Below are 72,089 nucleotides of genomic sequence, written 5' to 3'. Positions count from 1 at the left end.
GAGAAACAAATCAAACCAAACCAAAGTAAACTAATATATCATATTAAACTAAACCAAACCAAACTACCGTTTTATATATTAAATTAAACTAACATATTTCTAAAAAAACTAAACTAAATTAAGATACTTTATATTAAAATAAATTAAACTACAACACATTATATTAACATAATATTAACTAAACTACATTATGTTAAACTAAACTAAACCAAACTAACATTGTTTATTTTAAAGATCAAGGGAGCAATTAATTTTAATTATAAGATTTATTTAAAAATATATATACTTAACTAACATACATAATATTAAACAAATATATCAAGATTAAACTAAACAAGAGAAACATATCATAACACCATACTATTAATATAAACCAAATCAAACCAAACCAAAGTAAACTAATATATTATATTAAACTAAACCAAACCAAACTACCGTTTTATATATTAAATTAAACTAACATATTTCTAAAAAAAAAAACTAAACTACAATAAGGTACTTTATATTAAAATAAATTAAACTAAAACACATTATATTAACATAAACTTAACTAAACTAACATTATGTTAAACTAAACTAAACCAAACTAACATTATATTGTTTTTTTAAAGAGAAGGGAGCAATTAATTACTTGTAAGAGATCACCAATGTCACTAAATTAACCAAACTAAAAGTTATTGAATATCTAACAACCAAAGTAAGATAAGTTTGTAATGTAACTAACCTTTAGATCTGCACTTCTTTTTAACAATTAAACCAACAAAATTGTACAAATCCTACAACAAAATTAAAAAAAAAATAATAATTAAGGGTTTATAAGTAAACAAAATTAAATTGAAAAAAAAAGGGGGGAAAGCAAAAGCAACTTACTGTCAGGCGGAGGTGGGGCGTCACCGGAAACAACCAAGGGCCGGTGGGTTCAGTCACGGCTAGGGGACGGAGGTGCGGCTGCGTTGTGGGTTCAGCAAATTTTACCATGTTATTCCGGTAGTTTTTTTGCAAAAAAAAAAATAAATAAAATTAATTGACAATTGCACACACTTACCTAGACGCGGCGGCTCGCCGGAAACCACCAGGGCTCGAAAGCTCTCCCATCCTCCCTTCCTCCTTATCTTTCTCTTTCCCGTTCTCTTTCTCCTCTCTCTTTCTTTCCCGTTCTTTTTCTCCTCTCTGTTTCCCGTTCTCTTTCTTGGCGGCTGATGTGCAGGCGTCGCCGGCGTAAAGAAATCACCACCGCCGCCGCGACTTTCTCCTCTCTCCTTCTCTCTCTCCTTCTCTTTCTCTCTCTCCTCGCGCTGCTTCACTTCTCTCTCTGATTTTCAATTATTTCCCCCTTTTTTTAAGGCAAGGTCGCAATTTCAATTTTGAAAAAATGACAGTAGAATTTACGACGGAATTTATTTCCCTCGTAATTTAAAACTTACGACGGAATATTCCGTCGCAAATCACTTTACGACGGAATATTTCGTCGCAAGTTTTAAATTACGACGGAATATTCCGTCGCAAGTTTTAAATTACGACGGAAATAAATTCCGTCCTAAATTTTACGAGGGAAAAAGCGTCGTAATCGAAATTTTCCGTCGCTAAATTGCGACGAAATATTTTCCGTCGAAAATATCCACCTTTACGACAGAAAATCATATCCGTCGTAAGAATTCCGTCGCAATTTAGCCTATTTCTAGTAGTGATTACAAGTACAAATTCCCTTTAAACATGCATAAAAGGTGTGACCAAGCAATAACAATAAATAAAATATATATCACGCAACATAATGATCACAATCATCATTATAATAATAATATTCTCAATCTCAAAGCATAATAATATTAGCATGATCCTAGGCACGATACTAACAAGATTAATAACAAACCGTAGCATGTCACTAAACATTAAAGATCAATTATTAGGCCTAACATGACACTAACATGATATTAGGAAAGAAATAGGAAGCTACATAATAATATCAGAAATATTAGTTAATCCTAAACATGATACTAGGAAGTAATATAACATCCTAACATGATACTAGGAATCAACAAAATAATCTAAGCATGAATTCTATATCAAAAGATCAATAAAACAATTAAAGTACTTACTTCGATGCCTCGTACCTCTTTCTAATAACAAAATACACACGTTAGTAACTTCAAGGAAAATAACAAATCAAAACAATTAAATTAAATAATTGAAATAGAGATTTGGGACCAAACCCTCAGAAATATTCAACCTTTCACGTCTAGGGCGAAGATAACTTCGAACTTGGCTAGGTGTGTCTAGAACTAATGAATGTGGAATTTTGAGAGAGGGAAGGTTTAGAAAAAGAATAGAGAGAGAGAAAGCTTCTAGCTTTTAGAGAGAGTGAGAGATAATGATTGTGAATGATTAAAAACGGGGAGATACGACCCCCATTTATAGAAAAATAGCTCGGGATACAATAGAAAAGAGTTCGAGTCCCATTCGGAATAAAAGACCACCTGCCGTCAACGACAGGAGGTAGCTCCAGACGAAAGAAGCAGCGCAAGGCGACAGGTATTAGCATCAGGCGACAGACTTCTCGTTTGGCGCTGGGACAATTTTTTTGAGGACTTTGTTTTTATCATATTTTTGATCCAGAAGTCCAAATAAGTCATAAAATATGTCGTTGGAAAGCTATTGAAGTCTACTTTTCAATCCAATCAAAATCAGAATAAAATATGTTTTAGATAAAAATATATGGCCGAAATAGTGGAAGGGTGTCAGTTTTGGATAGAGTTTCGTATTTCTTTCATATCTTTTTCGTTATAGCTCGGAATTAATATTATAATATATCATTCGAAAGATAATTTAAAGATCTATCCAACCATATATATAAGATTTGGATGAATATTATGAGGCAAAAAAATAATATCTGACTGTCTTTGAACATCTTTAAATTCGAATAGAATTAGGACTTAAAAAAAGGAAAGTTTTATTCAATTTCAAACTCTATGATTTTATCTTTTCAAAAAGGATAATTAAGATCATTTAGAAACTTATAGAAGCTTCTAATATATCCTAATTATTTTAGGAATAGGATTAAACCTTTAGACCCTCCACATGATCATTGGGCCGTAGGTAAAATCTAGTTTGAGCCCAGTTTAGTATTTTGGCCATAACTTCCTCATTATTCATCGGAATTGGTCTTATAATATATCGTTGGAAAGATATTTTTGAAGCCGATCCAACTATATCATTATTGGACCCTTATCATGGACCAAACTAAATTACACTGGCTATTTTTCATAAATAGAGTAATAAAAGACATATTTTAAAAAACAGAATGAAAGTAATTTATTAAAATCATCCACATCACTAGACTTTCCACATTTTCATTTCGTTCGATAATCAAATGACGTAAAAGGTATTCATCATTGGGTTTGGTTTTTGAGGAGACACATTTGGGTGTCTACAACGACCAGGTTATACAATTTTTCCAACAGGACAGACCTGATATACGACGTTAAACGTCTATGCATATGAAAAATGCCAAATTAATCACAAGAATACTTTTCAAGAATCTTTGAAGTCTCATCCACTCATCTTAATTAAATACTGATCACTCAAATCGATAAATAACCAAGAATCCTCCCCAGTGGAGTTGCCAAATTGTAGGCGTCGTTCGAAGTGCGGCTACGTTAGCATGTTGTGAATATGCTTGGCACTCATAGGAAGTGGGAATTGACATAATACGATTAGGGACAAGGAAAGTAGGGAGCCGCCAACAAGTTTTTAAGGAACTTGTAAACCGTTCACGGATCATAAAAGGCAACCAAGAATAAAGGGACAACAATTGTCCTGTGAAGGTTACACACAATTCATAATCCATGAGATTACTAACTCCATATGGTTAGGCACCACAAAAGGAGGATCAGGGATGTTATTTCGGATTATATACTACAAGAGGGGGGGTGAATTATAGTATGTTCCTAGTGCCTACTTTTCGCGGAATATAAACTAATTACTGTTAGGAACTTAGACAATGCAAAGCGGATTTTACGAGGAAACCATCCATGGCCCTACTGGAAGTAAAACCTCGACCCTCCAAAGGATTTCAACACAACCAAATCACTATAATAGAGCAAAACACCTAGTTATATCCTATTATACATGGACCTTTATCTCAAGTTCCACCAAGGACACTTGCTACTCGATAGGACCCTATCCTACCCAACCTAGGCCCCACACTTAGATTCACTCAGCACTCCCGAAGTGCCTAAACTCGGCTTCACACTAAAAGCTCAATCATTGTGCTCTCACAGCTATAACTTGAATTTTAGAGACTTTCAAACTCCTAAACACATACGAATTTTAGAGAATTCAAACTCCTCACACCTCAATACATAAAACACTCAAAACCCTTTTTACCAATTGCAAGATCTCAAATAATAACTCTAAATACATATCAATGAATAAAGAGATAAAACTAATACGCTGGACACTCAAGATCTGTCTGGAATTTACTAGACGAACTGAAACGAAACCAGACTGGAACTTTGACCTGGAGGTTTGACTTAGCTTCGTGGTGAAGGATGAAACCATTAAGCACGGCCACTAAGCTTCGTCAGCCCCAACTTTGAATGAATACATATGAGCATATTTATAGTACACCAAAATTATTCTTTTTGTAAAAGATAAGTTTTAGCAAAAGATATGAATAAAAGATATTTTCCATAAATAAGTTTTCTGAAATATATCTTTTGTTAAGAATATATTCTGTCATTAATAAGATATATTTACCATAAAATCAGATTTTATTTAAATCTTATATTTTCCAAATATACTAGCTTATCTTTTTCCAAAAGATATACTTACCATAAAATCATATTTTATTTAAAACTTATTTTGCGGAAAATACTTTCCGAAAATAACTTATCTTTTTCCAAAAGGGATTTATTAGAAAATAAATATATTTATTCTGTAAAACCAAATCCATAAAAGATATGCACGTATTAGGTAAATATCTATATCATTAAATCGACCTTTAACGACGTGCAGACTTAAGTTCCGATTAGGTTCTAGAACTCTGACAGTCTATGAGTATGAGTCTCTGATAAGTCAGTAACTATAATTTCATTGACTATCATGAGTTCACCTTGGTTCTTCAGACTTGTTCCAGACTGACTTTTATGTCCAACATACTTACATGAATCCTAGAGCGATATACTTCGATTTCTCCGTCTTCATGTTGTTTCTCTGAAACTCTTGTTCTGGAATCTTGTAGTATTGATGTATTCTATATCTTGGGTTTTGCCCCAGCATTACACCGGAACCAGGTCGTTACAACCCGTTGCGAAGTTCCTGTTAGGGAACTCCTTGTGTGTACATGTTAGGGAACACCTCATGTATCTGTTAGGGAACATGCTCCATCTTTTGTGAGAAAGCCTGCCGGAAGTTCCTTTTGGATCTTGTTAATTAAAGAATACCTTCAGGTTCCTTTGTGGTTTGGTTCTCATGGGAGAACCTGCTTTAGGTTTATTCATTCTCTCTTGTTCCTCTTGATGTCTTCTATGTTCCAACCCATTGACTTCACGTAAGTCAGTTCCTGTCTTCACATAAACACTTAAGAGAAATATTATATTGAAGTTTGTTTGTCATAAACAATCTTCAAGTGAGAGAACTAATTAAACTTAAAGCTTATGTAAATACTTCTACACATATACAACTCATGTATGTATAGTGTACTTATTACCTCATGAAGCTAACATATGGAAACACCTATTAACATAGTTACCTTCATGGTTCTTTAGCCATCATCATGCTTATCAACCATGACACTCATCATTGTTCTTGTTTCTCTATTGCTTATCATCTATTGCTCAGGTTCCTTATGTATATACTTGACATAGCTCAGGTTCTTTCTATCCTGTTCCAAGCATAACTTGTTCATCTATGCACAACTTAACAAACACGTTAGATAGATAATAATCATTAGTTTACAATTATCAAAACCTAATTACTAAACAGGGAATGATGGTACGAAGTGAGTCATGGAGTCACATTCGCCCGTATTGGCCTCTACTCGATTCTTATAGTGAAAAGTGATTCATGCGATCTCAAAGGCATGCAAACAAAATATTCAATTTGCTCCAAACTATCATTAGACTAAATTGGTTGAATATTAATGCAACTTATTGTTCTAAAATATTGTGACCACTTGATTAAACAACAAGATTAAAAAGGATCCTAAGCAGGTTGTCCAAATCATCTTATTAGGCGTGAATTAAATTATATATTCCCTTTAAACATGCAATTTGGTGATCAATAAATAATAATAGAATAAACATTAATATTGGAAGCAATTTAACGATAATAGCGTTAGTCAAATCAAATATAAATAAACCTAACCATGATACTAGCAACAAGAATAAAAATAAATAATTAATTAATTAATTACTCCCATTCCGTGCGTTCCTTTAAATTGCTACATCATGAATAAATTGCTATTAACTTCACTAAAAAAATATAAATCAAATGGAAATTAAATTAGATAAATGTAGAGTTGATTTGGGCCAAAACCTTAGTTATTTGTACCTTTCACACCTTGGTTTAAGGACGGAACCTCGGGTCGAGTATGGACTCCTTGGAGTGCTTAAAGGAAGAATGGTGTAATTAGGAATATAGATTTAAGGCTTACAGTATAACTTTTTATTTAATACTTTTCCAAAGTTACAATTTTTTGTAATTTCTTTTTCCACCAAATGCTTGTTGTATCAATAATAACATCAAAATGCAAAAAAAAAAAAAAAAAAAAAAAAAAAAAAAAAAAAAAAAAAAAAAAACCTTAATTCAAACACTGCTATTGAGTTCTCATTTTATTGCAAGGTAAGGAAAAACATTTGAAGATGTTTAATAGGGATACAAGTCCAATATCCCAACTTATAGTATATATATTGACACCATTGAAGCTAAAACAATACTATTCTTCGCTTTTCCTAAAAAAAAAATAAAAAAAAATAAAAAAAAATAAAAAAAAAAATACTATTCTTCGCTCTCATTTTTTTTCTTACATAGTTGAAAAAGCCAAATTATTGCATACTTCCAAAAACGAATTATTGAATATTGCTGAAGCTTGATGAATACTTTTTTTTTGTAAAAAGCCAAAATTGGACCAATATATCCTAGATACTTGACAAAGCGAACTTTTAGCATGATTGCTAACAAGGACGAGCATAATACCACAGTGTAGATTGCAATCCAGGGTTTAACATTAATTGTGGTAGCGTAAACTCCAGCCATGAAAGTCAAAAGAGTCGTGTAGAATGATATTAGGAGTAAAAGGATGCTAGTATCCAACAACATCATCGAGTGTCGCTTACTCCTTGCAGCCAGGATCCAAAGAAGAAAGAATAAGACCATTGTTGATAGACTCATTGTCAATATGTCAAATACCATAAAAACTTTAAATGCTGCGTCATTCACAAGAATTGGAGACCCTTTATTTTTTCCCTCTGTGTCTTGTATTGCTCCACCCGGAACAGTAAATGCTGCTGTGAATGTGACTGTCATCAACAATGCTGCTATTACACCAATTGTATTTACATACTCATTCATATCTTTTGTTGCGATACCATACACACTTCGATAACCTACAAATCTACAGTCTGCGCTCAAAATTTTCTCCAACTGCATCAATAGGAATTGAATTGAGTTACTATAGTTTTAGATGAAAATAAACAATATTGTGATTTATTGTATAAATAATTAATATTTTCTCTGTTTTTCTTTTTCAATAGAAAAATTTGTTCAAAAGGACCAAGAAAGAGGGCGCTTTTGTTTAAAAGGACCAATTAACCAAAAGTTGTTCAAAAGGACCAAATAACTCAATTTGGATTGTTGAGTGGAACCACGTTCTATTTTCAGGCAAGTCAACGCCGGACTCCGACGTTGACCGTCACGTGTTTTGCACGTGACTCGTTAAATTGGGTGTAAAAAAATTCTTTTTTTCCCCTCATTTCCACGAATTCCACCCAAAATTCCTAATTACCCCCATTTTATCCTATTTCTTCTTCTTTCTCTCTCCTCAAATCTCACTGTTCAAGGCATTAACTTTGCTCTGCCATGGTTGGTGAGATCAGAGCAGCACTTTAATAGGCTAACAAAGGTAAGGTATTTTTGTTCTTCTCTCTCTTGTCACACTCTTAACCATATGCGTTGTTTTCTCACAAATAAAAAGTCAGTTAACCACCACAAACCAACCAAAACACATTGACCTTATCTTCAAAACCAATCCATTAAACCGTTTCACCTCCAACCCAGAATAAAACCAAAAAAAGGTTGATACTAAAGCTATCACCTATCCCAGAAAAACAAGATCTAGGACAACCATCACAACACATACCTTGTTCTGCACTTCTGCTTTTCCTCATTTGCACTCCGGATGAATTGTTAGCAAAAAAGAGGGCGCAATTGCAGATTGCTCTTAATCTAGGGTTTATCATCCATTAAGGAGAGAGAAAGAAGAATAATTAGAAAATTTGGGGGAAATGGTGATTCTTGGGGGGAATTCGTGAAGAGTAATGAAATAAAAGAAAAAAAAATTTTGACCCAACTTAATGAGTCACGTGACTAGCATGTGATGGTAAGCGCCGGAGTGGCGTTGACTTGCCTGAAAATGTGTCATGGTCCCACTCAACAACCCAAACTGTGTTATTTGGTACTTTTGAACAACCTTTGGCTTAATTGGTCTTTTTGAACAAAAGTGTCATCTTTCTTGACCCTTTTGAACAAATTTTCCTTTTTAATATTGCACCACTTGTTATTTAAGAAAGTATCACAATTATAGCATCATTTTTATTTTAGGAAAATAAATATTTGTATTCACATTACGAATACCAAATATATTTGTATTTTCACATTTCTCTCTCATTCTTTTTTTTCAATACCAAAAATCTTATACCCAACTCCTATGGTGAAGTTTAAAAAAGTCAGAAGAAGTATTACACATGGGTTCAAACAATGATATGAATGCCAAATGTTGTCACGCTGCTAATTATAACTTTATACTTGGGTTCAAACAAACCATTATAACTTTATACTTCCACTATTTCTTATAAGTTTTTAATAATAAAATAATACTTTTTGTTACAAATAATAAGAAATGGAAATATTATAAAGGGTGGATCAATTGCTATATTCCTATGTTTTTAATTGTTAATAATTAAATTATAGATCTTAGGTTATCTTATAGTAGATGAGTTTAGAGCATTGGAAAATAAAAACATCATCTTGTTAGCTTTTATGCTAAATCTAGTAGAGAAATAGTATTGGGTTTGAATGAGAATATGGGATGAGAGAGATATATTATTAAAATAAACGTGTATCAGTACTAAAAAAATTTTAAAGAAAAAAAAGAGAAAAATCCGCATTTGTTAATTGTAACAATTAAAAAGTAAATCATAGAGATTAAATGAAAAATGATTGTAGAAGTAGATAATGAAATGATAAGAACATACCCGATCCGGAATATCTTGTGTGGATCTTATCAAATCGCTAGGAGTCATACCTGCATCATTCTTTTGTTCAAGAAGTTTCGTCATCATTTCAAAATCCAAATCTTGCAGAAAATAAATTGCATGTTCAAAGCGTCGACTTTCAATCGCTAGATGCAACGGTGTGTTTCCCTCATAATTTTTGAAAATTAGGTGCTGTTTGTAATCTGATTCTGTATATACTTTTATAAGGTACCAAGTAGAGTAACCAGAATGTTTTACTATTAGGTGCCACATTGTCTGCCCATATTTTAAGTCTGGCATCTTCACTGATTCTGGAAAATGCTTTAGCAATTTTGAAATTGTAGTCAGATTACCACTCTGAGCTGCCCTTAGAAGAGGTGTTAGACCATTTCTGTCATATATGTCGCCCGCTCCACTATACGCTTTCGCCAGATCATCTATGACTGTGCTATCCGACCGTAGATCCTCCACTACGCAAACAAGTTAATTATTATCAAAAGAATCAAAATAAAATTACTTCAATTCACCATAATGATTGACTAATTGAAGTGATTAACATTGTTTGCTGGAAGGAAATGAATATAAAGGAAAGGTAAGAAAATGGAGGGGAAAAATCACTTTGTTTGGATAATGGATTAAGGGAAGAGGAGGGAAGGAAGAGAAAGTGAGAGATCTATTCCCTTCCCTTTTAATATACACTATCTTTTGAAAATTAGAGAGATTTGAAGGGAAAATGGAGCTCTACTCAACTGCACCCCTCCTTTTCTTTTCCTTCCCTTCTTCCTATTTCCTTTCCCGTCTAAATTATTATCCAAACACAAGGTAAGATAAACTGAAAAGTTTCTCCCAATCACGTACGTCAATACAAAACTTTTGAGGAGAAAACTTTGATCAATATTTAATTATCAACAATAAAATTACAGCAATTAAATATCAATAAACTATATTATTACATTAAAATAATTCCAACAAGTATCTAAAAACTACATTTTTTCTTATTTACAAATCATTTGCATTAGTGCAAGTGAATTTTTCCATAGGAAAAAGTGCATAGAATAAAAAAATTTCATTTAAAGCAGAGGCTAGAGGGAGGGAGAAGGGCCAACTAAAAAAAATAGAGTTTATTTTATTTATTTATTTATTTAAAAATTTCAATTTTGGTGTTAATTTGAGTAGACATAATACTTCTCCGTTTTTTAGTTGATACCGTTTGACTTTTTTACACTATTTACATACTATATTTTGACTCAACTTTTGTGATTCATAGATAAAATAAAATATAATAAAGTGGGAACTTGTTTGAATCGTGTATATGTATATTTTATTAATATCTATTTTTTATAATTTTACAATGTTGATAATTGAAGTTATTAAGCTTTAAAAACATGCGTTGACAAGTGTGATAATAAAAAAAGGTGTCAATTAAAAAAAAAACAGAGGAAGTAGATATTAGAGACTTACTATTGAACATTCCAGCAATGAGATGAAGAGGTGCCTCCTTAAGATTGTTTGTTAATCTAGCAACAATATTGATATCAAACTCTAGCAATTTTTGCACCACTTTCTCAGCAAGATTGTTAATGAGTGCTTCGTGAAGGGGTGTATTGCCTTCTGAGTTCTGCACCAACCATGGCCGATCATAATGAGCTCCTTTCGAGCTAGCCTCTTCTATATCTCTAAACAAACGCGTGCAACACAACACTAATAACTTCAACACAAGGTCCAATTCCGACAATGATGACAGGGTATGATCATCATCTGAATTTGAACGAATCAAGGTGTCCGGAGAATTTCGCATAAGGATATGTAGTGGAGTGTCTCCGTTGAGGTCTACTTGACTTATTAATGTTGGAAAACTTTCCACAACTTCTTGGATGAAATCAACAAAATCATCACATATAACAGGAGTTCCGTTGTTTATGTGCATTAATTTATGAAGGACATTCCTCCTCTTGGAATCTCTTGAGAATAGAAAGTTATTTCCAAAATTATGCAATTTTTCCCTTAAAAAGTTTATATTTGCTTTGTCTATTGCTTCACAAACCTCCAATGTCATTTGATATTTCTCCACGGTTTGCTGCATAGCATTTTATAAACGTTATCAATAATACTTCCTCGATTTAATATTAGATGACACGTTTCATGCATTTAGGTACATTTGCCAATCCATACTTTAATTTATTTATAATGCAAATATCCTTGATTATATATTAGTATAAAATATATAAATTTGATATTTAAAAAATAGATGTTGAAACGAATATAACAAAATCCTATATGACTATATATGTTTTTTTTTCTCATCATGAAATCACAAAACGAAGTCAAAGCAAGTTACGTGTATAGTGCACAAAGTCAAAATGTGTCATCTAATCTAGTACCGAGGAAGTAGCATATAGCAGGTAGTAGGTTGTGTATGTTGTTACAAGTCATCCTAAAAATGAACCTTAGCATTTTGATATGTCCATATCTAAAGCTCATCAAATAATAGAATAAAAAGTAAGTATATGAGTTTTACATACATTCAATCCGAAGTAGTATTTGTTTAGTCAATAATTGTATGATTGATAAATTTCGAGACAATATGAAATGGGTTTGGGCAACCCGAAAGGATCATGAGAGTTTGGTCCACAAAAACAAAGTTTAGGAGTTTACATACTAAAACCCATCGGCAATAGTACGAGTAAATCCTCTACCTTATAAAGTGGAACTAACTCGGGCTACAATGGGATCAACACTCCCCCTCACTTGCGAGTGTCCTTAGAAATTCAAAGCTAACTGGAAAGGCCCGATCAATAACCCTCTTAGGGGTTGAACATCATGGCGAGATAGGTCTTTATCCATTAGCAATTAAATATCTAGTTTTGAAGAGACCCGTAACCCGGGCTCTGATACCATGTATGAAATGGGCCAGGACAACCCCAAATTAAACGATGAGGAGGATAGGTTGGTCTACAACAAGTCTTAGGAGCTTTCATGATAAAACCAATTGATAATATTAGGACTAACTCCTGTACCTATGAAATGGAAACATCTCTCATCTTTCTCCAAAGTGGGACACTCACAAGTTGGGTACAATAAGTTTCAACAATGATAATTTAGGAATATCCACCACGTGAAAACAAATTATGGAATGAAAAAACTTTTTTTTATTTAATAAATACTTGTAACTCTAGGCTAGATTATTAGCTATAGTTTAATCCACAAATTTTTTTAAATAGATAATATAAACTGCACTAACTATCGGAGTAGAACCTTCATAGTGTAACCCGACAAGGTATGCAGGCTAGATACTTGGACAATTACGAGAAGGGTAAGGGAAATTATCGTCAAAGTTCCCCTATTGAGGATTAAACCACTAACATTAAAGGTTGAAAGGCATGATTATCCTTACGTACTACTGAGCCAAACTTTTTTTGTCAATATATTAGTCTCATGAACAAATAAATTTTTAAAAAATTTGTTTATTTTTTCATACCACAATTAAAAAAAAAAAATCCTGAAATAAATAATGCATCAAATATTAAAAATAAAATTAAGAGTTCATATAATAATTGAATAATAAAAGGGGTACGCGAGGAAGAAAATTTAAATTATTATTATTAGATGGATACTATTTTTGAAAATTGATACTAATAATAAAATAGCTGATTAAAATTGTAATTAAATCAAATAAAAAATCATGATGACATTATTTATAGTTTTGGAGGGAAGTTTTTTGTGTCTAGTTTTCGAAAAGGATGATGTAAACGGTTACTACTTTAATATTAATTATAGATAGTTTGATCCAATTGGTCATTCTTAGTGATGTGAATCAAGAGGGAAATTCTTTTGAAGAGATAGTTACATTGATTTTGAGTCCAATAGGGTTCGAATTTGGAGAGAAAAGTCAAGGATGGGTCATTTGTTTGATTATCAAGGAAGAAGGAAATTTTATACATTAGTTTTTCTAGAGTTTTGCTTCTAAGGTTTTACCTTTCACTTGATAGGGTTTTTCTTAGTTTAAGCATCTTAAGTTTTCTCTATTTTCCTTGTATTTTAGTTGAGTTAGAATTCCTAAAAGTTGTTAGGAAGTATCTTAATTAGTTTCTTACTTGGAGACCAAGCTAAGGGAAAGTTTCCTGTTTCTAATAGGTTTATGTTTGGAGCCTAAGGTCTATGCTTGGAGCTCATGGTTTATCCTTTATTGTAGCCTATAAATAGAGGTTGGTCGTGGCCTTTCTTCCACACACAACCAGAAAATTCAATACAAGTTTATAACTTTGTTTTGCTTAATTGCTTACAAATCTTTTGCTAGTTTTCAATTTAAGGAGTTGTTTTAATTGATAATTAGAACGTTCAATACTTAGTTCTAGGAGTAGTATAAGTCTTGTTCATCAAAATACTTAGTTCTGGGAGTAGTCTAAGTTATTTGAGTAGTCTTGAATTCGTTCCATGAATGGTCGAATTACAATTCATATGCGGTCCGTTGTTCTTTAAATTGTTCGCATTTCCTATCAAGTTCGGATAATTGGTTCTAATTGTGATATTTGGATTCTTTATTAGTTTGAAGGATTTAAATCCACATCACTTAGGGAAGGTATGTGATGAAGATACTGGTCTACAAGGACTTATCTAAAACAACACATCAAAATTCATGTAAATTATAAAATAACAAAATAATTGGCTATAATGGTTCCTACCTCAAATTGTTCGTGAATCAAGGATGCAGCAGAGATTCCATCTTTGTTTCTAATGCTTTGATTGGCAGATGAATCTACCAGAGCTCGCACCATGTTAAGGCTCATATTTATTGCAGCCTTATGTAATGGCGTGTTTCCTTCAAGGTCTTGATGATTAATGAGGCCAAAGATTTCTGGAAAATTAAGCAAGTCTTTGCCTTCTTTATAGCTTGGTATCGTTTTCAAAAGGTGTAAGACTGTCCTGCTTGAAGCATCACGCAATTCCGCAGATTGCGGACAATGATCAAGTATGAGTTTAATAATTTGCAGATTGTAGGCTGATGTGATTGATGCTGCCCTATGTAAAGGAGTTGCTCCTGTTTCATCGTGACAACATGCAATACAACTCTGTTTTTCTAACAGAAGTTTTATTGTGTCAAGATAAGCCGAGCTTGTAGCTTTTCTCTTTTCAATTGGTACATCTGTTGAGTCGTTACAAAGTAACATCAACAAATTTTGAAAATCCTGGGCTAAAACAAAAGATTGACATGCATTTTTATTTTCTAGAGCATTATATATGAATTTCATGAAAATTAAACATCAAATAGCTAATTGATTAACCATGTATTATTTACTAATCTAAAGTGGTTATCCTTATATACCTTCTAAAAAGTTTGAGATAATTCTTATGAATAGTGTTTGGACTATTTATACCCTCTAAAATATTTTTTACAAAGCTTGAGATAAATTTATCTTATTAATAACTTTTTTTTAGACAATTATACCCTCTAAAATGTTTATTTACTTATTTGGGCTTTTAACTATGGGTTGTCTCTCATTTTGAACTATTAAGTATAATGTGCAATCAATTATACTCCTAAAAACATTTGTTTACATATTTTATCCCCGTGAAACTACTCACATTTATAATTGAAATTTAAGGTCAAACCGAAATACTTTCCGGACATAGCCACTCTAATATTATCAAAAATATCATTATGTCAAAAAAGAAAATATTTTATGTTATAACAAAAATAATTATGTTTTAATAAATGTCAAATGGGATTAATGTATTCTATAATATAAGATTTTAGTAAATTATATTGGTCAAAATAAATAATAAATGTGATAATAAAATTGGGGTCAATACGTTCAATATCATATAGGCCGGCTCATGTGAACTAACCTAGATTCACAATGATATTATTGTAAATTGGTTCTACCCAATATTTTTCCTTCCAACTATCTCAATAGTATTGTATAAATAATAAAATTTCAAAGTAAACGATTAACATAATTACTATCAAGTTCTCATTTCATGGCATGAAAAAACATTTTAAAAAAGTTTAGCATGGCCGAACTCCAACATTCGAGTCTAAATTTGGATATTTAGAAGACAACGTAGTTTTTGGCTTGGACAATGTTCCAAGTCGTTATAATATATTGTTACAATTCAACAAATAGTTAATTTTAAGGAAATTTTTTAAATTAACACCAAAAAATGTATTCATTTTTAAAATAACCGTCCGTTTAATTTTTTATTTTATTTTACCACCCTTAAATTAAAAAGCTATTCAGATTACCACCCATTTTAAAATTCTGGTGGATTTGTCTTATGTCGGCCCCACCCAACGACTCTTAGTGGTGACAGGAAGAAGATGATCGGTTGTAGTGGCAATTCACACAACAAGCTCTTGGTTTTTTTTAGTTGTTTTCTTTTGATCTTGTACTCAATAAACTGGTTCAAGGGAGAGGTGGAGTGAAAACAAGGCTGATTATAATGCTTAGACATAGTCGTTACTAGCCGTTGGGTGGGTCCTCATAACAGAAATCCACCGTAATTTTAACGGATGGTAATTTGAGTAGTTTTTTAATTTAAGGGGTGGTTATTTTGAAAATGGATACATTTTTGGGTGGTATTTTAAAAATATTCCTAATAGGTTGAAAATATAGTAGTTTGATACTATAACAATAGAAAATTCAAGCAATCTTATGAATTAAACTCTAAATATGTACTTTTTGTATAATTACTTAAAAATAAAATCATACCAAATAACATTTAGTACATTTATTCATTTAATTGAAAAATATGACAAATTCAGTGCATATAAAGCTAACTATTACTAAATAGCAATGTAATTCTTATTAGAGTGATTAAATAGACACAATAATAAGGGTTTCAAAAAAAAAAATAGACACAATAATAATAAAGCGCTTAAATGGTAAATTATTTATGTAAAATATGAAATAGGTTAAACTTATGACAACTTTTTGAAAAATATTCATGCCATGGTTGCCACCTCATATTAAGGGGTGACACATAGCATTATTATGTTATCCCTTTGAGTTTTCAAAATATTATAGATGCAAAATTAGTTCAAATAAATGGAAGTACATACGGAGTACTTGCCAATGTTAAAAATAGGTTGGTGTGTTGTTGCAAAATGAAGAGGAGTCTCTTCGAATTTGTTGGTAACACCGACCATGTTAGGATGGTTCTCTATCAACAATTTAGCAACCTCATATTTGCCATGAATAAGAGCTGCATGTAACGGTGTGTTGCCCTTTGCGTTCTGCTTCGTGACAACGACGCTTCTCTCCTCTTGGACCATCTCTCCGTGCACAATATCATAGAGTAGTCTAAAAATGTCCATGTTGCCGACCTCAGCGGCAACATGGATAGGGTTGTTTCCATCTTCGTTCGTTTGCTTGATCAGCTCATCGATTGCTTGTTTAGATATCAAGCCCTTTGAAACTACTACTTGTATGAACTCAAATTGCTCTCGTGGAATTGCTAAGTGAAGGATGTTATTTTTGTGGGAAGTTTGCCTAAGAAAATACTCATCAATACCACCACTCTCTAGTTCATTGTTTCGTGCATCATTTAAGAAGCTTATATTACCTAGTAGTAAAGCACATTTTCCATTGTTAACACTAATAATTTAACTTACTTTTGCCTCTCTTCTATGTTTTGAGTTTTTGACTAGTTTATAAAAATGGTTTCACGTCCACAATTTATAATAAGCAACTCAACGTAACTATTACTAGTTATTTAGCTTTGTTCATCACCTTTAATTTCTTTTTTGATGCATAAGCTTCTATTGCTTTAAGCCTTTAACTTCTTTAAACTAAAGTGGTTAAAATAATGTTTTATGCCTTTTATGACATACAAGATGCAATAAACAGAAGAATAAAAGCAAGTTCAAAATCAAGAAATGTGAGAATTGTGTCGCTATATTCTATAATTGATTTTGCGGCAACGAATATTAAAAGAGGTTAAAGAATGGTAGGCCATGCTACTAGAGACTTTCAAACATAAAGACAAAACTTAAATGAGGCTTAACTTAGTGAACTCTCTGTAAAAATATAATAAATTTTTGTTTAAAAAAAAAATCTATTAACTATTATTAAAACAGAAGATAATGACATCATCACTGCCCACGTGTCATTCTCTTAATAAAAATTTTTCCGCCTAAATGCAATGATGATGTCATGTTTTATTTATTTATTTATTTTTTATTTTTTATTTTTTATTTTTGTAGAGTTATCCTATTTAACATTTTTGAAATTTAAATATTAAAAGCTTCTATATTACAACTAAAACCTATCAATTTATTGTAGGAAATTGAAACAATTTTTAATAACACATACACTAATAAACGATCTCCTATATTGAATTATAAATTAGACGAATTCAAACATATACTATATCATAGTTTTGATGAAAATAGAAGATTTTAAGTTACAAAATGTACGTAATTCTTATTTATATTCATGTATAGTAGCGATTTATTATTAAAATGTACAAATTAAAAATAGGTTTTATATAAACCGTGCATCGCACGGGTTCTAACCTAGTCTATAACTATAACTAAAATAAAAACAGCTTAATTACATCACCATGGTACACATGTCAATTTCTCATGAAAATATTTCCCTCTAAAATTGTTTGTTTCATCATTTTTATCATATTTTTCACCTTCAAAATTCAATATTGGGAAAATAATTTTTAATAAAATAATTAAAGTGTGAACATCAATTAATCAAAGTTAAGGGTTTGTTTTTTTTTTTTTTTTTTTTTTTTTTTTTTTTTTTTTTTTTTTTGTAATGGTGTAATTGTGGGTGGCACAAAATTATATGGGTGAGTTTTTTGCAATTGAATTGATTGAATTATATATGAAGTAGGTTTACAAATTTATTTGTCAAGAAATTTTATTGAATTACATATTATGCAGGTAGAAAATTAATTATTGAAGAAATAATTGTTGAAAAAAAGCCATTTAGATATTTTATTGATTTTTTTTTAAAAAAAAATTTAAAGGTATGCTAACAGACCTGTTAGGTGAAGAACGGATCTTTCACGTTGATGAATTAAAAAATAAAATCAAAGAGATCCCCATATCTTTAATATAGGGTCTGAATTTAATTTTTAAAAGGACCATATTTCTCTTTTAATGTGTCTGTTTTATCCCGCAAACATACCCTATTTCTTTTACAACGGGTCTTTTATCCTTAATAATTTTTTCTAAAAGAAGTAATCTAACAAACCTGGCGTTTTGCATAACGAGTCTTTTTTCTTTTAAAAATAGACCCCATCCATACAGGCGGTCTGTTTATCTGACAGACCCCTTAGATAGAGACTCGTTGTTAGGAGGTTTGTAAAGAATGTTTCAACAGGTCTCTTTGCTTATTTTTGTAGTAGTGAAACCCTTATTTTGTGAGTTAATTATTTTATATCCTATTAAATTTTTTATTCTAACACAAAGTTTCATATGTGTCTGGCCACACCGTACGACTAGCCACAATTTTTATTATGTTTTTTATTTACAAATCTTCTCTCTCCACTCTTTCTCTTCTCTCTGTCCTATTTATCCACACATCATGCATCACCATTAATTCTCCACCCATTTTCTCTCTCCTCCTTTCCAAATTCAACTACACCCATTTTCTCTCTCCTCATTCCCAAATTTAGCTAGAGGTTTCTCATTAATTCTCCACCCATGCTGCCACTTTCTCATTATCCTACAAGCTAGAGGTTTTTAAGGTTAAATTCAGCCATGAAAACTCTAGATCTAGAGTTTTCATGGCCGAATTTGGCCTTTTTAACCATATTAAGAGTGAAATTTGAAGCCATTATTAAATTTTAAGGTATTTGTTCATTTAATTTTTTTAAACGATTTTTTTTTTCTAGGTGTTTTTAGTTTATGGCTGTTGTGGTGTGGGTGTGTTTGGGTGGGTCTGGTTGGGGAGGGATTTAGTGGTGGGTAAGGTCCCAGTCTCGAACCCGTCGGCTGTTGGCGGACTGCTCGAGCTGCTTCCGTGGCGAGAGCGGGTCGCCGCGTGCTAGTCAGGGGACGGACTAGGAATGTCTAGGTCGGGGGTTACTAGGTCGGTAAGGGGTTACTAGGTCAGTCAGAGGTTAATTGGTCAGGGGTTACTTTTATCTAGGGGTGGAGGTTACTTTGTCATTTACTGATTTGGCACCTTGTCGCATGGTGCGGCCAGCCGCACCAGAAACGCACTGTTATTCTAAACGTGCATCGCATGAGTGCTAATCTAGTAAATATAAAAAAAATTTAACTCCAAGAGTGTAGGATTGGCATCAATGTGTAGCTAAAAGTGAATGATTTATGTCTTTGTCGTGTGCAATTACTAGATATATAAATGGATCAAATTACGGAGATAATTAAGTTCGGACATTTGGGTTGTCGTTTTATCATAACTAGACGTACTAAGAACCTTTGGACTAGTAAAATAGGCCAAAGCTCAATTGGACGGATCCTATAAGGTCACGCAAAGGACCTGGATCGAGCATTAGAGGACGAGGCCCATCATGAGCCTCATCACTCTAGGTGGCCGGCCATGGGGAGGAATAAGGAGGGTTTTTGGGCTTTGTGCCCTAGTATGATTATTATAAGATTATAAATAGACTAGGTGCCTAGAGTTTTAAGTAAGCAATTATTTCAATTCGGTGATCAGTTTTGATCAAGCCCTTATTAGCAAACACGAGACCAAACCCTCTCAAACTCCTCTCTATCTCTCACGGCTCCCTCTTTCTATCTTGCACCGGTTGTGGTGGTTCGTGGTGGTGGTGGTTCGTGCGGTGGTCGGTTGTCCATAAAGGTGGTGATCGTGGTTTTCCTCTTTCACTTAACCAATCTAGTATTAGTGGACGGCTTGTTCGAATCTCGTGGACTAAGTAGAGGAGCAACGCTTGGGCCTCTATTCTCTCCTTGATTTGCATGTCAAATTGCTATGTGGAATTCACGCTTCAAAGGTATGATTATGTGTCTTGTGTGTTATGCATGCGATCTTGGGATTAGGTGCTTTTATGATTATTATTCATGTTTTTCCGCATTATAGTACCTATTAACTCCTACAGTGGTATCAATTAGCCTCTTGCATGAACGCGCTAGATTATAATAATACATTATCTTGAATTCCATGTTAATTTTATAATCAATTTAAGAGGGATAAATTAATTTAATTATGGTTCAATTATTATTTTAATGTGATTAAACTTTTGGAATTGATTGAATATGATTCAACTTTGGTCAAAACAACCATGAAGAGGACTGATTTATGCCCTAGTTCATTTGAAATTTTCGAACCCTAACCCTAATTTATTCTAAAAATTCGAACCATATAAGCCTTAAAAATCTGATTTTTGATGCTTGTTTTGGTTGATTTCATTTTAAATATATTTCATAATTTTAATCAGATTGATTTATGCATAAAAATGTTTTCTGTATGATTATCAATTTAATTTTTAGAGTTAGAATTAAATTGGGATTAATTTTATGATGAACCCTAATTTTAATATTGAATGATGATTTAGTTTTAAAACTTTGACTGATTTAATTTAATTTTGATAAAAGTTATTTTGATTAAATTAAAAACCAAAATAATAATAATAATAATAATAATAATAATAATAATAATAATAATAATAATAATAATAATAATAATAATAATAATAATAATAATAATAATAAGACCGGTAGCCGCGGCTGGGTGGCGCAGCCACGGTTGCTGCCGACCTGGTCGTCGGTCCAAGAGGGAGGGGAGGGCGGCAGTCCAGGTGGCTGGCAGCAGCTGTGCAAGCGTTGCACGCTGGTGCTGTGGCTGCCACTACTACTGCGTGTTGCTGCCTTGCGGCAGTGGCTGTTGCGAAGCAACCAACCATTATGGCTAGCTTCGGCTAGCCAACAACGATGGCCAGCAACTGTGCAGTACACGGTTTTTCAAAAAATAAAAATTATTTTTAAAAATATTTGAAGACAATTACAAAATTATTTTGGGATAAAATCAGTTTTATTTTAGATAAAATCTTTTATTTGGGATAAAATAAAATCTTTCAAAAGTTGCTATATTTGATATTACCCATATTTAAAGTTGTTAAATTGATAATTATCTATAATTAAAGTGATTAATTTTTGATAAGATTGATTGTAATATTCTGAGCATATTCCAAAAGGATAATAATTTTTTTTTTTTTTTGGTAAATTAGGAATTTTATTACCAAAAGGAGCAAATAATATAAGATACAACTTACAAAAAGCTAAGTTGTACACCACACTACACAAGCCTTACAAAAGGCCAACACACCCCAAACAGTTTCTAAACTCTATAGTGCCACTCTAGGAAGGGTTCACCATAGAGAGAAAGAACAGCCCTGTTCCCTGACTCAAGCCACCTTCTAAGAAGGGTGCCAAAGACAGGAAACAGGAAACAAAGACTCAGACAGTCCCCCTAGATTCAACTGCAAGAAAACAAGCAGAAGGGCTAGACAGCAAGACTATACACCAAGACAACCAGAAACAGCAAACCTGCCAAAACAAAAAGACCTGTCACAGCACAGGCAGAACTGCATAACACAAAAACAGACCAGCAGAAAGCTACATAATCAGATGCTTGTTTCCAGTAGGGCATCTACAAGCACTATGGAAGATAATATCCATGACTAAAACCTCACCAGATTTACAATAACCAGTAAACAAAACTGCATTCCTCTGTATCCAAATGCCATAAACTCTTTCAGTGAAAGCAACTTGGATTACTTTGTTTTTCACTCTAGAGCTTCTACATATTTTCTTCAACCATTCAATCTCATCATTAAATTGCTGAACAGGTTTAGTTACATGTAAGATATTTAAAACCTTGCTCCAAATCTTCCTAGAGTACTCACATTCAAAGAATAAGTGTTGCACACTCTCATTGTCTTTCAAACAAAGAAAACACTTCGGATCACAGGATATGTGCCATTGCAGCAACCTATCCTTAGTGACAAGTATGTTCCACGAAGCTAGCCACAAGATGAAAACACTCTTAGGGGTTGCCAGATTGTGACAAACAACCCTTTTCCATGGAACCTTAGGAACCTGAGGTCTAATAGCAGCATAAAACTTCTTAATTTTCATTTTATTGCCCTACATTAAGCCATCCCATCCCCCTTGATCATTCACAATATCTTTACAACTCAAAATTTTCTTCAAGAACCAAGAGCATTTAGCAGAGATAGGAGCAGTCCAACAATCTTTATGCTTGAAATAGTAGATATGGACCCATTTAACCCAAAGATTGTCAACCTTGTGAGCAATATCCCAAAGCAACTTAGTGACAGCTGCTTTGTTCCACTCAGGGAAAGAGAGAAAATTCCAGCCACCACAAACTTTAGGAAGACAGACATAGTTCCAAGCAACCAAAGATTTCCTAGCAGGATCAGAGGATCCAGTCTAAAGGAAACATCTGAATTTAGCTTCAATCTCTTTCAAAATTTTCTTTGGTAAAATGAAGATTTGAGCTTAATATGTCTGAATACCAAACACACACTTTTAACCAATTGGAGCCTCCCAGCATAAGAAAGGTGTTTAGCCATCCATCCTTGATTTCTAGCAATCACTTTCTCCACCAGAGGCCTACAATGAGCAATTGTAAGCTTCTTAGAAGAGAGGAGGACCCCAAGATATCTAAAAGGGATAGAACCTTGAGAAACACCAAGAAGCTCTCTAAGCTCTGTCTGAACTTTAATAGGAACTCCACCAAAGTAGACTTCACTTTTATCAAGGTTAGCAGAAAGACCTGAAGCATCAGAAAACTTGGAAAAAGCTTGGAAAAGAAGCTTGACAGAGACACTATCAGCTCTAGAGAACATCAACAGATCATCAACAAACATCATATGAGTTAGGCTTAACTTTTCACATCTAGGATGGAAATTGAAATAAGGAGTTAACCTAAGCTCGTAAAGGCATCTGGAAAGGTATTTCATGCCAATAGCAAAGAGGAAACAAGACATAGGATCACCTTGTCTTAAACCTTTTTTAGCTTCAAAGGGAGGGGCAGGAAAACCATTAATAAGGATAGAATAAGAGACATAAGTAAGACAGATCTAGATCGAACTGATAAACCCTTGAGGGAAACCAAGCTCCTGCATAACAGCAATCAAGAACCCCCACCACAAACTAGGGGAGATAAATTTGCGATCATAGCCTTTAATCAACTCAGTTGCAAGAAGGATGTTATCTCCAATGTGCTTGCCTGGAATGAAACCTGCCTGAGCATAATCAATGACCTCACCAATGACTAGGGGTGAAAGTTCGGTTTGCGGTTTGGATTATAGCCAAAGCCGAATCCAATCCGAATTAATTCGATTTCAGAAATCTCAATCCGAATCCAAATCGAATTAAAATTCGACCCAATCCAAATCAAACCGAATTAATTCGGTTTTTCAAATTAGAATCCAATCCAAACCGAAATTTGTTCCCTTCTTTTGCAACATTCAAACCCGAAAGCCAAACTTCACCCAAAAAAATCCTACAATCACTCAACCTTTTCTTGTTAACTACATTCTTTGTGAGAGAGTGAGATATTGTGAAAGGAGAATTGAGAATTAGAGTTTTTCTTTATTAGTTTATATATATATATATATATTTTGAATAGAATAGTTTTATTAGTTTATATATGAAAGGGGAAATTGGTTGGATACTTTGAAAAAGAAAATTGGGCTTAAAGTATTGGGTTGAAATTCGGTTTGTAATTTGGTTTTCGGTTTTTTTAAACCCTAAACCAAATCCAATCCGTAATCCATATTTTAAAATTTTAGGAAATTCTGTTTGGTAAACCTCTAATTTTTACTTTTCACAGTGGTAAATTGCAAAAATTCTTATTATCCTTGGTAAACTTTAATTTGTTATATTTTTTCAATGGTGAACTTAATGAAGCAATTTAGTTAATATTTAACCATGGTTAACATTTTTTTAAAATAAAAAAAAATTCCTAAAATATCCTCACTTAACTCATCATCATCATCAAGATCACCAATTCCTTCAACTCTCCGCCACCCCTACCCACGGCCGGCGCCCAACCCACCATCGCCGGTGTGTCGTCCTCCCCCACCCACCTGGCGACGCCCAACCTCCCCCAACCCCAAATGGCGATAGCCTCCCCCGTTCCACCTTCTCTCTTTCCACGCATCTCAAAATGTACCATTTCCCCGACCGCACTAACCACCCAGAAAATCGTCCCTCTTCCCCGACGACCCCTCTCCCTTGTTCGCCGGCCCAGAAATCCTAAACCCCACCCAAAAACACAAAAAGCCCAAACCCATTTAGGGTATTGAATCAAAATTAAACCTAGAAAATGGGATTGATTTTCAGGTGGTTTTGGGTGGGGTTAAAGGTTCCTGGGTCATGCGAAAAGGGGAGGGGAGTCGTCGGAGAAGGAGGTTAGATTTTGGGTTGGTTAGTGTTGCGGTCGGCGGTGGCCGTTAGGTGGTAAAATGGGACGTTTCAAGATGCGGGGAAAGAGAGAAGGTGGGGCGGAGGATGTTGGGCGTCTCCGAATGAGGGTGGGGGAGGTCGGGCGTCGCCGGCCGATTGTGGGGGAGCTCGGGCGTCTTTGGCCGAGGCCTGGCCGCCGGCAGGGGGAGGGGATGCCGGTGGCTAGGTTAGGTGGGGGAAGGGCCGGTTTGATTTTATTATTTTAAAATAAAATATTTTCATAATAATTTAATTATTAAAAAAATAAAAACTAACTATAGTTAAGAATTTTTATTAAAATAACACTTATCAATGGTAACCAATAATTTAGGTTTACCAAAGATAATAAGAATTTTTGCAATTTACCACTGAGAAAAGTAAAAATTAGAGGTTTACCAAAGAGAATTTCCCTAAAAATTTTCCAAACCGATCCAATCCGAGTTAAAAAAATTCCAAACCAAATTACTAATTCGGTTTGGTTTTCGGTTCGGTTCAGTTTTAATCCGAATTACTTTCACCCCTACCAATGACAGCAGCAAGTCTAACTGTAATAATCTTCGAGATAAGCTTATAAACCACAGTACAACAAGATATGGGCCTAAAATCCTTAACATGAGAAGCATTAAGGATTTTGGGAACAAGAGTGATAGTTGTGCAATTCAATTGCTTAGGCAAAGTCCCCTTAGTAAAGAAATCGACAACAGTAGCATAAATATCATCTTTTACAATATGCCAAGCTCTCTTGAAGAAGAAATAGTTAAAACCATCAATACCAGGAGCCTTTGTGTTATCAATTCCCTTAAGAGCATCATCAATTTCAGTATGAGAGACAGGCTGAATAAGGCAGCTCTGAGCAGCAGAGCTAAGCTTTTTATCTCTCCACATAGTACCAAGATCAATAGCAGGCAGCCAAGGAGCCTTAGTCCCTAAAAGAGACTTATAGAAAGAAATAATCTCATGAGAAATAGAATCAAGATCCTTAAGCAAAACCTAATTAGAGTCAAAGATAGAATCAATTCTATTCCTTGCTTGCCTAGTCTTCATGACTGAGAAAAAATATTGAGAATTGCCATCTCCAAGCTTAATCCAATTGATCCTGGACTTTTTCTTGAAGATAGTTTCTTGGATATCATTCCAGTGCTTGATAAACTTAATAGCATCAGATTCTTTAGCATACAAATCCAGATCATTAGTATTCTGAGACATTAAGTTCTGAATCTCAGCAAGTTCAACATGAGCTTGATCAATTTTCTCACCAATATTACCAAACTGCTTGTTATTCAGGGACTTGATACTAGACTTCACAGATTTTAGTTTCTGCCAAACAGAACAACCAGAACACCAGGCCTGAGAAACAATAACAAGAAAGCCAGGATGCTCAGCAATATAGTTTAGGAATCTAAATGGTCTACCCTTCCCAGCAGGAGCAGGACAAATGTCCAAAAGAACAGGGCTATGATCAGATAAAGAAGGAGCAAGGTAGACAGTTTCAACATGACCATGAGAATCCAACCAAGATTGGTTACCAAAGACTCTATCAATCCTAGAAAGAGTTCTAGGACCAGTATGAGCCTTATTTGACCAAGAATAGAAAGCTCCCTTGCTCTTGACCTCAGTAAGATCTAAATCATCAACAAAACTCTAAAAATTTTCTAGTCTCATAATCAGTAACATCATTACCATAGAGCCTATCTGAAGAGTTAAGCACAGAGTTAAAATCAGCAGCACATTACTAAGGTGAATGCATAATAGAGAGGTTTCTGATACCCTCCCACATAGGAAGCCTATCATAAATAGAGTGAAGCCCATAGGTAACAGTGAGCTGAATCTGAGTAGAAAGGTCCTTAGTAATGACAGTGCAATGAATAAATTGCTCATGAACCTGTAAAACATTGACAGTAACTCTATCTGCATTCCAACCAATCCAAATCCTCCCTTTAGGAGAATAATCATAATTGCAGACCCATGACCAAAAAGGGCCAAACTTCTTTAGATAACTAGAAACATTTTTAAGTTTAACTTTTGTTTTAAGCAAACCAATTACATCTACTGAATGAGAATAAAGCAGCCTCTTTACAGAAGCAACTTTGCAAGGGTCATTCAGACCCCTGACATTCCAGAAAGAGTAAATCATGGCACCATGTAGGGAATATTTCAAGCATTAATCCCTAGCTTGAACCCCACTGTGATCATACACAAGTACAGTGGCGTCCAAAGGGAAAGAAGATAGAGCAAAAGAGTCGCCAACAAGTTTTTTTAGGAACTTGTAAACCGTTCACGAGGTGAAGGTTACACCCCTTAACGATCCATGAGATCGTTAACTCCAATAGGTCTTGAACCATGACTGGTGTTCGGGGATGAAGGTACAAATCCAAACTAAAAAAGATTGAACCTGCCCTAATAATAGGCCTCTACTTTATTCTGATCGTATTCATGTGCGCTTTCTGACTAACATGCAATCAATAGGATTAACCCTAAACCTGTTTATCTATGTTGGTTGAATATAATGCACAAATAAATCTATTATTGGCGATCACTTGAATTATAATCAAATAAACCCTAAATAAGATTACTAAATATCTTATATAAGCGTGATTACAAGTACAAATTCCCTTTAAACATGCATAAAAGGCGTGATCAAGCAATAACAATAAATATATATCAAGCAACATAATAATAATCAATACAATAATATATAATTATAAATAATCATGATCATACATTATAACAATTATAATCATAATTAAAATAATCACGTTAAAGCATAATAATAATAGCAAGATCCTAGGCATGATACTAACAAGATTAATAACAAACCCTAGCATGTCGCTAAACAATAAAAATCAAAGCTTTAACTCTAACATGATACTAACAATCATGAATATTAGGAAGAACATAGGAAGCATCATAATAATCATACTTGATATTAAATTTACCCTAGACATGATACTAGGAATTATAATAACAACCTAAGCATGATTTCTACATCATAATATCAATAAATCAATTAAAGCACTTATTTGGATGCCTCGTACCTCTTTCTAATAACAAAATACATGCGTTAGTAACTTCAAGGAAAATAATAATCAAAACAATTAAATTAAATAATTGAAATAGAGATTAAGAAAGTTTAGACTAGATTTGGGACCAAACCCTCAGAAATTAAACCTTTCACGTCTAGGGCGAAGGCAACTTCGAATATGGCTAGGTGTATCTAAGTCTTGCGAATGCGGAATTTTTGTATTTGAGAAAAACTAGTTTAGAAAAGAGAGAGAGAGAGAGTAATCAAGAGAATCTTGATGAGAGTTGGTGAATGAATATAGAGAATTGGTGAATGAAAACGAAGTTTTTAGAAGGCTATTTATAAAGAAAATCAGCCAAAAAGATAAAAAATGAAAACAGAGTTCTGACGCGTAAAACCAGATTAGCGCCAGACGCTGACATTAGCGCCAGGCGCTAACGCTAGCGCCAGGCGCCAAGCTTAGCGTCAGGCGCTAATGCTGAAGTTTGGCGCTAACTTAATTATTGACGCGTTTTCTAAAATCAGATAGAAATTGTCGTACGGGAGGATAAAATCGTATTTTCCTTAAAAACATTCTTTTGTTCCAATTAAAACTCTAAAAGTCAACAAAAGTCAATTAGTCAATGCTAATTAAATTAGGAATGAAAAGAACCTTCTAGAAGAATCTAGAAGACTAAAACCATTCCTAATTGCATTAGGAATGATAAATCTATATTAGGCCCTCCTCCAGATCATTGGGCCGCATATGAGGCTCAAACCGGGCCCAGTTCAGTAAATTGGCCATAACTTCCTCAATATTCATCGGAATTGGGCTTATAATATATCGTTGGAAAGCTCTTTCAAGCCCTGTCCAACTACACTATTATTGGACCCATATCATGGACCAACCAAACTGGATTGGCTGTTTTCTTAAAATAGGTTTTTAAAAACAGAGAGAGGAGTAAAGGAATTAAAACTATCCGCAACACTAAATTTTCCACACTTTCACTTCATTCGATTATGATTCGACGCGAAAGGTACTCATCACCGGGTTTGGTTTTGGGGAGACACAAATGGGTGTCTACAGAAGCCCCCACTTTGACTGAGTTTGGAGAAACGCAAGTTTCGAAAACAAAAGTCAAAGTATCGATAGGGACGGAGAATGATTCAGAACGTTATGCGATCCTAAATCATTCTTGTAACGCCGATACCTGAAAAACTAGCGTTAGTTAAAACAGATAAAAGAGTTAAGAAACGCGTATCTTGCACCGTCGAGCACACGTCTCTAAAATTAACCGATTTGCTGCTGTTTTACTGTTTTTATGACCTCCTGCAAGCTAGAGAATGCCATCCCGCTTGAAAACTGCTACGCTTGTATCTGCTTCCAATTCCGTCATGATAATCTTCCACAAGCCAAGGAACATTATCGAAGATTGCTTCTCTTGAAACGATCCTCTTCCGCTTTGTTACCATCTTCCACATCTTAGGGAACACGATCGAAGACAACTTCGCTTGAAATCACCTTCAGTTGTTTGTTACAACTCTCCACAAGCTAGGGAACGCTGCCGAAGATATCCCCGCTTGAAGCTATCCCCATTTGTTGCGATTATATTCCAAAGAAAATTATCGAAGACCTCCGCTTGTCGATTTTTAAAAGCTCGCTTGAACTTTGTTTCCGCTATGCCTGTACATCGGCGCTTTTGCTACTTTGAACCTGTATGTCAGTGCCTTTTGCTGAATGAATTATGAACCAGTATGTCGGTGCCTTTTGCGATGAGCCAATCATTAGGCGTTTTAAACTAAGTGAGACGATCTTTCATCAGGTCGATCACTTTATGTAATCAAGCCGATTACTAAAAATCGTGTCAAATTGCTTAGAGGGGCTAACTGGCGTACCAAGGAACCCAAAATATGTTGGAAAAAGATTGGAACAACCGTATTGAGTGGCTGAACATTCTAGCGCCGCTGAAATAACGTCAGCGCCCCTTATCTGGCTGTAGCGCCAGACGCTGGAGATAGCGCCAAGCGCTAAGCTTATCGACTGACGCCAAGGTCTGACGCTTGGCGCTAGAGTTGGGTTTTCCTTAAATACCCTTCTCTTCCTCTTTTTTGCTGCTGTTGCTCGCGTTTCTTGCTCGAGAATTCTCAAAACTTCATTTGATCCATCCACTTCGCTTGGTCGACTCCCTGAGTGGGATGAGCGGACCTTGTACTTTTCTCCCGTCCACCATATCTCGGAGAGGGTGAGACGGGGTGTCACAGTTGGGAGGACACGTTGTCATGGTTTCGGTTGTGACGGTTTGGGTGATCTGTACAAGATGTACATCACTAGAGACGATCAGACGAGACTTCTATGGGAGTCTTGCGGGCTTACTGCACTGTTCGAGACCTCCGAGGCCATGATTGCCTCTAGCGGGGGTCACCATGTAGTCCGTGCTCTGTTGGAGTTCTTTTGGGACACCACCAACACTTTCCACTTCCCCTGGGGTGAGATGATGGTCACTCCTACCGATTTCAGTCTCATTACGGGACTAGAGTTTAGCTCTGTGGCGCTGCCGTTCGACATCGGGATCGACGTCTTTTCTCCTGAGGTCGAGGATCTGTTGGGTCCAATTGCTATTCGGGCTCGAGCTGAGGTAGAGTCGACTCAGTTCAATGCTAGGGGGATTCGCCGCTCGACTCTAGCAGCGGCTTTCGATGATGGTGCGACTACCCGAGAGCAGCGGGTGCGCATCTTTGCACTTATCTTGCTGTCAGGGACGTTCTCCCCTGACAAGGGTAGTAGGGCGCTGCTTTATTACCTTCCTGCCGTCCGTTATCTTCACCGGATCGGGACTTACGACTGGGCCAGCTTGGACTATGCTGATTTCATCCGAGCGCTGCGGGACTCGTGTCGACATCGGTCCTTCGGGGCGAATGTTGCTCTATCCGGCTTTCGGAGGGTCGTAGAGGTATACTTTATTCCCTATAAAGTTTAGTTCTACATTTTAGCATTTGCTGATAATTTGCGTTTTTTGTAGATCTGGTTCTACGAGTACTTCCCCTCAGCTGCGTCGGCGAGACCGTCGCCGCGCAGGCTTCTAGTTAGTTCTTCCTGGGGCAGCCGCCGTGTGGGGATGTCCACTGCCTATGTCCGAGATTGGCTCATCTCGGTATGATTCTTTTCTTATTTGACATTTTGTGATGCCTTAGCTAGATTTTCGCCTGATAGACACTCTTTGCAGGAGCCTGAGGTGCTGTACCGACTGTGGGTCGACCTGGCAGTCCCTGGGTTAGCCGCGCAGTATTATGCTGAGCGTCGCTATTTCTTGGGGACTTATGGAGCGGCCGCGTATCTTGGAGAGAGGGTTGCTATTCAGCATTCCTCGGATACCTTTGTCGTTTCTGCTCCTCCACCACGTCACATGTTTAACGCCACGAGGTTAGTGAGCATGTCAGAAGGAGCCGGTACCCCTTTGCGATCTTACACGATCCTTGGGCGATGCTATGGGGAGGAGCTACTGCCGTTGTTAGCTCCAGTTTCTGTACCTACTGAGGATGTGGCGGTATGATTTTCAGCTTTTACATTCCGTTAAGTAGCCCCCGAGTGATGCTTTACTGATTTTGTTTCGCCTTGTTAGGATGATGCTGCTGAGTTCGTGCCACCCCGTATGTTTATCCACTATCAGGGGACATATGGGCCGATTGAGGAGATGATTCCTCCGGCTCCTAAGGGCGAGCGCTTTGTGGAGCGGTCGATTCCTCGTCACCAGACTCGGGTAAGCTTGTTTATCTGCAACTTTTGTCCATATAGGTTATGCATGTTTACTGACTTATTTCTTTGACAGTTCTTACGCGAGGTGGTTTCGGCGATGGCACGATGCATAGATGCCTTCTGGAGCCAGCTCGTACGGATGAGGAACGTGGCTACCTGTCTTCGAGACGACGCTGTTCAGGAGGTATCTTCCCTTCTTATGTTTTTATATTACCGCTTCTTGTTTGCACGTTTCTGATCTTAGTTTCTTTTACAGGGTCAGCCCATTCCTTCTCGTACCCGCACGAGACCTGAGGTGCGGAGGGATCCGGCGAGGTCTAGCTCGAGACGTCGCCACACTGCTTCGGGAGGTCAGGGCGGTCCGTTTTGAGGCTGCTCGTACCGAGGCGGTAGAGGGCTCAGGCTCTTCATCTGAGGGTGCACATGCTGCACCGGTAGGCCAGGGAGAGGTTACCTCGGCTCTTAGAGGTGGTGGGATGTACGAGGTCGGCTCGTCATCGCAGCAGCCTCCGCAGCCTATGCCTCAAGATGATCTTAGGTGGACGGGTCCTGTGTTGAGCTTTCCTCCTCCCGAGGAGACTGGAGCTGGAGCTGGTGGAGAGGTTACTCCTCGTATGGCGCAGTTCTATGAGATGATGGGTGTACGTCCCCCGGCGCCGTAGCTTATTCCTGTGCTTTTTATTATTTATTTTGACTTTGTATAGAACTTTGCCTTTTAGTTAGACTCATTATTTAGACATGTTTTGTATATACATACTATTATGAGTTTATTCTTTATTTATCATTTTTTTTCATTTTTTATTATTATTTTGTGCATCTTTGTGTGTGCAAGAAAATGTGAAAAAGAATAATGTTGTGCAAAAATTCCGTCATTTTTATTATTGATGGAGGGTATCTGTAGACACCCATTTGTGTCTCCCCAAAACCAAACCCAGTGATGAGTATCTTTCACGTCGAATCATAATCGAATGAAGCGAAAGTGTGGAAAGTCTAGTGTTGCGGAAAGTTTTAATTTCTTTACTCTTCTCTCTGTTTTTGAAAACTTATTTTTAGAAAACAGCCAATCCAGTTTGGTTGGTCCATGATATTGGTCCAATAATAGTGTAGTTGGATGGGGCTTGACAAGAGCTTTCCAACGATATAGTATAAGCCCAATTCCGATGAATATTGAGGAAATTATGGCCAATTTACTAAACTGGGCCCCGTTTGAGTCTTATATGCGGCCCAATGATCTAGAGGAGGGCCTAATATGATTTATCATTCCTAATGCAATTAGGAATGGTTTTAGTCTTCTAGATTCTTCTAGAAGGTTCTTTTCATTCCTAATTCAATTAGCATTGATAAATTGACTTTTGTTGACTTTTCAGAGTTTTAATTAAAATCAAATAGCATTTTCGAGGAAATTATATGATTTTATCCTCCAGTACGGCAAACTTATCTGATTTTCGAAAACGCGTTAAAAACAGGCTTGGCGCCTGACTCCAGGCATTGGCGCCTGGAACCAAGCCTGGCGCTAGCCATTGGCGCCTGGCGCTAGCCATTGGCGCCTGGCGCCAGTTAGCCAGGGTTTGCGCCAGCTCTGTTTTTTGTGCGTCAGACTCTATTTTGTTTATTTTATCTTTTTGGCTGATTTTCTCTATAAATAACGTATTAAAAACTCCGTTTTCATTCACCAATTCTCACAAATTCTCATCAACAATCAGTTTTAATTAATATTCACCTACAATCAGTTTTCATTGAATTAATTCTCTCATTCTCTCATTCTCTTCTTTAATCATTCATCACTCTCTTTCTTTTTTTAAACTTGCTTTTTTTATACACAAAATTCCGCATTCGCAAGATCTAGACACACCTAGCCATATTTGAAGTTGCCTTCGCCCTAGACGTGAAAGGTTTAATTTCTGAGGGTTTGGTCTCAAAACTCTCTTTCAATTATTTAATTTAATTGTTTTGATTATTATTTTCCTTGAAGTTACTAACGTGTGTATTTTGTAATTAGAAAGAGGTACGAGGCATCAAAGTAAGTACTTTAATTGATTTAATTGATATTATGATGTAGACATCATGTTTATGTTGTTATTATGATATTCCTAGTATCATGTCTAGGGTAATTTTAATATTAAATATGATCGTTACGATGCTTCCTATGTTCTTTCTAATATTTATTATTGTTAGTATCATGTTAGGGTTAAAGATTTGATTTTTATTTCTTAGTGACATGCTAGGGTTTGTTATTAATCTTGTTAGTATCATGCCTAGGATCTTGCTATTATTATTATGCTTTAACATGATTATTATGATTATATTTAATTATTATTATGATTATACTTTTATTGTCATGATATTTATTTATGAATATTATGTTGCTTGATATTTATTTATTGCTTGATCACGCCTTTTATGCATGTCGAAAGGGAATTTGTACTTGTAATCACGCTTAATAAGATAATTAATAATCTTGTTAGGGTTAATATGATTATAATTCAAGTGATAGCCAATAATAGATTTATGTGTGCATTATATTCAACCAACATAGATAAACAAGTTTAGGGTTTATCCTATTGATTGCATGTTAGTCAGAAAGCGCACATGAATAAGATCAGAATAAAGTAGAGGCCTATTATTAGGGCAGGTTCAATCTCTTTTAGGTTGGATTTGTACCTTCATCCCCGAACCCTTATTTGGTTCTAGACCTTATGGAGTTGACGATCTCTTGGATCGTTAAGGGGTGTAACCTTCACCCTGTGAACGGTTTACAAGTTCCTAAAACTTGTTGGCGACTCTTTTGCTCTATCTTCTTCCCTTTTGGATGCCACCGTACTTTAGTGTATGATCACAGTGGGGTTCAAGCAAGGGGTTAACGCTTGAAATCTATTCCCTACAGTATCCGACTTTCTCCCCCAAAAAAAGAAAAAATGAAAAATAAAAGTCAAATAAAATATATTGGATTTATAAAGACTTGGAAGTTAGTCTAAATAAAATCCGAAAAATAATATAATTAATATAATAGCTATATTAATTAAGAGGGAGGAATAAATGAATTTTTAGAAAAAGATAAGGAAACCGTAAAGTCATTAGCAGACTCGAATCAAGTCCAAAACGCGGTTTTTTAGAAAGCGCGTACGATGAGACGTATTAGCGCCAGCTAGCGCCACGCGTTTTGGTGTAGCGCCAGGCGCTACACTTTGCGTATGGCGCCAGGCTCTGGCATCAGGCGCCAATAGTTGGCGTCTGGCGCTAATGAGCGCTGACTCCGAATCCTTCCTGGATTAAAACTGCTCAGATTTTGTGCATAAATAGCCCCCTGCCCAACCGATTTTCTTCATAATTTCAGAAGATAAAATATTTCTTAGCTTTTAGTAAAATAACATCATGTCTCTAGTATCCAAAAGTTTTACCACCTACACCCATGAATGGTGTCGGTCTCTTAATGCCAAAGAGAGAAAAGAATTAGATATTTTTCACTTGGGGGGTATTTATGGTATCAAAGGGGTAGATCTTGATTCAGATTTTATTTATACCGCTCTAGAATATTGGGATGTAGATACTCATTGCTTTAGAATAGGGTATGATGAAATTAGCCCTTTGCCGGAGGAATTTGGTGCTATTTTAGGCTTCCCTGCGCTAGATCTTGTAGTAATCCCCAGAATAAATGAATATTATTATAAGGATTTTGAACGCTTCTTCAATTTAAAAGACAAAGATCTATCAAAAATAGTAGATGGTAGCATAGTTAATTTGAAAGAATTTGCTCGACATTATTTTGATAGACCTTATTCTGAATCTTTCCATGTGTATAGAAGAAGGGCTTTCTTGTTTTGCATGCTTAATCAATTTTTTCTTACTAGTGGTATAAATAATGAGGGTCAGTCAATTATATCAACTGTTTTAGAACAAATTGAGTCTGGGAGAAATCCAATGCCTTTAATAGTTGGAGAGACTATGCTTAGTCTTGATGAATTGAAGAAAAATCCAAAAGCACCTTTTCGGGGCTCTCCAATTTTATTATAGGTAGAAAAATAATCTTTTTAATTACAAAAATAAAAAATATATCTTTGTATAGTAATAATAATTTATTTGCATTTCAATTTTTACAGATGTGGCTAATGGAAAGACTGGAGTTAATTAGCCCTCCGGACAACATTGAGAAACACTAGTGGAAAAAATCTCATTCGTAACAGGCTATTTGTAACGGGCAAAGCTTTGCCCGTTACAATTAAGATATTCGTAACGGGAAAAATAGTGTCCGTTACGAATAAATAAGTATTCGTAACGGGCAAAATAGTGCTCGTTACGAATAAATAAGTATTCGTAACGGACAATTAGTGCCCGTTACGAATAAATAAGTATTCGTAACTGTAGACACCCATTTGTGTCTCCCCAAAACCAAACCCAGTGATGAGTGCCTTTCACGTCAAATCATAATCGAATGAAACGAAAGTGTGGAAAGGTCTAGTGTTGCGGAAAGTTTTATTTCTTTTTCTCTTCTCCCTGTTTTTGAAAACTTTATTTTTAAGAAAACAGCCAATCCAGTTTGTTTGGTCCATGATATGGGTCCAATAGTGGTGTAGTTGGATGGGGTTTGCAAAGATCTTTCCAACGATATATTATAAGCCCAATTCCGATGAATATTGAGGAAGTTATGGCCAATTTACTAAACTGGGCCCGGTTTGAGCTTTATGTACGGCCTAATGATCTAGGGGAGGGCCTAATATAGTTTATCATTCCTAATGCAATTAGGAATGGTTTTAGTCTTCTAGAACATTCTAGAAGGTCTTTTCATTCCTAATTCAATTAGGACTCTTTAGAGTTTTAATCAAGATCAAATAGCATTTTCGACTGAAATTATATTATTTTATCTTCCAGTACGGGAAATTTATCGGATTTTCGAAAACGCTTTGAAATCCAATTTGGCCTCCAACCCCAGGCCTTGGCTCCTGGAACTAGGATTGGCGCCAGACGCCAGCCATTGGCGGCTGGCGCCAATTAGCCAGGGCTGGCGCCAATGTGTTTTTGCAATCTTTAGACTCTGTTTTGTTAAATTATCTTTTTTGGATGATTTTCTCTATAAATATCATATCAAAAACTCCGTTTTCAATCATCAACTCTCTTCATTCAGGAATTCTCATCAACAATTAGTTTTAATTAGCATTCATCAATTCTCTTCATTCATCAAGCTTTCATTCTTTAGCATTCTTTTCTTTTCTTTCTTTTGCTTTTTCATACAAAATTCCGCATTCGCAAGATCTTGATACACCTAGCCATATTCGAAGTTGCCTTCGCCCTAGACGTGAAAGGTTTTAATTTCTGAGGGTTTGGTCCCAAATCTCTATTTCAATTATTTAATTTAATTGTTTTGTTTATTATTTTCCTTGAAGTTACTAACGCGTGTATTTTGTTATTAGAAAGAGGTACGAGGCATCCAAGTAAGTACTTTAAATTGATTTTATTGATATTATGATGTAGATATCATGTTTATATTGTTATTATGATATTCCTAGTATCATGTCTAGGGTATTTTTAATATTAAATATGATTGCTATGATGCCTTTTATTCTCTTCCTAATATTTATTCATGTTAGTATCATGTTAGGGTTAAAGCTTTGATTTTTATTGTTTAGTAACATGCTAGGGTTTGTTATTAATTCATGTTAGTATCATGCCTAGGATCTTGCTATGCTTTAACATAATTATGATTATTTTAATTATAATTATTATTGATTATTATTATGTTGCTTGATATGTATCATATTTTATATTGTTATTGCTTGATCACCTTTATTGCATGCTTAAAGGGAATTGGTATTTGCAATCGCGCTTAATAAGATAATTAATAATCTTGTTTAGGGTTAATTATGATTATAAATTCAAGTGATCGCCAATAATAGATTTGTTTGTGCATTAATGTTCAACCTACATAGATTAAACAAGTTTAGGGTTAATCCTATTGATTATATGTTAATCAGAAAGTGCACATGAATACGAGCAGAATAAAGTAGAGGCCTATTATTAGGGCAGGTTCAATCTCTTTTAGGTTGGATTTGTACCATCATCCCCGAACCCTTATTTGGTTCATGACCTTATGGAGTTGACGATCTCTTGGATCGTTAAGGGGTGTAACCTTCACCTCGTGATGGTTTACAAGTTCCTTAAAAACTTGTTGGCGACTCTTTTGCTCTATCTTCTTCCCTTTTGGACGCCACCGTACTTTAGTGTATGATCACAGTGGGGTTCAAGCTAGTGGGATTTTTAAGGCTTGAAATTATTCCCTACAGTAACGGACACTATTTTTTCCCGTTACGAATATTATATTACACGTAACAGGCCCAACTGATGAGAGGAGCCCAGTACTTGGCTTTTTAGGGTTTCACCTAATAGCCGTCACACCTCTTTCTCTCTCATCAGTCCCCCTCTCTCTCTCCTCTCCTTTCCTCTCCTCCCCGTCATTCACCGGCCTCTTTCTCCTCTCCTCCATCAATTTCTGAGTTTTCAAAACACTTGTGCTCTTTATCTCCTCCTCCATCCTCCTACCCCTTGTTCCTCCTCTCTCTTTAAGCTATTACACAGAAATTATGGGTGATGGGTATGTGAAAAAGTGTTCGAAGATTTTATTACGGGCGGTGCATAGTGCAAAGAAAAAGAAACCAGTGTTAATTTGTTGTTCCTCTTATAGTGAATTCCAAATATTGGATCTAGATAGCGGCGAATTGTCAAAAACTACTGAAGAACAATTCTTAGATAATTTGGGATATCTTTGCCTAAAACTTCAATCATTTTAGATCATGAGGTAAGAAGTCCTTCAATCGTTTTTTCCTCTTCTTGAATTGATTTCTGGGCATCTAATTGTATAAATTCTTGAATTTGTTCTTGTGATGTCTAATTTGCTTTATTTAATTTTTTTTCAACATGCAATTTGTATATTTGATTCATTTTTTATTTGTAATTTTTTTTGTTTATAGAAAGAATAATTAAGAAACCCGATATGGCATGTTGATTAATTCTAGGGTTCTTCGAGTTCTTTACCGAAATCGATCAATTCTAGGGTTCCAGGGTTCTGTTAAGTGTATGACTTGCATTTTTCAATCCTTGCACTAATCTGAATTACCAGTTTCTGATTTTTTTTTTTTTTTTTTTTAAAAAAAAAAGAACTTTAGAGGCTGCCTTTGATTTGGATTTGGGTATATGTCAAATTTGTACTACTATTTTCATCTCTAGGTATTGATGAATAAAAGGCTTATTTTATGTGAATTATGTCTTTTCCTTGTAGCAGTTAATGATCTCTTGTCAATTTAATCACTAGTAGATCGATTTTCTGTAGTTGATAGAAGCTAATGAAATGTTACTATATATGTTAGTCCCTAAAACAGATGATAGCAGATATTATGTTAAGCTATTGCAATGTCAGTCCTTCAAACACTTTGAATATATTATTAGATTATTGTTCTATCATGTCTAATATTGGTATAGATAATATATTACGTTAAACCTGTTCATTGGATGAGCTCCACAAGTTTGATATGGTGAAAATTATAATATTCTGGATTGGTTTTGATCTATGCCTTTACTGATGAGCTAATGCTAGCTGACTTCGGCCTTATCCTCCGAAATATCTTCATATTTGCTCCAATGGCCATTTTATTGTAGTGAATTATGTTCAAATCCTTGTATCGCCTCTTGCCTTGAGTCAATCTAGTACTCACTACTCTTCATTTCTCTATTATTTTCATAATTATTACCTTTTTTTTTTATGATTTTTTTCTTTTGAATTATAGCTTTGTTTCTATTTGTCAGTTAAATATGCTTTTGTTAGTATTTATTTGAGAAATTGTGAGCATTTCATTTTCTATTGCATGACTGATTTGTCACAGTTTTAGTTCAAGTAGTTTGCATGCATGCTCAATTCATTGATGTGTAATGTCTTCTAAGATTGGATGCTGACTTTTCGAGATCGAATCTCGTTTATATCATTGTTTTTTGTGACTTTCTATATGCCAAAAATGTTGTTTAGCTTCCTGAGGTTCAATGTATAAGTCTAAGGATTTGTTATGCTAGTTATTGTTAAGCTGCTTAGATTTGGTCCTAATTACATGCATTTGTACATTATTGCCTTTGCAAGATGAACCGGATGTATTTTTTGGAAAGTAGCTTTATAAAGATGTTAATTTGCTGTGCAATTTGAATTTTATGACTAGCTCCATGTTTGTGAAGGGACTATATATTTGTTAGAGTTCAGTGTGTTGTCTAATTTCTGAAGAGTTCACTTTATAAATATGATTTTCTCCTATGTACTTGATTTGGATTGCAATTGCATTTTAGTTTGTAAATCTACATTTTAGCTCAAGTGCTCATGCTGGCTACTTGACACTCATATATAAAAATGTGTATGGACTATGGACACTTCAATTTCAGTCAATAAACACTGTTTTAATGATGTATAACAGAAAAATGTAGATCTCCATATCATAACTTTGGGCACTAGTATTGGTGTGCTCTGTTTTAATTGATCAGAAAATGCACAATGAGGTGTGCTCTGTTCCAAAAACTACTTTTGTACTCTTCATTGTCATATGTGTTTCAAGCTAACTCTGAAAATGTGCAGGCTAAATCTTGTGCTTCTGCAAGCATTGCTCGTTTAAAATCATTGGAAAGAAGGGTTGCTGATGTGCTGGCATCCAAATTGTATTCTTTCTATGAGCTTGGTCAGGTTTGTATGCGGTCAATGAGAATTATATATATTCATAATGTGATTTATATGTTCAGAACTTGAATTACATGTGATTTATCTATGCTGCAGGAAACACTTTTGAACCTTCTCCTTCGCAATTACCTCCATTACAACTTGTATGATCAGGCTAAAAAGCTGAGGTCCAAGGCACCTAGTTTTGGAGCTCATTCCAATCAGCAGGTATTCTCTACTCTATTACCTGTAACGCTAGTAATGTCTTTCTATAATTTCTTATGCACTAGTGTAGCAAAGAAGTATTTACACTAAGAAATTTGTGATCCTTTGTCGTTTCACATTTTGTACCTTCTCTTCTAATAATATGAGAAGTTGATTTGATAATTTTAGTAAAAGTGATGTTGCTGTTGCAAAAGTTAAAAAATTTAATCCTATATTAATGTTGTCATATTCTATATAATAACTCTTTGTGAACCTTTATTTCTGTTTCAGACTTCCAGAAATTGAAGGCCTAATTGATTATTTAGTATAAGGAGGGTAGTTTCATGAAGTTGCTTTGTACTCTCTTTGTAAAAAAGTTGCATGTAGTTTTGTTACTTTCTAGCATTACTTTTGTTTCGAAAGTTCTTTACATTATTGAGAGTATCATGCGCCTGGCCTCTTTTGTTTAACACAAGTCAAGTTTTTCTTTGAGCACCGCATCTTTATTGGGGTTGTACTGTTATATGTTTTACCCATTTTTATTTGGCTCTCTGGTTTTGCTTGTATGAATGGAATATTACAATGTTATACCTTATTATGTGGTATAATTACTTATCCTGGGTCATTTTGTGGTTCAATTATGGGGGTATTTCTGGTCAAGTATGCACCATTATCTTCTGCTGTTGTCTCTTTTTTCACCGACTACTGCATTTTTCTCTTACGTGATTATTGTCTTATGATGATTCCGGTCTAATTCATCAAATTTTTTTTTTTTGCAGCATTGTCGACATCTCTTCTATGTTGGAAAGATCTAGACAATTCAGTTGGAATATACTGATGCAAAAGAGAGCCTTCTTCAGGTCGCTAGGAAAGCACCTATTGCAGCCCGTAGTTTAGGATTCAGTGCAACAAATGGGCTGTGATAGTGCGATTACTACTAGAGGAAATACCTAAGAGAACAATGTTTATGCAGAATAAGTTTTTCTTTGAGCACCGCACTTTTACTGCCTTTAGAGGAAACAAGTGTAATTTTTTTTTGAAACCAAGAAAATAAGTGTACTTGAGATTTGGTTTAATTTAGCTGTTCTTTTAAAGTTTTAGTTAGTAGTTTATTAATATTAATTGTATATATTTTTTTTGAAAGAAATATTAATTGTATACTATATTTGTATAAAAATATATACATCTCATTAAATGATAAAATGGTGTGCAAAATCCAGCATTTTGCTGGACTTTTTTTTATAATTTGATTATACAGTATTCGTAACGGGCAAACCATGTCCCGTTACGGATAACGGGGTTATTTGTAACGGGCACCTGAAAATTCCGTTACGAATAACTCAGATGCCCGTTACGAATAACGGGTTATTTGTAACGGGGTTTTCAGGTGCCCGTTACAAATAACAAAGGCCATCCGTAACGGCCGCATACGTAACAGACGCTGCCCTTTACGGATGGGTAGTTTTTGCCCGTTACGGATGGTCTTTTTTCCACTAGTGAAATATACTCCAAATTGCTTCGTGAGAAGGAATAAACTCTTCTCTAAGATGGGGCGCCATGAATAAAAGAAGGTCTTCGAGTCTTGTAGTCTTACCATCAAGTGGGTCATCCCTTGGTGGAAAAAAGAAAAGATGGTTGGTGTCAACAAGCAACCTTTCTGCCGTCTTCCAAGCTTGTCCCGTATGACTTTTTATTATCCCTGCTGGGTAAAAATACAATACGGCTTACTTCAGACTATTCGTTCTGGTGATCTTCGTCGTCCCTACGAGTTCCCTGTCTCCCAGGAAGTAGACAAATTTGATGCTTATTGGAGCGCTAGACCTTTATGGGAGGTAATTACCCAAAAGGTTCCCCCTTCTTTGCCCAATGATGTAAAAAAATGGCTTATGAAGAAACCCTCAAAGGACGTGGAGAAAAATCAGAGTAAAACTGATGTGAAGAGCCGTCTAGGTGACAAGGTGGTTCCTGTTAAGGAATGCTTGGGTGAAAGGATCAAGTTCAAAACACCTACAACGTCTAAGAAGAAGAGTACTGCAAAAAGATAAAGGGAAAAGGAAAGCTGACACCACAGAAAAGAAAGCTTGGGTAGAAAAGAAGCATGGGGTCCTAGCTGAGAGGGAAACTATTTACTCCAAGATTGAATGTAGGTCCTCTAAAGGATGCCTACTAGCTAAAGTTATGGATGAGGAAGAAGAAGCAGACAGGAATTGGAAAAGGGCTAAGAAAGAAAAAGAAGATTAAGAGCATTGCTTAATTTCCAATTATTAGACTTAGTTTTTAAATTTAAAGTTAATTTATTTAAGCTTTTATTTAAATTCCATCAATAATGTAATTTATTTTTTTTAATGAAATTCCAGCTTTTTAATTAAATTATTTACTGTAAATTTATTTTATTAAAGCAATGAAAACCGAAGAATTAATTTTCCAGAAATTTTTTCGAGTACGGAAGTCGAAATTTTTTCGAAAAACACCGAAATGTTCCCAGACTTTTAACTGTAAACTGGCGCCATAATTATGCGACTGGCGCCGCCTGCGGCAGTCTGGCGACAGGTGCCGTCGTCTGGCGCTAACGTTCATCGACTGGCGCCAAAATCTTTTCTGTGACGCCGATGTTTCGTCGATCTTCTATTGAAATTTTTATTAAATCTGGGATGTGAGATTTGAAAAAAATAAAGTGGTCGCACCCGTAAAGGGTTGCCTACGTATCCTTTCTTAAGGAATCAGGCCAAACGTAGCTCTCTTGAGTATCCTACTCAAGTAATTATGGGTAGTATTTCTTAAGTTGGTCAAGATTTGTCATGTTCGAGAACTCGTTGCCATCCATGTCAGTTAATTTTGCTGCACCTCCTGACAGGATTGTTTTGACAATGTAGGGTCCAGACCAATTAGGTCTAAATTTTCCCCTTGGATCTAAAACATTTTTTCTTAATGCTTTTAACACCAAGTCTCCTACTTTGATGTTTCTTGTCTTGACCTTCTTATTAAAATGCCTAGCCATATGAGTTTGGTAACACTGAGTGTGATGTAGAGCTTCTAGTCGTTTTTCATCGAGTAGAATTAGCTCTTCATATCTTGCTCTAGTCCATTCAACTTCATCGAGTTTGCTCTCTAATGCGATGCGTAGAGATGGAATCTCTAGTTCGACAGGTTGTACGGTATCCATTCCATAAACCAAGGAAAATGGCGTATTTCCTGTTGATTTGCGAATTGACGTGCGATAACCCCACAATACGAAGTGAAGTTTGTCAGGCCAATCCTTATAATTTTCCGTCATTTTCTCGATGATAGTCTTTAGATTTTTATTAGCTCCCTCAACTACTCCATTTGCTTGAGGCCTATAAGGGGAGGAATGATGATGTTGGATGCCATATTTTTGTAGCAATTCTTCACATTCGGCTTGAAAGTGAGTTCCATTGTCACTTATCATTTCATGTGGGACTCCGTATCAACAAATAATATTTCTCTCGATAAAGAGTGCTACATGTTTTGCAGTGAGTTTAGCGTATGATTGCGCTTCAACCCATTTTGTGAAGTAATCAATTGCCACTAGGATATATTCGTGGCCTCCTGTTCCTGGGGGAGTGATTTTGCCGATGATGTCAATTCCCCATGTAGAGAACGGCCATGGCGACGTGTAGGTGTAAAGAAAGGATGGGGGAACATGTTGTAAATTGGCGTAGATTTTGCACTTAGGGCATCTTTTAACATATTGATGGCAATCCCTATAAATTGTAGTCCAATAATATCCTTCTCGCATTGTCTTTTAGACTAACATTTTACCATTTATGTGAGTTCCACAGATTCCTTCGTGGACTATCCTCATTGCTCTTTGGGCATCCATTTTTCCTACACATAAGAGAGCTTGACCCTTAGGTACCCTTTTATGTAGCTCGTTGTCTATGAGTACATATTGGGAAGCCAAGAGTCTTAATGCTCGTTTTGCTCTTTTGTCAGCATGGGGAGGGTATTCTCCTTTGGTGACATAATTGAGTATATCCGTATACCATGGTTCTTCTTCTTCTTCGTCTTGGGTTACTTCATCATCTTCTATAGCTTGAATATATGCTGGTTTGTGCCTTTTTTCTATAGTTAGAGGCATTTGCTCGATTTCCTTGGGAATCCTAACCATCGAGGCTAGTCTTGCCAATGCATCAGCAAATTGATTTTCTTCCCTAGGTAGATATGTGTATTCTACCTTTTCTAACTGATTAGTAAGAGTTTCTAGATAGGTTTGGTAAGGGGCTAGACTTTCGCTCCTTACTTTCCACCTTTTGGAGATTCGATTGATGATCAATGAAGAGTCTCCGAATTTCCGTAACTTTTTTACTCCCAATGCCAAAGCTGTTTCAAGGCCTACCACGCATGCTTCGTATTCAGCAGCGTTGTTGGTAACGTCAAAATCAAGCTTTATGGAGATTGGAACATGCTTTTCTTTAGGTGATACTAGTAATACTCCAACGCCACATCCCTTTTGGTTTGAGGCTCCGTCGAAGTATAAGGTCCAAGTATCATCTTCAGTGACCATTAAGTCTTCATCTGGAAATTCATTGTCTTGTATTGGCGTCGAGTCTTCTATTGGAAAGTCCGCTAGAAAGTCTGACACTACATATCCTTTGATAGCTTTTTGCATCATAAACCTTACATCAAACTGGACTAAATTGACTATCCATCTCGATATGCGTCCATTGAGTGTAGATTTCTCGAATAGATATTTGAGTGGATCTAATCGGGAGACTACAAAGACTGTATGCATTAGCATGTAGTGTCTTAACTTGGTTGTGGCCCACACCAAGGCGAGGTACAATTTCTCATGTGGTGTATTACGTGCTTCATATTCGAGCATTTTCTTGCTTAGATAGTAGATTGCGTTTTCTTTTCCTTCTACTTCTTGTGCTAGCATAGCTCCCATTGTCTCTTTGGTAACTGTTAAGTACAACCTAAGAGGTATTCCTAGAAGTGCTGGTGCTAATACGGGAGGATTTGCGAGATAGGCTTTGATCTTTTCAAAGGCTTTTTGACACTCGTCATCCCATATTACTGGTACATTCTTCTTAAGCTTTTTAAAGATTGGTTCACATATCATTGTCAATTTTGATATGAACCTACTTATGTATTGCAATCGGCCAATAAATCCTCGAATCTGCTTCTCAATTTTGGGCGGTGGCATTGACATGATTGCTTTGATTTTGGTTGGGTCTATCTTTATTCCTCTAGAGCTTATGACATAACCCAAAAGCTTGCCAGAGGTGACCCCAAAAGCACACTTAGATGGGTTCAACCTCATATTGTATTTTCTTAGCCTTTCGAAAAATTTTCTTAAGGCTACTTGATGGCCTGGGCGGTCTTTTGATTTTACAATCATGTCGTCGACATACACTTTGACTTCTTTATGCATCATGTCATGGAGTAAGGCAGTCGCTGCACGTTGGTAAGTGGCCCCCGCATTTTTCAACCCGAATGGCATTACCGTGTAGCAGTAAGTGCCCCATGGTGTTATGAAAGTTGTTTTCTCCATGTCTTCTTCCGCCATGAGAATCTGATTATATCCTGCGTATCTATTCATGAATGAGAGAAGTGCGTGATTTGCTGTGTTATCCACCAGAATATCAATGTGTGGTAAAGGGTAGTCGTCCTTTGGACTTGCCTTATTTAGATCTCGATAGTTGACACACATTCTTACCCTTCCATCTTTTTTCGGAACTGGGACGATGTTGGAGACCCCTTCGGGGTATTTAGATACCTTGATGAAACCTGCAGTTATTTGTTTTTGAACTTCTTCTTTTATTTTAAGAGCTACGTCGGGTTTCATTCGACGTAACTTTTGTTTTACAGGTTTCATTCCCGGAATTAGTGGTATAGTGTGTTGAGCTATTTCTCTATTAATGCCTGGCATATCTTCGTATGACCAAGCAAATACATCGATGAATTCTTTAAGTATTAAATCGGTTCTTTCTTGTTCATTAAGTGTTAGTCCGATTTTAACTTCTCTTTTATTGGTTGAATCATTTGAGATATCAACCGTTTCAGTTTCTTCAATTATCAGTGTTTTCTTTTCAAGTGTTTCCATTGCTTTAATAAGTTCTTTGTCTTTTTCATTGTTAGTTAAGCAATGCTCGTCATCTTGGGTTAAAGAAGAACACAAGGAGTAAGGAGAAGAAATTATATTATTATACTCTGAGATCATTACATCAAAGAATGACATGTCCTCAGGGACTTGATCACTAACTATTCTAGGAGAAGAGATAGAAGGGGAAGGTACTACAACTAAAGACTTAGATGACTTTATAGGGAGAGACTCAGACTCTGACGACTCTTCGAACATCGGTCCTTACCCTGTCGTGATGGAGATCTTTCTTCCACTTGGAGTAGTCACCTTGACGGTCTTGCGCCACCCTTGTAGTGATCCTTCCGCTGGAGTGATTAGCTTCAAGGGATCGAAACTTTCGCTTTGTAGGACTGTTTGAATGAGCGAGGAGTTATCCTCTTTGTACGTTGGCTCATCCTTTTCTCGCCCAAATAATAATCCCATGACGTTTAAGTCAAAGCATGGGGGTGCTTTCTCCTTATGGAAAGGAGTTGGGATTTCATCTGTGAAATAGCAATCCAAGAAAATTTCAAATCCCGGTTGCCTTATGCCGTTTATGACAAATGGCTCGGGAAATTTGTGGCATGGATAGTCCTCTCCTTCTTTTATGAATTGACCATTAAGTGTAAGAGGGTACTGATCCATTGGGATTGCTTTCTTTTGAATGCGAGCGTCCCTACGTGCCTTCAACTTTTCTTGGGCTCGCTTAAGATCTTTCCGAGTCGGTTCGAAACCAAGTCCGAAAGTATCTAATTTAGGGAGGCTAGGTGATTCCAGCGGTTTTTCTATTCCCTTTTTCTTTCCTAGGGTCATCCTAGGAAAATGTCCTTGTTTCTTCAGAATAGCATTCACGATCATTTTAGAATGGGGGTCGTGGCAAAGAGGGGTCCTTTCATCCTCCTGGATTAAGGAGACCTCTTTGTTAAATCCCCATAAATCTTCATCATCCTCATCGTGCTCCACGTTAATTATTGGATTGTCTATAGACTTGATTCTCATAGGTGAAGCATCGATGGTGATAGGAATTCCCCTAACTATGGCTTTTACTTGTTGGTGGAGAGATGAGGGGACGACCTTTAGGTCATGAAGCCAAGGGCGTCCAAACAATAAATTGAATGAAGCATTGATATCCACTACTTGGAAAGTAGTAGCATGTTCTATCGCACCCGCCGTTACATTCATGGTAATTTTACCAAGAGCTTGATGACGAGTGTTGTCGTAGGCTCTTATTCCTTGCGTTGACGGGGTTAAGTCTTCATCCCTTATGCCTAGCATCCTCGCAGTTCTAAGTGGACAGACGTTAATGGCTGATCCATTGTCTACAAGAGTCATAGGGATGTTCATTCTCTTGCAAACTACTGTGAGGTTTAATGCCTTATAGTGTTTGTCACCTTCTGGGGGTAAATCCTTGTCAGAAAAGGTGATCAAATTGATGGGACTAGGTAGATCACTCGTGAGGAAGTTAGCCAACCCCTCAGGAGTGTTGTCAGAATCTATCCCTATTTTGTCCAAGGCATTCATTACAGCCAACCTATGTTCTCGAGATGTTTCCAGAAGCTTCCATACATTCATTTCAACTTTTGTTTTCTTGAATTGTTTGACGTTGTCATTATCTTAAATGATAGGTATAGGAACTTGCTGAGTGGTTGGCATGGGCTGTGCTGAAATGGGAGGTTGCAATCTCCCGGATCTTGTGACGACGTCTATTGATGAATCTTCTTCAACCCAAAAGTCATCCATGACATATGACACTGAAGGTGGAGGTCCTACCATGTCTTTTAAGTAGACGTCTTCTTCGTCGCTGTCCCAAACTCCATTAATACTTGCATCCTCTTCTCGTGGAACTTGGACTAGCTTCTTTTCATCAATCATTTTCTGAATTAAATCCTTGAATTTAAAACAGTTTTTGATAGTGTGACCTCCTGATTGATGATACTGACAATAATATCTATCTGTCCTTTTCAATGATTCAAATGGTCTTGGTTCGAGAGGTTTGATCTCGCCACTCTCGGAGAGCGTTTCGAACATTTGTATATATGGGATCCCAATTGGAGTGTAGAGTCTACTACTCTTCTTGGGTTTTTCGGTGACTTGTAAAGGAAAATGTTTCGCCTCATAAGTCGTTCCCATGGGTGTGAACTTTTCCTTGGGTTTACTTTTCAGGAGTGGAACCTCGCCATATTTCTCCTGAAGTTCTTTTATAGCCTTGAGAGTTTCACGTAGCAAGTGTGATCCTTTGATCATAGACAGTGTAAGAGATTGTATGTCTTCTTTACTTGTTAATTCCGGAAGATTATCCACGGCGTCAAAAAAGATCTCCTCCTCTTCTTTGATGGCATGGATTTCTTTAACAGGTTTGATGAGAGACGAGGGGTCAACCTCGTTTTCCTCATCAGAGATAGCCAAGGAATGAGCGAGAGGCGCATTATCAATACTTGGCTTCTTACTGGCAGGGGGCAATGGCAGCTTGTTGTTGTCGATTAAGTCTTGGATAGCTTCTTTAAGCTTCCAACAATTCTCGGTGAGATGGACCCTACCTTGGTGATACTTGCAATGTGCATTGGGGTTCCAGTTAGCTGACCTCTTTTTGACTGGCGGGTCCCCAAATGGTCTAATAGGAGTTATAAGACCTTTTACATTTAATCGATCAAATGCGGTGTCATAACTCATGCCAATAGGAGTAAGGTTGCTCCTAAATGGTTTCTTTTGTCCTTGATTAATTATTCATAGCAAGGACTTCACCTAGGTTAAAAGTGCTAACATTGTTTGAGTGGGTGGTTTTGGAAGAAGAAGGATTGTCGTTCTTCTTGCCTTTCCAGACACTGTTGGATTTATTGTTGGCAGCTTTCAACTTAGCCAGGTCGTCTTCAATATTGATTCCAATGTCGTAGACGGCCTTGAAGGTATGGAGATTATTCTGATATTTTAGATGCTTGGAGTATTTTTCTTGAAGGTTTTTTATGAATAACCTTACGGACTCTTTCTCACTGGGCACCTCAATCATCTTAGCTGAGGTTTCTCTCCATTTGTTAAAGAAGGAGGTGAAGCCTTCATTCTCCTTTTGCTTAAGGATTTCAAGTTCCCTATGGTCAGTCTCAACTTGAATGTTGCATTTGTATCTATCAACGAAAGCGTTTGCTATGGACTCCCAGGTGGAGGTTTTTTCTTTCTCGAGAGAAAAGAACCATTGCTGGCAAACGGTCTCGAGAGACAGTGAAAACAGAGAGGGGAACACCTTCTTGTCGATACCCTTAATACTCATTATTGTTTCGAAGGCTCTTAAATGAAAATAAGGGTTATCGGTTGCTTTGAATTTTGGGATGTCGTTGGCATTGAACTTATGCGGAAGAAGATCTTCGAACGGTAAAGATCCATAACTGAGCAATAAAATAAAAGTGAACCATGACTGGTAGTTCGGGGATGAAAGTACAAGTCCAACCTAAAAGAGATTGAACCTGCCCTAATAATAGGCCTCTACTTTATTCTGATCATATTCATATACGCTTTCTGACTAACATGCAATCAATAGGTTTAACCCTAAACCTGTTTATCTATGTTGGTTGAATATTAAAGCACAAATAAACTATTATTGGCGATCACTTGAGTTATAATCAAATTAATCCTAAGCAAGATTATTAATTATCTTATTAAGCGTGATTACAAGTACAAATTCCCTTTAAACATGCATAAAAGGCGTGATCAAGCAATAACAATAAAATCAAGCAACATAATAATAATAAAAATAATAAATATCATAACAATAATCATCATAATAATAATTTTAATACTCATAATCATAATAATCATGTTAAAGCATAATAATAGCAAGACCCTAGGCATGATACTAACAAGATTAATAACAAACCCTAGCATGTCACTAAACATTAAAAATCAAAGCTATAACCCTAACATGATACTATTAATCATAAATATTAGGAAGAACATAAAAGACATCATACTTTTAATCATACTTGATATTAAAGTTACCCTAGACATGATACTAGGAATTTATTGTTGTCACCCTAAACATCAAATTAAGGAAAACATCCTAACATGATACTAGGAATCAAAATAGGAACCTAAACATGATTTCTATAACATAATATCAATTAAACCATTAAAGCACTTACTTGGATGTCTCGTACCTCTTTCTTATAACAAAATACTCACGTTAGTAACTTCAAGGAAAATAAAACAAACAATTAAATTAAATAATTGAAAGAGAGATTTCGGACCAAACCCTCAGAAATATCAAACCTTTCACGTCTAGGGCGAAGGCAACTTCGAACAATGCTAGGTGTGTCTAGTGCTAATGTATGAGGAATTGTGTTTGTAAAAGGCTAGGCTAGAAAGAGAGAGAGAATCAAGAATTTCTTGATGAGAGTTGGTGAGAATTGGTGATTGAAAAAGGCAATATATGACCTCTATTTATAGAGAAAAAAGAGGGTCGAAGAATAAGAAAAGAATTCGAATTCGAATCGAAATAGAACTTGATGGACAACAGTTTTTGCGGATTTTGTTTTTATCATATCTTTTGATATAGAAGTCCAAATAAGGAATATGATATGTCTTTGAAAAGATCTTGAAGTTTAATTTCCAACCCAATTAGAATTAGATTAAAATCTTTTTTAGATAAAAAGATATAGCCGAAATAGTAGGACGGTGTAAATTTTGGATAGAGTTTCATGTCCCATTCATATCTTTTTCGTTATAACTCGGATTTTATATTATAATATATCATTGGAAATATAATTTCAAGATCTATCCAACCATATAAAATTTGGATAAAGATTATGAGGCACGAAAATAAATCTGACTGTCTTTGAACATCTTTAAATTCGAATAGAATTAGGATTTAAGAAAAAGGAAAGTTTTTATTTAACTCAAATTCTTTGATTCTTATCTTAAAAAGGATAACTAAGATCTTTTAAAAACTTATAGAAGCTTCTAATAAATCCTAATTAGTTTAGGAATAGGATTAAATCTTGGACCCTCCACATGATCATTGGGTCGTAGGTAAAATCCGGTTAGGGCCCAGTTTAGTATTTTAGCCATAACTTCCTCATTATTCATCGGAATCGGGCTTATAATATATCGTTGGAAAGGTATTTTTAAGCCCCATCCAACTACACCATTATTTGACCCATATCATGGACCAAACTAAACTGGAATTCACGTTTTTTCATAAATAAGGTAAGAAAAGAAGTATTTTCAAAAACAGAAAGAAGAGATATTTTAATAATAACATCCTCATCACTAGACTTTTCACACTTTCGCTTTGTTCGATAATCAAATGAAATGAAAGGTATTCATCACTGGGTTTGGTTTTGGGGAGACACATTTGGGTGTCTACAGTTATACTTAACTGTGGGATGCAATTCGAGAAGATCGGTGTGTGGAACTATTAAGCTACCAATTACCACAGGCCCAATTCAAAAAATGGTTGAATTCCATGTCATGGACATAAAAACTACATTCAACCTTTTACTTGGACGTCCTTGGATACACGATCTTGGTGCGATACCATCCTCACTTCATCAAATGATTAGGTTGAATTATCAAGGGCTTCCTATGACTATACATGCTTCTCCACTCAAAATAACAATAAATGATCAATCACTCTTAGAAATAAACCATGATATTGATGAAGAGGACATGTGGGGATTTGCCGTGGAGCCAATCTTCACAATCGAAATGGAAGAAGACTTGGAAGAACCATTCAAGCTTGATCCATATGCCACTCGGATAGTAAACAAGATCTTGCTCAAGAGTAGTTACTTTCCTGGGATGCCTTTAATAATAGGAATGAAGAAATCTCTCTTACTTCCTATCCCAAAGAAAAGCTTCTCCTTTGGATTGGGATATAAACCAACCAAAGAAGAATTGGAGTCTCACGATGCCAAAAACAAAGCACGTAGAGACAATAATAAGAAAGGGATAATCACTTTACTCCCATCCTATCAACAAACCCTTAATGGACAATTCATTAGGGGGGGAGAATATTACCCATGCTACGACTTTGCGGAACCCTTAGTTTTGGAAGGAATCAAGAAGCCTGGATTTGAGATATTTCATGATTGCTACTTCTTAGATGACGATCTGAGTATCGTTAAATCAAAACACCCAACTCTAGGGTGCTATGATGGGCAAGCATTTAACTTGATATTTGGACTAGAGCAAAATCATGTCGCAAAAATGACCAATCAAAACGCCATTCAAGATGAAGCCTTTGACCCAACCTCGTTGATCACCCCTTCAAACGAAACTTTTGAGCATGGATGGAGGAAATCTTACAAATGGATCAATCACAAAGGTGATAAACTGGAGATCGTCACAGGCGAAGGGAAGATGTTTGAAGAATCAGACGATGAATCTATTGTAGACTCTAGGGAAGCTGAAAATCTAGGCCTTGTGGCCATGACCGATTCTTTATTTTCTAGTTCTAAGGACGAAGATCCCAAAAAGGATTCTTATCTTTATGTACTCTCTTTTGATTTTAATAATATGAGCTCTATTTACGAGTATATGCCTTCTCATGAATCTTTCGAATGCTCTAACAATCAATCTAATGAAGATGATAACATTAATAAATTGGTGGAATTAATGAATGAACGAGAACAAAAGAACCCTATTGTTGAAGAAACTGAAATAGTTAACATATAGGAACTAATGAAAATAAGAGAGAAGTCAAAATTGGCTTAACTCTAAATCCAAAAGAGCGATCGACCCTCATATCGACGCTCATAGAATTCGAAGACGCGTTCGCTTGGTCATACAAGGACATGCCTGGAATAGATAGGGAAATCACGGAACATACCATTCCCTTGAACCCTACTTCTAAACTAGTGAAACAAAACATTCGACGAATGAAACCTGATGTCGCATTAAAAATAAAAGAAAAAGTACAGAAACAGTTGGACGTCGGTTTTATTCGCGTATGTAATTACCTTGAATGGGTAGTGAACATCGTGCCAGTCCCTAAAAAGGATGGACGAGTTCGTATGTGTGTCGACTTTAGGGATCTTAATAAAGCTATCCCTAAAGACGATTTTCCTCTACCACATATTGATATATTGGTAATTAACACGGCTAAACATGCGATGTTATCCTTTAAGGATGGATACGCAGGTTACAACCAAATTTTAATGGCAAAATAAGATGAAGAAAAAACATGCTTTATACCCCTTGGGGTACGTATTGCTACACAATTATGCCATTTGGTTTAAAAAATGCAGGAGCTACGTACCAAAGAACGACTACGAGTCTCTTACATGATATGATGCATAAAGAAATAGAAGTTGTAGACACCCATTTGTGTCTCCCCAAAACCAAACCCAGTGATGAGTACCTTTCACGTTGAATCATAATCAAATTAAGTGGAAGTGTGGAAAGTCTAATGTTGCGATTAGTTTTATTTCTTTTCTTTCTCTCTGTTTTCGAAAACCTATTTTAAGAAAACAGCCAATCCAGTTTGGTTTTGTCCATAGCAAGGGTTCAAAAATAGTGTAATTGGATGGGGTTTGAAAAGAGCTTTCCATTGATATATTATAAGCCCAATTCCGATGAATAATGAGGAAGTTATGGCCAAATTACTAAAATGGGCCCGGTTTGATCCTTATATGCGGCCCAATGATCTAGAGGAGGGCCTAATATGGATTTATCATTCTTAATGCAATTAGAATTGATTTTAGTCTAATAGATTCTTCTAGAAGGTTCTTTTCATTCCTAATTCAATTAACATTGATAAAGTTACTTTGGTTGACTTTTTGGAGTTTTAATCAGAATAAAAGAGTGTTTTTAAGGAAAATACGATTTTTCCCTTCTATACGGCTAAATTTTATCAGAATTAAGAAAACGCGTGAAAATAATTGTTAGCGCCTGACGACAGGGATTAGCGCCTGGCGCTTGCCTTAGCGCTTGACGCTAATGTTCAGCGTCTGACGCTAACCTGTTTTATTCTCGTCGAAACTCTGATTTGTTTTTCTATCCGTTTGGCTGATTTTCTCTATAAATAGCCTCCTAAAACCTTCGTTTTTCTATCATCAACAATCATATATTCTCTAGTTTTCTTATTCTCTCTAGTTTTTTTAGAATTCTTCTCTCTCTCTAACTTTCTATACAAAATTCTGCATTCACAAGATCCAGACACACCTAGCCAAATTCGAAGTTGCCTTCGCCCTAGACGTGTAAGGTTTTAATTTCTGAGGGTTTGGTCCCAAATCTTTCTTTCAATTGTTTGATTTGATTCTTTAATTTTATTATTTTCCTTGAAGTTACTAACGCGTGTATTTTGTTATTATAAAGAGGTATGATGCATCCAAGTAAGTGATTTTAATGGTTTTATTGGTATTATGATATAGAAATCATGTTTAGGTTGTTATTATGATTTATAGTGTCATGTTAGGGCGTTTTGATCTTCCTAGTATCATGTTTAGGGTAACAACTAAAATTTCTAATACCATTGTGATTTCTACGATGCTTCCTATTTTCTTTCCTAATATTCATGTTAGTATCATGTTAGGGCTAAAGCTTTGATTTTTATTGTTTAGTGACATGCTAGGGTTTGTAATTAATCTTGCTAGTATCATGCCCCTAGGATCTTGCTTATTATTATGCTTTATTTTTAACATGAACATGACTACGATTATGATTATTGATTATAATTATTATCATTATTTATAATATTGTTTGTTATCATGTTTCTTGATTATATTTATTATTTAGTGCTTGATCACACCTTTTATGCATGTTTAAAGGGAATTAGTACTTGTAATCATGCTTAATAATATAATTAATAATCTTGTTTAGGGTTAATTTGATTATAATTCAAGTGATCGCCAATAATAGTTTTATTTGTGCATTAATATTCAAACAACACAGATAAACAGGTTTAGGTTCAGTCCTATTGATTGCCTGTTAGTCAGAAAGCGCACATGAATGCGCTCAGAATAAAGTAGAGGCCTATTATTAGGGCAGGTTCAATCTCTTTTAGGTTGGATTTTTACCTTCATCCCCGAACTACTTGTCATGGTTCCAGACCTATTGGAGTTGACGATCTTCGGGATCGTTAAGGGGTGTAACCTTCACCTCGTGAACGGTTTACAAGTTCCTAAAACTTGTTGGCAACTCTTTTGCTCTATCTTCTTTCCCTTTTGACGCCACCGTACATTAGTGTATGATCACATTGGGGTTCAAGCTAGGGGTAATGCTTGAAATATTCCCTACAGAAGTGTATGTGGATGTGTAGACACCTAAAAATGTCTCCCCAAAACCAAACCCGTTGATGAACACCTTTCACCGCCATTATTGGTCGATTTGAGTATTTAATCTTTGGATTGCTTAAATCCATGTTCTATCCAATATATTTCATGAACCAATCCAATTTCTAGCTCATTTCCCTAAACCATAGCCTATTTTCCACTTTTCGTGTCCACATCGCAAAACTGAGAGAAACTGATTTTATGGCTATACAATTTTGATCCAATTATTATTTTGTTGGATAGGCCTTTAAATAAATTTTCCAACCATATATCATAAGCCCAATTCCGAGCTATAACGAAAAAGATATGAGCAAAACACTAAACTCGGCCTAAAACCAACACCCTTCCACTAAAACGACCATATCATAAAATTTACATATTATTTTGACTTGATTCTAATTGGTTTGGAAAGTAGACTTGATAAGATTTTTAATGATATATTATATGCTTTATTCTGAGTTACGGATCAAAAGTTATGATGGTTTTAAAAACGGGTAAAAACCTGGAATCACCGCGCACAGTGCAATTCCACCGTGTCACGGGAAATTGCACCGTCTGACGGTGGGAATCCCCATGAAACGGTGCCCTTGCTGTGACGCGGGGCTATTCCGTGTCCTATTTGCGTTCTTCGTACCTAAAGAACTCCCGCGTCACGGGAATTTACACCGTCTGACGGTGGGATTCCCCGTGACATGGAGCTGTTTCCGTGTAATTTCCGCGTCTCCCTTACCGTGACACGGTGTACTGTACCGTTTCACAGTGGATACTGCCGTGTCACGGTACCTGTGCCGTGTCACGGGACATTCCGTGTCTTTTCCGCGTAAACCCTTAACGCGTTTTCTTTCCCGTTTTCTGAAAATTTCCCGCGTCACACTAAAAATGTACCGTGTCGCGGGAAAGTTTACCATCTGACGGTGGGACTTCCCATGTCACGGTACAGTGTGCCGTGTCGCAGGATATTTTTTTTTAGGATTTTTATCATTTTAGGGTTCCGTGTGCTCCCTCAACACATTTTCTCTATAAATACCCCCTCATTTCTGATGTACGGGGCACCAATAATCATTCTCTCTCACCTTACACCAAAAATCATTCTATTCTCCCTCTTTAACCTAATTTCTAGCCTCCTTATTCTTCCATAATAATTCCCTTAAGCACTCCAAGGAGTCTATAATTAATCCGAGGTTCTGTCCTTAAACCAAGGCGTGAAAGGTACAAATAACTGAGGGTTTGGACCAAATCAACTCTACTTTTAATTTAATTTAATTTCCATTTACTTTATATTTTTATTGAAGTTACTAACATTTTATTCATGATGTAGAAATTTAAAGGAACGCGCGGAATGTGAGTAATTAATTAATTTAATTACTCTCATTTTATTTTCTTATTGCTAGTATCATGATTAGGTTATTTTGTATTTAATTTGACTAACGCTATTATTGTTGAATTTCTTCCAATATTAATGTATATTCTATTGTTATTATGATCACCATATTGCATGTTTAAAGGGGAATATGTAATTGAAAATCACGCCTAACAAGATAATTTGGACAACCGGCTTAGGTTCCTTTTTAATCTTATTGTTTAATCAAGTGATCGCAATATTTTAGAATTATATGTTGCATTAATATTCAACCAATTTAGCATAATAATAGATTGGAGCAAATTGAATCTTTGTTTGTATGCCTTTGAGATCGCAGGAATCACTTTTCAATATAAGAATCGAGTAGAGGCCAATACGGGCGAATGTGACTCCATGACTCACTTCGTACCATCATCCCCGATCCTCCTTTCGTGGTTCCGAACCATATGGAGTTAGTAATCTCATGGATTATGAATGGGGTGTAACCTTCACGGGTCAATCGTTGTTGCCTTCGTTGTCCCTTTATCATGGTTGTCTTTTATGATCCGTGAACGGTTTACAAGTTCCTTAAAAACTTGTTGGCGGCTCCCTACTTTATTTGTCCCTAATCGTATTATGTCAATTCCCACTTTCTATGAGTGCCAAGCATATTCACCACACGCTTTTAACGTAGGCGCACTTCGAGCGACGCCTACAGGATGATATGATAGTGCACCAGTAAGATTTTCTGACTGCCGTGTCACGGTACAGTGCACCGTCTGACGGTGTGCCGTACCGTGGCACGGGATTCTTTTCCGTGTCACGACAGTCCTAAAATCAGTCCGGTGGCTTATTTTCTCTTTTCACAGTCAACTTCCTTTGATTTTTCTTAAAAAAAGTATGTGTTCTACATACGTCTTAGCCCCGGGGGATTTAAGCTCTATCAACCCAAAAACGCTCATGGCAATAAGGGTTCATCCGAGTTATTAAATCCACCCAAACCATGGAGTCGAGTTCGATTTCATCACGAACTCGCGGAGCCGCCCGTTGGCATACACCCTCAAGGGAGGCTGCCTTGCTAACGCGTCCAAACTCGTAACCATGGTACCCTATTGACACCAAATAAACTTGACCATAGTCGAACATAGAACTTGACCTTAGGTTAAGAACTATTCTTTGCATCATTGTGCCTACATGTTTTATTTTTGGTCGTTTTGATCCTAACCTTAACGATCTTTCTTTGTCTATGGTGGATTATTTTATGACTAACGATTGCCAATGGACCGTACTCACTTAGTAATTAGCAAAAAAAAAAAAAAAAAAAAAAAATTGCCGTGTCACGGTACAGTGCACCGTCTGACGGTGTGCCGTACCGTGGCACAGGAATGTTTACCGTGGCACGGGAAAGTTCACCGTGTCACGGCAATTTCTACCGTGACACGGTGGATTTTTCAAAAAAAAAAAAAAATTGTCGTGTCACGGTACAGTGCACCGTCTGACGGTGTGCCGTACCGTGACACGGGAATGTTTACCGTGGCACGGGAAAGTTCACCGTGTCACGGCAATTTCCACCGTGACACGGTGGATTTTCCAAAAAAAAAAAAAAAAAAAAAAATTTTCCGCGCCACGGGAAACTCTACCGTGTCACGACAATTTCCACCGTGACACGGTAGATTTTCAAAAAAAAAAAAAAAAAGTCAATCAAGTCTTCCGTGTTAATTTGGTCCTCGCGTCAGTCATTTTGGTTATTGTTCACATGTCTAGCCATACGATCATACCACGAGTCTTATAACATCACTTAGTCACTCACGAGTCAAGTATAGTCCACACACTTTCTTTATGTTCCGACTTGAGTCGTGCACCAGGTCGTTTATGATCGTATATTAGGTTCATGCACCCTTTTTTCGTCATAATAAAAAAATGAGTGGAGTTTTCTCACCTGTTTTCAAATGTCTATTTTTTCCTTCCTTTCCTATCTTGAGCAATGAGTCAAACAATTAACTGAATTATTTTATTTCACAGTACTTGGTCAAGGAACGGGGATAGATTAATACGGTTCGAGTCATTACCGCAACAATCTCTCAGATCTAATAGGCGTTCAAAGAGAACTTTGCCATCTCCATTACTCATCACCTTTCAATGGCCACTAAAGAAGACATTGAGAACATCAACAAATCCATTGAGGCACTGTCTTCCATGATGCAAACCCTTACCACTAGGGTCACTACCATGGAACAAAAAAAGGTCACTGTTTCCACCCTTGACAAACTGAAGGAACAAATGAGTAAGATCTCTGAGGATTTCACTTATGTGGAATGGCCTCCCACTCCTTTGGATGTGAAGGATAGACTCCCTGAAAAGTTCTCCACTGCTAATATTCCAAAGTTCAAGCCTACTGACAATCCAATATTCCATTTGAAGGCGTTCTATGCAACCATGGCTCTTAAGGGATTGGACGTAACACTCTTCCCTACGGTGTTCCCTCTCTCCTTAGAACATGCTTGCCAACAATGGTTCTATTCCCTAGATGCCAAGCGCACTGCGACTTGGCAAGATGTCACTGAAAGTTTCATGAATCGTTACAAGTGTAACATTCAAACTAAAACTTCTGAACGTGAACTCTCCATTCTCAAACAGAAAGAGAATGAAGGCTTCACCGCTTATCTGAACAGGCGGAGGGAAACGACTTCACTCTTGGTAGATCCTCCCAAAGAAAGAGAGATAGTTCGCCTCTTTATTCAAAATCTGACTCACAAGTATAAGGAACATCTCAAATTTCTTCCACTGAACACTTTCGAAGCTGTATACGACATCGGCATCAATATCGAGGATGAGCTAATAAAGACTGCTGGTAGTAACAATAATAACACTTGGAAAAACAAGAAGAACGACCATCCTTCTTCTTCGTCTTCTAAGCACGAAAATACTACCAACAATATAAGCCAAGTTGATATCAATGAAGTGTTAGCTCTTGATGCTCCATTGCCCAAGAAGAAAAGAACTTACACTCCTTTAGGAATGACTTATGATGCGGCCTTTGATCGCCTTTACAGTCAAGGCTTGATCACACCTATTGGGCCATTTCCAGAGCCAAAACCTGAAGAAAGGAGCGCCAAATGGAATCCCAATGCCTATTGCAAGTACCATCAAGGAAGGGGCCACACTACGGAGCAATGTTGGAATTTGAAGGACATTATTCAAGACTTGATGGATGCAAACAAACTTCCTGTCCCTTCAGGCGGCAAGAAGTAATGAATACAAGGCACACAAATCCTTCGTGCAAGATTTCATGATTTCTTTCTTTATCATTCTTCTCCATTCCCCCATTCATGTCTATCATAGGTTTTCCACTTTGAATTTTTTTATATGTTTCATGTGTTTCGTTCACCTTTTCCATTAATAAAATGAGCAATTTTCCTTTACATCTCGATCATAGAATTTTTCATTCATTCATTCATTCTCAATAAAAAAAAAAAATCAATTACCGAACTAAACCCAAGGTACACCAATGACTTGAGGCACCTTTGCAACCATGTCATTCCCTGTTAACCGTTCAATCACATTCCATTTCTTCATCAACCATTTTGAGCCTCGTCTAACGTTTGACCTTCATTTCTTTAACCCACATTCACTTAACCCTGGGATTGGAAGATGTGTAATTGTATAACATTCAAAAAGCAAGTAAAAAAATAAAAAGAAAGCAGCAAAGCAACAATAAAATAATGTCTAAAGGCAAGTGTTCCAATGTCTTTGATATGAACACGTCTCAAATTGCGTCTCTCATCGAGTGCTTGGTACCGTGCCTGAGAAACATGAATGCTAAGTGAGTGATGGACCGCATGATCTGAGATTGTCTACATTGATTCAAAAGAATAAAAAAAAAAAAGAGAAAAAAGAAATTCAAAACAAAAAAAACAAAAAAAAAAAAAGTTGAAAATAAACTTGCAAAATTCAAAATTTTCAAATTCAAAATTACACATCTTGGGGATTCTCTCGGGTCTTGAGCCTTTTACCCCTTTCTTTCTTAAACCATCAACTTAACCAAATTACAACCCTTGAAAGACCTCTTTGAGGTGTACGTACACTTATGCAAAGTTCGGTTAGAGCTACGTTCGTCCTGATTCCTAACGGATACGTAGGCAACCTCACATCGAGGTGCGGCCACATTCATATTCATATCCATGCATGATCGAGTTAAAGAATATCCAATGCTTATCCCTACCCATTTAGAGCTAGACTTGGGGGCTTGAACCCAAATCACATTAGCTTACCCAGCCTAAAGAGTCATCATCTTTGACTCTTCTCACATCTCTTTTCATCGCCATAACCCTTGCAGCCAGCCTTAGTATCACATTCACACACTTCACTCACACATTCATATCCATATCATCCTTCCCTTTAGGAACCCTTTATCATGATATCTTATTTCCTTACTGCGCATGCTTCATCATCTTTCAAGATAACATTCATTAGAAGAAACGTTGTATACTTGCTTAGCTTCCTTACCTGAGCAATATTCATTGTTTCATGCATCGCATAATGTGCTGAGAAACATTTATATATCAATGATTTTTAATCATACAAAGCATATCGTGCTTAGCTCCTTGACCTAAGCAACGTTCATTATGCAATAATCACTTCATCTGTACACGTGCTTAGCTTCCAGACCTAAGTGACGTTCAAGATCGTTTCTTTACACCATAAATGATGCTTAGCTCCAAGACCTAAGTTAATTCATCTATCGTGTCACATGATGTAATTTTCCTTAGCCTCTTGGCCTAAGGACATGCAACATGCATACATTACTTTCAAGAAAAGCAATTCAATCCATGCGATTCATTTTGTCTTGCTCAACGAGGAAGCTCAAAACTTCTTTCCTTTTTTCGCGTCTTTCTTTTGGAAGGAAGTTCGAAAATAAAAGTTCAGTTTTCACATCTTTCTTTTTCGGGAGAAAGTCGGTACCCTCCACTCATGACAAAAAATGTCGGAAAATTTTTGCTTTTGCATTTTTAATTGCTTGTGTCAGTGCACACACTCACTCAAGACACACACAGTCACAAGTCATACACATGTCATGTAAAGTCAAACTTGGTCAAGTTAGTGGTCAAGTCAATCACAGTATATACGAGTCCATTGGCTAATTTATTTTTGCAGGTCTTATCTACAGCCCACGTCCGGGGACAAGCGTACCATCTACAGCCCACGTCCGGGGACAAGCGGACCATTTATAGCCCACGTCCGGGGACAAGCGGACCATCTACAACCCACATTCGGGGACAATCGAACCACCATCATTTCATGACGCAAGGTTCTCGATACACAGAGACTTGCAATCTCATCATCTTTCGACTTTCCTCAAGCATGGAAAGTATTATCCGGTGGATTTTTCTTCAAGTATAGAAAACCGCCAAATCGGCTTTCCTCAAGCATGGAAGGCATTATCGGTGGAATTCTTCAAGCATAGAATGACACCATATTCATCAGTCGGCTTTCCTCAGGCTTGGAAAGCGTTATCGGTGGATTTTTCTTCAAGTATAGAAAACCGCCAAGTCGGCTTTCCTCAAGCTTGGAAAGCGTTATCGGTGGATTTTTCTTCAAGTATAGAAAACCGCCAAGTCGGCTTTCCTCAAGCATGGAAAGCATCATCGGTGGATTTCTTCAAGCATAGAATGACACCAAATTCATACATCGACTTTCCTCAAGCATGGAAAGTATTATCCGGTAGGTTTCTTCAGGCTTAGAAAACTACCAAACTCCTCAGTCTGCTTTCCTCATGCATGGAAAGCGTTTCAACAGACGTCATCCGGTGGATTCCTTCAAGCATAGGAAGCTACCAAGCTCATTTGCCACCAATACACTGGTGTTAGATAAGCATTCTATCCCTTTACTCTTTTATCTGTAGAACTAACATTTTTCTGCAGGTATCGGCGTATACATAATGATTTAGGATCGCAGAACGTCTTAAATCATTCTCCGTCCCTATCGGCTACTTTGACTATCGTTCTCGAAACTGACGTTTCTACAAACTCAGTCAAAGTGGGGGCTTCTGTAGACACCTAAAAATGTCTCCCCAAAACCAAACCCGTTGATGAACACTTTTCACCGCCATTATTGGTCGAGTTGAGTATTTAATCTTTGGAGTGCTTAAATCAATGTTCTATCCAATATATTTCATGAACCAATCCAATTTCTAGCTCATTTCCCTAAACCATAACCTATTTTCCACTTTTCGTGTCCACATCGCAAAACTGAGAGAAACTGATTTTATGGATATACAATTTTGATCCAATTATTATTTTTTTGGATAGGTCTTTAAATAATCTTTCCAACCATATATCATAAGCCCAATTCCGAGCTATAACGAAAAAGATATGAGCAAAACACTAAACTCGGCCTAAAACCGACACCCTTCCACTAAAACGACCATAGCTTAAAATATACATATTATTTTGACTTGATTTTAATTGGGTTGAAAATTATACTTGATAAGCTTTACAATGATATATTATATGCCTTATTCCGAGTTACGGATCAAAAGTTATGATGGTTTTAAAAACGGGTAAAAACCTGGAATCACCGCGCACAGTGCAATTCCACCGTGTCACGGGAAATTGCACCGTCTGACGGTGGGAATCCCCGTGACACGGTGCCCTTGCTGTGACGCGGGGCTATTCCGTGACCTATTTGCGTTCTTCTTACCTAAAGAACTCCCGCGTCACGGCATTTTCCACCGTGTCACGGGAATTTACACTGTCTGACGGTGGGATTCCCCGTGACACGGAGCTGTTTCCGTGTAATTTCCGCGTCTCCCTTACCGTGACACGGTGTACTGTACCGTTTCACGGTGGATACTGCCGTGTCACGGTACCTGTGCCGTGTCACGGGACATTCCGTGTCTTTTCCGCGTAAACCCTTAACGCGTTTTCTTTCCAGTTTTCTGAAAATTTCTTGCGTCACACTAAAAATGTACCGTGTCGCGGGAAAGTTTGCCGTCTGATGGTGGGACTTCCCATGTCACGGTACAGTTTGCCGTGTCACGGGATATTTTTTTAGGGTTTTTATCATTTTAGGGTTTCGTGTGCTCCCTCGGCACATTTTCTCTATAAATACCCCCTCATTTCTGATGTACGGGGCACCAATAATCATTCTCTCTCACCTTACACCAAAAATCATTATATTCTCCCTCTTTAACCTAATTTCTAGCCTCCTTATTCTTCCATAATAATTCCCCTAAGCACTCCAAGGAGTCTATACTTAACCCGAGGTTCCGTCCTTAAACCAAGGCGTGAAAGGTACAAATAACTGAGGGTTTGGACCAAATCAACTCTACTTTTAATTTAATTTAATTTCCATTTACTTTATATTTTTATTGAAGTTACTAACAGTTTATTCATGATGTAGCAATTTAAAGGAACGCGCGGAATGTGAGTAATTAATTAATTTAATTACTCTTATTTTATTTTCTTATTGCTAGTATCATGATTAGGTTATTTTGTATTTAATTTGACTAACGCTATTATTGTTGAATTGCTTCCAATATTAATGTATATTCTATTGTTATTATGATCACCATATTGCATGTTTAAAGGGGAATATGTAATTGAAAATCACGCCTAACAAGATAATTTGGACAACCGGCTTAGGTTCCTTTTTAATCTTATTGTTTAATCAAGTGATCGCAATATTTTAGAATTATATGTTGCATTAATATTCAACCAATTTAGCATAATGATAGATTGGAGCAAATTGAATCTTTGTTTGTATGCCTTTGAGATCGCAGGAATCACTTTTCAATATAAGAATCGAGTAGAGGCCAATACGGGCGAATGTGACTCCATGACTCACTTCGTACCATCATCCCCGATCCTCCTTTCGTGGTTCCGAACCATATGGAGTTAGTAATCTCATGGATTATGAATGGGGTGTAACCTTCACGGGTCAATCGTTGTTGCCTTCGTTGTCCCTTTATCATGGATGCCTTTTATGATCCGTGAACGGTTTACAAGTTCCTTAAAAACTTGTTGGCGGCTCCCTACTTTATTTGTCCCTAATCGTATTATGTCAATTCCCACTTTCTATGAGTGCCAAGCATATTCACCACATGCTTTTAACGTAGGCGCACTTCGAGCGACGCCTACAGAATGATATGATAGTGAAGTCCAAAGATAGAATGGGACATATAAAAGCTTTACGAAAATTTTTCACTCGCATAAAAGAATATAAAAAGCAATTGAATCCACAAAAATGCGCTTCGGAGTCAATTATGGTAAGTTACTCGGATACGTAGTAAGCACACGTGGAATCGAGATCGATCCCTCTAAAATAAAGGCAATTGTTGACATGCCTCCCCCTGAAACAGAAAAAGAAATTAGGGGATTCCTTGGAAATTTACAATACATTAGTCGATTTATCAACAAATTAACTATGACTTGTGAGCCAATATTTAAAAAATTGAAAAAAGAGGAGAAACATGAATGGGACGATCAATGCCAAAAGGCCTTTGAAAAAATTAAAGATTATCTCCAAAGTCCACCAATTTTAGCACCACCAGTACCCAAACTACCTCTTAGGCTATACATTACAATTACAGACACAGCTACAGGCTCCATGTTAGCACAAGAGGTAGAAAAAGTCGAACGTGCAATATATTATATAAGCAAGAAATTCATCCAATACGAAACAAAATATAGCACTTTGGAAAAGACAAGCCTAGCATTAGTGTGGGCAACCAAAAAGTTACGACATTATATCTTACCACACACTACTCATGGGATTTCTCAACAAAATCCGATAAAGTATTTGTTTGAACAACCACCCATACAAGGAAGGATATCTAAGTGGTTGGTGATGTTGGCTGAATTTGAGCTAAAATATATTCCTAAAAAATCAATGAAAGGAAAAGTAATTTCCGACTTCCTGGCACAACATCCAATTCAAACAAGTCATGCAGAAACTACTCATCTTCTGGATGAAGAGATTCTCATGACACAAGATGACAAATGGGTAATGTAATTCGACGGTGCGTCTAATCAAAAAGGATGTGGCGTAAGAGTGTTACTCATAAGTCCAGAGGGAGCACATACTCCAATCTCTGTTAAATTAGACTTTGAGGTTACTAATAATGACGCAGAATGTGAAGTGTGCATTATTGGATTAGAAGCAGCAGCTAGCATAGGTGTGCAAAAATTAGAGGTATATGGAGACTCCAGTTTGATTATAAATCATATATTAAAAAAATGGAAAATAAAGAACTCCACAATGATATTATACCAAGCACACCTAGAGCAACTCATCGATCATTTTGAACATATTGATTTTGAATCTCTCCCAAGGGATGACAATCAATTTGCCGATGCGCTAGCAAAATTAGCCTCAATGATCAACATTCTAGATCACTTAAATATGATGCCATTATGCGTTGGTAGAAGAGAAGAACCAGCGTATTGTAACGCAATAGAGGAAATAAATAACATTGAAGGAGACAATCCTTGGTATGATCATATCCTCCAATACATTACTCATGGCACATATCCTGAAAATACTTCATCAAAAGACCAACAAGCCTTACGAACACTTGCAGCCCAATATGGTCTAATAAATGGTCATTTATGCAAAAAAGGACGTAATGGTCAAAGCTTACTATGTATAGGCCAACCGGAAGCCACACGCCTTATGGAAAATACTCACAAAGGTGTTTGTGGACCTTACATGAATGGTAAAATGCTTTCAAAAATAATTTCACGGCAAGGGTACTATTTGTCCACTATGGAACATGATTGCATACAATATGTTAAAAAAAGTCCACAGTGCCAAATATTCACTAATTTACAACACCTTCCACCATCTATCTGAACTATACAATCTCACTTCCCCTTGGCCTTTTTCGACTTGGGGAATTGACATAATTGGAAAAGTCTCTCCAAAAGGATCAGGAGGGCACGAGTACGTATTAGTTTCCATTGATTACTTTAATAAGTGGATTGAGGCTGCTTCTTACGTGAATATCACTTCTAAACATGTCGCAAGTTTCTCGAACGAAACATATTTTGTAGATATGGAGTTCCACATGAATTAATTAGTGATCAGGGATCTCAATTCAAAGCTGAATTCGAGACCCTCTGAACTCGTTATAAAGTAAAACATCATCACTCATCCCCATACAGACCTCAAATGAATGGAGCTGTAGAGTCGGCAAATAAAAAAAATAACAGTCATCATTAAGAAAATGGCTGAAAATTACAAAGACTGGCTGAATAAACTACACTTCGCATTATGGGGTTATAGAACGTCTATACGAACATTAATAGGGGTAACTCCATACTCCTTAGTTTTCGGAATGGACGCAGTTCAACCAGCCAAACTGGAAATACCATCCCTACGCATCGTACTTGAAAGTAAGCTACCGAAAGCTGAATGGGTAAGAGCGAGGTATGAAGAGCTTTTATTCCTCGATGAGTGACGATTAAGAGCTTTGCATCATGTACAAGTCTACCAAAGGCGTATTGCGCGTCATTTTAATAAAAGGGTAAAGCCTAGAAATATAAAAGAAAGTGACTTTGTACTAAAGGAGGTTAGGGTCCACCAACCGATCCAAGAGGGAAATTCTAACCTAATTGGATAACTCCCTACTGCGTCATTGAAATCCTATCAAGAGGAGCCGTCAGATTAATGGATATTGGAGGAGATGAAATTCGCCAATTAATAAACATTGATTGCATTAAGAAATATTACATATGAAATCTGGATAAAATTCGTTCACTCATACAACCAACTTTAATTAGCATTCAATTGAAAGATTCTAAGTGTTATGCATTTTACCGATTAACACGGTAAAATACATAACAATTGGGGGGGTAATTTAGAAATAATAAACCGTTCTAAGTGTTCAAATTTTTTCAAACATTACGAAAAAATCTTCACACTTTGGGGGTAATAATACGAATTTTTAAAATAAATTTTTGCGAGACATTCGTAGCACAAGTGTCGCGCGCAACTGGAATAGTTGCGCGTGGATGTCACGCGCAACTAATTTTGTTGCGCGCGACAGTCTCTCGCAACTCCAGAAGTTGCGCGCGCCACCTGATGACGAACTGCGAACCCGATTTTTTGCGTTTAAATGAAGTTGCGATTTCTACTTACGATAAATAGAGGGTGTTTCTTAAATATAACATATACTCAGAAAATAAAATTAAACTTTTATTTAATTCTTTTAAACAAGGTTTGATTATTTTTTTTCATTTAATTTCTATCTAAGAGATTAAAGAAAAAAAACAAACAAACACATAAAAAAAATAAAAAATTAGAACTACGCAAAGACCTGATTTTGTAATGTGAATACGTAGGCAATCTCTATGATTCGGTCATATCAAAATATAAAAATATGAAGCTCATTTTATTTCATTCAAAATTCAAAAGAGAGACATTATTGAACTAGATAGTAAACGAAACTTAGAAGATTGCGCTGGTCATGCCAGCGCAACTTCTTGACTTGCGCTGATAAACGCCGGGAAAAAAAACGTACATGTAATAGGAGTGGACTTCCCGTGAAACCGTTTTTGTTAGGATCTCCTCTAAGGCGATTCAAGCACAGAACGGTTTCCGCCAAAACCAAAGGAGCGGGTGAATGACATCCTTCTATTTGCTCTACTATGGACACCATTGAATAATCTCCGTATTCTTTGCCTGTCCTAAGTAAACAATTAACAACAAGACAATAACATAAAGCACGAATTTTAAAGCGTTGTTTAGTCATGTTGCCACGAGGGGCGACGAAGTGTTCAATAAATTGAATTAAATTCACGCCTTCTTCAGTTCCTATGTTGGTCATACCATTGTCGGAGAAACCAAAAAATCTTTGGAATATAGGTTTGGGATCCGACAAGGTAGGCGAATAAGTCACAAGGAGAGTGTTTGTAGGGAAACCCGGCAAGGCCTCGAACTCACCAGGAAGGGGGACAATTTCATCCCCTCTAAACAAGAAAAGATGGTGGTTAGAGTCCCAATGGTTGACTGCGGCATGAAGAAAATCAAAGTTAACCACTAATTGCATATAATTCAATAAACGGTCCAAGTGATAAATTTTGAAATCTAGTTTGTCCTCGGTTGAAAGGGAAGTGACCCATTGCTTCAAACGGTGTTCAAAGGTCTTCACCATTGTTCAAAAAAAAGAGAGATATTGATGAGTCTATTTTATATTTATTTTATTCCCCGTCCCACGGTCATATTTGTGCTTATTTGAGCTTTGCGGAGCTATTTTTATTACTAATATACGTTTTCTAGTGTTTTTGTAGAGTTGGTATTATTTTGTAGGAATTTGCAGAATTGTGACAATTTCAGAGCTTATTAGACCACTACAAAGATATTTGAGTTTCATCGTATTTTATGATCGAATAATTTAAGCCCAAGACCGAGTTAAAGGAATTTGGTTCGGTGATTAAGGGCTCGATTCAATAAAGAGGTCCAAAGTTTCAATGTTTAATTAATATCATGAACCAAATTAGTGTTGCAGATCAAGTATGAAATAAAGAAGCTTCGGGCCAAAGGCAAACGAAGCCAAAAAGGCCCAACTCGCTGCTATGGTGACCGGGCCCGATCGGGTGCACATATTTCTACCGCATTGTTGCTGGCGTGATATTACTGCCTTCATGAGTTGGGGTTCTACTAATATTGGGCTTTGTTCTTAAAGCCCAATAGCCTTTCCTTTGTTGAAAAGTAGTAGTACGTAGGGTTTGGAGTTAGAAGTAGTAGTATTAGACTTTTGTTAAGAAGAATAATAAAATAAGAATTTTAGTGAGGATAGGATTCTTTCTTCCTTATAAAGAGGAGTAGTAGTAGTATTACGGGGGGTAGGTTTTTCTTTTCATAAGTTTTTTTTAGTTTAGTTTTAGATTAGTTTTTTAGTTTTAGTTTTCTTTTCTCTTTCTCTCTCTAACTTTTCTTTCTCTCTCCTCTTAATTAAACTCCTATTATTTCTTTCTCTTTTGTTTCTCTCTCTACAAATCCTGGTTTAATTCCATCCTTTATTTAATCTTTTTCCTTGATCATGTCTTATTTAATTGCTTTGTTTAATTTAGATTTAATTATGTGTGAGTAGTTTTCTTTCTAGGGTTTATGGGGATCCATAATTAATATGAAGGGATAATTTGTTATTATTGATTATTGATATTGCATGATAATTTCTTATTGAATTGTTTTAATTCTTTGCAATTAGATTATGAATCGAGCAGATGTAATTTGATTGTGAATGTTTAGCAATATTGAATTGATGAATCGAGCAGATGTTAATTTAATATTAAAGGCTATTTTCAATAGGAACTTAGGTCTAGTAAATTGCGAGAGCCTGTTAGATCTATGTTGATTAATAAATTGCGAGAGCCTGTTAATCATGTTATCTGTGCATTGTTAATTATTAATTACTTAGTTTTATCCCGGAATATTAATTATTGGTGAACCTGTTACCCTAGGTTTCCTTATTATTGATTCTTTTCTCCCTAAACTTATTCTTCGTAGTATAGAATTCATACCTAAAAATATTGGTTACTTGGATAATTTAGATTATAATAATTAATTAGAATTAAAAAGACTTGTTTCCCTGTGGAGTTCGACCCTACTTCCCTATCTACTGTAGTTAGTGATTTAGGTAATTATTTTTGATTAGGGGATACGACTTTACCCTGTCAAAATTTGGCGCCGTTGCCGGGGAAACGGTTTTATTTTTATTTCTAGTTATTATTAGAGTCTAGATTATTTTTAATTTATTATTATTATTATTTTTGAATTTTTAATTTTTTTTTTTATGAGTTGAAAATATCCATGCTTATGTCACTACAAAAATTATATAATTTTTATGCAGCACCTAACTACTGTAGTTGTCAACGTCTTTGTCATGAAAATCCTGAATGCCCTTATAGTGAGTTTTTTGTGCGTGCTCCGGATGATTTTAGAGTCTTTCCATATACATATGATCATATTCGGAAACGATTAGTTGCTAATGAAAGTTATTGGAAGGCTCTTGATGAAAAAGTCTATGGACACTATAATAATATGAATGTTATTGAGGATGAAGAACCATCGGTTATAGAATTTGTGGTTGAAAAATCATTGGTTGACGAATCGGTGATTGAAAAATCATTAGTTGTAGAACCGGTGGTTGATAATTCCTTTGTTGATGATGAGGTTATTTGTGAGGGTAAAATTTTAAAGTCATTATTGGATGATAAAGACAATGACTACCTCCATGTTCGTTCTATTAATTCTAAATTTTTAGCGGAGGAAGTAGAAGGTTGTGGTGTATTTTCATCTCCCTCTTTTGATTTTTCTTTCTACCTTGAGTTCTCTTTATGTGCTCCTAACTTTTTCTTTGTAGGGATAAATGTGCTTGCTATTAAGCCCTATATAGTGCTTAATGAAATGTTTGCAGGAGCGTTTGATAAGTTACTCAAGGCATTGAATTCTTCCGATTGAGAGAAGGAGTATGGTTGAGCGGGACCTTGATAAACTAGCGCTTTGCGGGAGGCAAACCGTATTTTGTTGCTTTTTATTTAGTTTTTTTTTTTAATTTATTTGTGTGTTTTCTTTTTGTTTTGTTTTAGAGAGGTAGAGGAGAGTATATCTTATATTTGTGGGAGTGTGATTTTGTGCAGAGATACTAGAAAAGTTGAGAAAAGATCGAAGGGCTAAAGGAATCCCGGGGCAATTAGCAGCAGCAAGCTGCCCCGTCAAATCAGTAGCACGGGCCCGATCGGGCAGAGCTCGCCCGATCGGGCGCGCGTACGCGTCATCAAACTACGTCAACTTCGACAGGCCATAACTTTTGCGTTTCTTATCCGATTTTTGCGTGTGACCTGTCGTTGGAAAGCTCTTCAAGTCTAGTTTCTAATGC

General features: G+C 36.2%; 1 protein-coding gene and 1 long non-coding RNA gene across 2 annotated transcripts; one reads left to right on the top strand and one right to left on the bottom strand.

Annotated features, from left to right (window-relative positions):
* Positions 1-6,878: 6,878 nt before the first annotated feature.
* LOC145625167 (uncharacterized) lies at positions 6,879-22,551 on the bottom strand. The gene is made up of 7 exons (XM_081678242.1): positions 22,068-22,551; positions 21,961-21,978; positions 16,542-17,033; positions 14,153-14,613; positions 10,932-11,547; positions 9,471-9,940; positions 6,879-7,641 (listed from the first exon to the last, which is right to left on the bottom strand). The coding sequence occupies exons 1-7, from the start codon at positions 22,549-22,551 to the stop codon at positions 6,997-6,999; spliced, it is 3,186 nt and encodes a 1,061-aa protein (XP_081534368.1). The 3' UTR covers positions 6,879-6,996.
* A 15,427-nt stretch (positions 22,552-37,978) lies between these two features.
* On the top strand, positions 37,979-41,829 carry LOC145614396 (uncharacterized). Its single transcript, XR_014107101.1, has 4 exons — positions 37,979-38,430; positions 40,243-40,347; positions 40,438-40,548; positions 41,304-41,829. It is a non-coding gene; the product is annotated as an uncharacterized LOC145614396 (long non-coding RNA).
* The last annotated feature ends 30,260 nt before the right edge of the window (positions 41,830-72,089 follow it).

This window comes from Chenopodium album, chromosome 3, assembly GCF_948465745.1.
Source record: "Chenopodium album chromosome 3, dcCheAlbu1.1, whole genome shotgun sequence".
Taxonomy (NCBI): domain Eukaryota; kingdom Viridiplantae; phylum Streptophyta; class Magnoliopsida; order Caryophyllales; family Amaranthaceae; genus Chenopodium; species Chenopodium album.
This window is presented reverse-complemented; position numbering and strand designations above follow the sequence as displayed.

What these genes read in the sequence shown, in the direction of transcription:
- LOC145625167 (XM_081678242.1), bottom strand. Translation starts at nt 22,551, where the DNA reads ATGAAAATTAAGAAGTTTTATGCTGCTATTAGACCTCAGGTTCCTAAG. An exon ending in CCAACCTATTTTTAACATTG is followed by an intron (nt 14,614 to 16,541) that starts GCAAGTACTCCG and finishes ACGACTCAACAG; the next exon opens with ATGTACCAATTGAAAAGAGA. An exon ending in CATTGCTGGAATGTTCAATA is followed by an intron (nt 9,941 to 10,931) that starts GTAAGTCTCTAA and finishes TTGTTTGCGTAG; the next exon opens with TGGAGGATCTACGGTCGGAT.